The sequence below is a fragment of the Labrus mixtus genome, chromosome 7, assembly GCF_963584025.1.
Source record: "Labrus mixtus chromosome 7, fLabMix1.1, whole genome shotgun sequence".
NCBI classification, from domain to species: domain Eukaryota; kingdom Metazoa; phylum Chordata; class Actinopteri; order Labriformes; family Labridae; genus Labrus; species Labrus mixtus.
This window is the reverse complement of record NC_083618.1, coordinates 17505267-17577192: the sequence shown is the minus strand read 5'-3', so window position 1 is coordinate 17577192 and position 71926 is coordinate 17505267. Positions and strand designations below refer to the sequence as shown.

Here is a 71926-nt window from a genome sequence, read left to right as displayed (position 1 = left end):
AAAGTAGAAGATGAAAGTTGATTTCTCTGAATACTTATGACTGTGTATAACAGCACATGTACATCATATACTGTATACAATCAGTATGTAGGCCCATGGTAATATAGTGATATGTCCAGGATCAAAGTCTACAGCCATAAAAGCACTGACACCCTGAGTAGCAGCAGTGCTTTGAGCAAAACACTGACACTGCTTATGTGCCTGTGTTAAACAGGTATTATGATTATGATGTACACCTTAAAAGTGGAGTTGGTATATAGTAAAGAGTGGCAGGAAGATCAAAGGGTTTGTAAGGATTTTTGTTGATTCAAAGAGCTAACTAAGAGGACAAATGAAGAGTCAACAGCAATGCAACCAAAAAAACCCTTCTTGAAAATGGCTTGTAATTAATCTATAATGTTAAAGTGAAACTCATTAAAGCCTCTGTGAGGACCTTCCATTTGTGTCTATGTTGGCCACCCCAGTGGACAAAGCCATACATCTTACCTCTTTGTTTATATTCTCCTGTGCATGTGTAAGTAGTCTCATCCTTTTAACATACTGTTAAATGGACTTGAGCTTGTATAGCGCTTTTCTGGTCTCTGACTCAAAGTGCTTTTACACCCCAGGTTCACACCCATTCACTGACTGATAGAAGAGGTTGCTATGTAAAGCAGTCCATCGGTATTAATATCATTCATACACATTCACATGCCGCTGAATCAGCAGGAGCAACCTGGGGTTAACTGTCTTGCCAAAGTACTCATAGGACATGTAGGACATTTTTGGTGCCTCACTGAACAAAAGCCATGTCCTGTAATGGGTGATAAAGGTGCATGGTGCACATACATTCAATTTGCAATATGCATCCAAGTCTACATAAACATCATCTGCACCAGTTCAGCCCTTTTAAGAACAATGAGTTCTGTTTGGAGGTGCAGTTGTCTCATCACGGATGTGGTTTTGTGGCTTTCTCTGGTTTGGCCAGATAGCTTTTGTTTTAATGACTAATATGTACCACTGCTGAAATATATGGTAAGTGGTTGTGGGTCTTGAAAGTAGATATGTATGTGTGGTATTTTCTAAAAAGTGGTTAGGGGCTGAGGACTTCCTCAAAGTTTTCAGAGTCAGGCTCAGACCTACTCACAGACACGCAACACAAGTAACAATAAATAATTTGCTGGATTGGAAGCACAATGGATGTAGCTGTAGTGATCTACACATTAATGGAGGTGCTCATCGCTGTTTGCTGCTGTCTTGGTAATGTGTTGGTGATTTTGGCACTTTGGACCAGTAAGTGCATTAAGCAGCCTACCTTCTGCCTGATTGTGTCTCTGGCTGTGGCTGACTTAATGGTTGGCTGCGTGTCCATTCCGGTGGCGGTTGTGGTGGACGGACGAGTGATGACTTCATTTCACGTTTGCCTCTTCCTCAGCTGTGTGGAGATCCTGTTCACCGTGGTATCTGTTTTGTGTCTTGTCGCTATCACAGTGGATAGATTCCTCCGGGTGTACATCCCTCTTAGGTAAGATTTTTCTGATGTACTGATGCTTCTTGAGTCCAAGTTTTTGTGAAGAGTTAATTATACCGAATCGTTGTGAATTAGTTAATCACACCGGTCATTACTGCTTTTCTTTTTTAGGTACAAAAGCACAGTAACACCGAGACATTCCAGACTTGTGGTAGCAGCATGCTGGCTTGTTGCAATACCACTAAGTTTTGCTCCCATGCTTGGATGGCATAACCATGAAACATTATCTAAGACAGTCAACTCTACTTTGACCTGCCAGTTTACAGCTGTTATCCCCATGTCGTATCTGGTTTACTTCAACTTTTTTCTGTGCACCCTGACACCTCTGTTGGTGATGACTGCACTGTACGGATACGTCTTCTGTACGATCAGAGGAAACCTCAGAGAGAGACCAGGCAACGATACCCAACAACAGTCTCAGAACTACCTGAAGAAAGAGAAAGAGCTGGCACTATCTCTGTCTCTGGTCCTGGCTCTGTTTGCCCTGTCCTGGCTCCCTCTCCACATCATGAACTGCATTGCTCACTTTGATAAGAAGACTCATGTACCAGGCACCACATTCTATGTTGGCATCCTGCTTTCTCAAGCAAACTCAGCTGTAAACCCAGTTGTGTATGCATTCAAGATAGAAAAGATCAAGAAGGTGTACCTGAAGATCTGGAGACGGATTATTTCTCGTGGAGAAGAAAATCAAGAACCACAGACGAACCAGTCGACTGACAACAATTTGAGTATCTTAAACAGTGTGGTGAAAAATGAGTGACATATATACAAAAACTTGTCTTACTGTGTCTGTTTGAATATCTGAGCTCATTGTAAAATACCATGTGAGTGATACATTTTCTTCGACTCATCAGGATGTTTTCATTTTATTGTATTATATGTATATTCTTGAAATTCAGTATAAAATGTTTTTCGGTTATGTTATCATCTATATTTGTACTTTTGTGGTTTACAGAGTTTTACCTAACTAACTACTTTTTCTTCTAAATTGCCTGAGCTTCTGTTTAGTTTTGCATTTAGGTTTGTATTTTGATCAGTAAAAACCTTCAGTTTGTCATCAGCATCTATGTGTACAATTTCCACGGCTGTCAGTCTTTTAGCAAGGCTGGATGAAATACTCTCTGTACAGTATGCTCTACAATGTAATACATGAAAATGACAATTTTATATCTGTCAGTAAAACAGCATCAAAAAAGTGTACTGTCTGAAATGTGTTCTATTTAAAAGTAGTTTCGAGGCGTGGAGGAAGTGTGAATTTCCTTCCACATGCTCTAGAGAAGGCCTGTTTCTGCTTAGTGCAGTTGTTTTTTTGTAGCCATGAATTAAATACGGATTTTTAAAACAGAGAGAACTTATTAGTAAGTAGAAAATGAGAATAGAATACAGTTACATAATTGTGGTAAAGAGCTATTTCCAGAACCCCCCCCCCCCCCCCCCCCCACCCCAAAACTAAATGAAAAAAGCTCAAAGAAATGGTAAAGTGAAATGTTTGATGTCGTAAGTTGGATATTACTTTTGACTGACAACTGACTTGTCTTTTTTTTTTTTAAATGAAATTAGCTATTTAAAGCAGCAGTGTCATTCTTTTCCATCACTGTGACTACAGGGAGACACTGCAGAGGTTTATCCATGGTGCGCCTAAAGGGACAAAATAGCATGTGGTTTTATCACACTTTAAAAATGAATATATTAATTTCAGATTTGTTTAAACGATTAACAAGTTAATGTTGACAGCCCTATTAATTACCAAAAGCAAGTAGCACATACCTCCTTCATGTGCTTCAGCAGCAAAATGAAGAACATAGAATGTGCTTCGGGTAAACATTGTGGCATGCTTTATAGTTAAGTTTATGTGCTTGCTACAGCTAATAAACTAAAATTTAAACTAAAAAGACTACTTAAAATAAATGATGGCTACTACCAACAGAGACAACAAAAAATAAAAATAATTTTGCCGTCAATTGTTCAAAGATTTCCAACAAGATTTCCCTAATTTTTGCAGCCTTGCAATGTCATGCAAAACTCTCAACTCTTACTTGGAAGTAATCGACATTTTTCCAATGGTAGGCTACACGACTGCAGAGGGCGGTTCATGTGCTCATAACCACCTGGCTCATACCTCATAAACAGAGAGTTGTGGGTGGGTAAACACGGTATTTCCGATGAGCACATGAAGGCAGCATTAGGTTACACTCGAGTCAGTCGACTACTTTGTCCCTCTGACCCTCTCTTCATAGCCTAACAAAAACATAGCGTTTGTTCACAGTTCATTCATTTAGTTGTCTGGCTGCATATCCATAAGGACGAGTTAACAAGTTATCCAGATATCTAAAAGGTAAGATACCGAGGATCACTTTCTAAAGGAATGTGGTTATAAAACACACTGAGGTGAGACTCAAGTCATAGTAGAGTCATAGAAGAGTCATAGTCTAACTGGCTCCTATAGATTGTGCTTTTGTTCAAGTGTTTGATGCTACCACTAAAACACTTAGGCTATTTCACTGAACAGCAAGACATATTTTTCTATACATTAGATTGCTAAAAATGGAATAATGCTGTTTTTACGCATTGCATTTTGCAAGTCATCGTCATTATCAAGTAGTTGCCAGCATCATTAGGATTTTTCTCTTTTTTGAGTTGCACATTTTTCATTTAATCCTTTAAACGTAGTAATTATTATTACTGCATTTATTCTAAATGGAATATCAATCTAAGATGTTTACAAAATGCATGTCAGAGTTCTAAAATCTGATGGGGCACTTGAACCTGATATTACAGGGGTGCTGTGAGGAAATTTAAGCATCACTAAAAGGGCCTAAAATCACCTATGGTATGAAAAATACCATCCAGAAGAGGAAAGCCCTCCCATCACAATTACCTTGTATTTACTATACATACAACCACACAATTGGACAAATGTATAGGCCTACTTGATAACACTGTAAATGTATCCGCTGGAGGATAAATAATAGTTGCTTTAATGTACATGTAGAGATATTAGTTAGATTTCTAGAGAATAGTTAGTCACATACAACGTTTTTAAGCAAACCTGCCAAACACTCATGTGTTCTTGCTTTTTAAGTGTCAGGTTTTTTGATCATTTTTTACATTTAACAGGGGAGTAAAGACCCGACCTTGAATGCTGGGAAATTGAGAGGGGCAGCTTTATGACTTTCAAACTTTGTATCATCAAAACAATGAAATAAAAGAGAGCATTTAAACCAATAGTAAGCATTACTGACAGAGTTTAAAACTTCAGGACTTATTAATGCAACATGTGAACCCTTATTTTTGGTCTTCTAGTTCTTTGAGGCCATGCAGGTGGTGATCCGCCCGTTCCGTCCCTTGGATAAGGACGCAGTACGCACTCTGTTCAGCATCGGCATCAAGGAGCACATCAGTCCATGTTTTCACAACGCCATGACCAGCCCTTTTCACCGTGCTGTCACCCTGGCCCTGTTTGCCGTTGGCTATCTCCTTGGCTCTAACATAGGTGTCTTTGTGTTACCTGGAGTTTGGGTGGGCCTTGTCTACTACTGTTGTCATGAGCTGTATGCTAGCTTTGTCAAGGGGAAACTCCGCACAGACATGCAGGACATCCCTGGGAACTATCAGAGCAAACCAGACGACTGTTTCTTGGTGGCTGAGGCTAAGGTTGATGGGAGGCCTCAAATCGTGGGTATGGTGGCTGTACTGGCCAAACAAAGTGGAAATGAGAAACATGGGGAACTGTTCAGGATGATCATCTCACAGTCATGCAGACGGATGGGTCTGGGCGTCAGGATGGCTCAGACTGTGGTTGACTTTTGTAAGGAACGAGGTTTCTCCAAAGTGGAGCTGGAGACCAGTTCAATTCAGACTGCTGCAATTGCTCTGTACAAGAAACTGGGGTTCAATGTTGTCCTTTCACATACTGAAACACACACTTCCAGCTGGATTGTAAAACTGACCAAGGTCACCATTTTAAGAATGGAAAAACAGCTGTAGTCCTGAGCATGCCCAGTGATCCCCGGGTGATGGTTCTCTTCATCAGTGGTCAAGTTTTTTCATCAGTAACGCTTGACTGAAACCAAACTTTGTAAATTGTGTTTCATGAAAACAATTGCCGTTTGAGCAATGAATCAAAACAAACCAAAGTGTCAGGTGAAGGCAAGTATTCAGATTCTTTACAAAAGTATAAGCGCTATCAAAGTTCTCTGGTTAAGTTAAATACATGCAAAAAATATGTTCGGCTATATGCCATGTTAAATATGTTATTTTTGTAAAAATGTACAATAAGAAAAGTCATGCTACCAAATTAAGAAAAATGGGCCCTGTAACTGTTATACATTGATATATTATACAATAAATATTTGAGCAATGGTGAAAAATGCCCTTCAATTTACAAAGAGTCCAATGTTACCAATTCCCTACGTTAACATATAGTCATAATTGAAATGGATAAAATCCAATTAAAATGATGAAAATTTTAGGAAAAGAGGAAAGCCACAATCTTCAAAATGTAAGCAGCTGGACCTCTGAAACAAACAAAAAGTCTTAAACATGGTTGAATAATTTTCCAATTTTTGGCTTTCTAATTCAGCATTACTTTTATACAATAAACTGTTGGGTAGTTTAACTCGATTTAAAACACTTTAGTCTTGTATGTTTTATATGCAAAAAGAAAAAGTTTTTGGTTAACTTTTCTTTTCTGACTACAAGGTCGTTTGACAAGTGGTTACTAATGTTTGATTTGATTGCAGCAGATTCTGCGACCTAGGACAATGTTTCTCCTCTGGGTTTAAACATTAACTTCTCTGAACGAGGCCGATCCTGTTGTATTTTAAGCTGCCTCTTAGGTCCTTTGGTAACTGTGTTTCATTTGAGATTGTTAGCTCTCTTCTACACGTTCTCTCCTGTATGGTGAATTTTAGTTCATAAAATGATGGCAGTTTTATAAACACATTTTATGTTTATATTTATGTATAAGTGTTTGATCAGTTCTTACATGAACTCCGGACATTCAGGTCTATAACTAACACAGGTGTGAATGATGTCATCACATAACCCACTTGCTTGAGGTGGATGTTTCACCTATTAACAGCTACATTCACACATTAGCTCACCCATGGCTTCTGGTGCACTTTTGACTTTTATCTATAGGGGCTGTAAGGGAAAGGAGTTCCTTGAGGTTGGTAAATCATTCAGCCTGTGCGAATCCATTCAAGAACAAACTCCTTCTGAAGGTCAATCCTTCTTCTTGTTCTTTCTTCTGCTTTATGCCTTGAGGAAGATTATTTCATGTTTAGAATTGTTCTTTCACCGCTGACTCTGTTGCCAAATTCAGTGAAAGATTCTTCTCTTGTTTTATCCTACTTAATCTAAAGTCAGTGTGAATGTTTCCGTCACTGAAAGTCTTTTCCCTATATTGTGTGTAAGACCAACCTATGTAAATGTTGTTAAAATGATGCCCTGTTGACAGGTAATTGTTGTAATTTAGATGAGTTTTATGAGAATACAGTGATTTTCTTTAACATATGACTGTTCACTTTAAATTTCACTCAGAAACATACTAATAAATAAATTAAACCTACCTTGAGATTTAAGATCACATGATGTTTCTTTTGCATGCACACACACATCCTCACACAATCTGTGTGAGTAGCACTCCAGCCTTTTATCTTAGTCTTAATCTTATTTTAGTGACTTTCTTGTAAATGACCTTTGACTGAATATTGTACTTACTCTTATTTTTAACTTTTTCCAAGTAAGCTTTTGTTGAACTTTTCTCAAGAATTGTGCATTTTTATCCACCATTTGTGCTGATTCCGACATATGTATGAATGGAAATAAAAGTTTATTTTAGACAGAATATGTTCTTGTAAATTCCTGTTTGTCATTTTTTTCACTATCCATGGTCAAAAACGTGTAATCAGTATCTTACCCTGGACATCACAGTATCATCACTATAAAACTAAATCAACTGGTGGGGCAGTGTTAAGTGTGCATGCCCTATGCACGGAGGCTACAGTCCTCCAAGCGGGTTGCCTGGGTTCAAATCTGACCTGTGGCTCCTTTCCTGCATGTCGTTCCCCACTCTCTTTCTCCCTGATTTCTGATTATCCGCTGTCCTGTCTCTGTTATTAAGGCACAAAAAAGCCGAAAAGAAAAAAAATCCATTTATAACATATGACCTTTTACAAACTTTAACATTTTGTTTACAACTGTTGCAGTGTGGCAGGCATGATATGTTACATTTAAACAATGAACAGTAGAGGGCGCCATCTCCCAAAGAAACTCTAAAGCACTTGTGTGTAAACTACATGGTCATAAGTCATTTAAAAAAGGGTTTCAATAGAGGTAATACTATTGTGAGTATAAAATCACTGAATGATATGAACAGGATGGCTTGGACAAAATGTTCCAACAGAGGCACTCTAAAGTATCAAAAAAAAAAATAGCACTTTCCCATCAGGATTAGGGATCCAGTTTATATTATTTATGTTTTTTGGGGGCTTCTTTACATTATTTAGATAGGACAGTAGATAAAGTAGGAAAGCAGGAAAGACAATAAGAATAATATGGAAAATTCTGACAACTCATATAGATATTTATCTCTATATGTGTATGTGTGCTCTCCGTCAGGAAGCTGGTATTTTTTTTGTTTTTTACTCAGTCAGATCTGTTGTCATGATGATTGGTTGCAGGAATGAAACCACTTCCTTTCTAAGAAGTTCCACCTGCTTGATGTAGGTCTGCTACTGTAACACTGCTAATAAAATCATGTTTACAAGTTAGACAGTGTGCTGGGGTTTGCTTGAAAGTTTTCATTCCAGCATCTTGTAATTTGACGTGGTGGAAAGTAACAAAACTGTTTTTCAGGAAGGTTAACCTCAAGTCTGTTTTTTTTTCTACTTTAAACTTCTACTCCACATCATTTTCAAAATAACTATTCCACTGCATTCAGACATGCCCGGTTCTATGAGGGTGCAAGAGGTTGCAATGCACCCTCATTTGAAATTTCTGCACCCTCAATTGAATAGACAAAACAAAAATAAGAATAGTAAGGCTTTCAAATGATAAGTGACTCAGATTGTGTTTATTAAATCCAGGATCGGATGTTCATGAAACATGACCTGTCTGCTCACAGGAGACCACATAAGGGACCCATAACACCTACGCTATTTTTCATTGCTGTTTCCGGTCACTGTAGCTGCTCCCCCTTTAATCTCAGATGCACCCATAAGTCATTTTGTTCTACAAACCAGGCCTGCATTTAGAGATTGCCAAATTTGGATACCCAAACATATACATTTGTGGCACTTTTAAATACATTTTGACGCTTACACTTTTGAAATGAAATATATGATTTATTTTTGGATTTTTTGGATTTTTGGGGCATTTTGTGCCTTTATTTGAGAGATAGAACAGTGGATAGAGTTGGAAATCAGGGAGAGAGAGTGGGGAATGACATGCGGGAAAGGAGCCACAGGTCGGATTTGAACCTGGGCCGTCTGCTTGGAGGACTACAGCCTCCATACATGGGGAGCGCGCTCTAACTAGCGCCCCATGAAACACCATTTTTAAATGCAGGTCAGTATTTTTGCACTCTGGTAATGCTTCTTTTTCTTAAAAGATCCGATCTCTTCTTCAACACCAGCATTGTGAAACACCCTTTGTTGTCTTGTCATATTGTGCTTTTGATTTTTTGTTTTCATGGCCTGTCTGCCTATTTGCTGGCTGCTGACTGAGTTTTTAAAAAACTCTTCCACTGATTCCTACGGAAGCATACAGGTTTTTTTTAAAGACAAGATGATATCTTAATCGAACCAGGTTATGAGTTTAATATGAATAAATTCTGTGACTCTGATACATTTGTGTTTATTTATTACACCACTAAGGGGTGCCACATGTCCAAACTCCTACATGTCTGTGGCGCTCTCGTTGTTAAACTTTAGTTTTTGGTGGAAGTCCCTCATCAGGTTATTTACATGTTGTTTGGTTTGGACCAGAAATGATGTTATGGGACTCTCCTGTTCTTCTCATGTGTTTTCACTTTGTGGGATTCCTCCAGAAGCTCTGTGTGCTTCATCGTAAAAGAACATACATGTGTGTACACCTGGAGTGAATGGATGAAAAAAATGACACTTTTAATGCGTGTACTTTGTGTTTTTAAATGTATTGTTAATGTAAGTTGAGTTTATTGTTTGAGCCTTGTCGAAGGAGAACTTTGTCACTGTTGGGACGGACCATAAAGTTCATCTAATCTAATCTAAAAAAAACTGCAGCATTCCCAGGATGATGAAAAATATCAGTATTCTTGATAGTATCAGTGTGTTTTATGGGCACTACAGGAAGTAACGTGAGTAAAAAAAAAGATAAGATTGGGGATGTAATAACTCTTAGCTTTGTCAGTTCTATGTGCATCCTACATATAGGCAGAGGTGGAAGGTACTATTTACTCCTGTACTGTACATTATTTTGTTTGTGTGTGTGTGTGTGTGTGTGTGTGTGTGTGTGTGTGTGTGTGTGTGTGTGTGTGTGTGTGTGTGTGTGTGTTCAAATGTTTCCTTTATTGACGTTTGTATTCATTTTGATACAAAACAAAAGAGAGATAATCACAAAATGTAAAAAATTAGAGCTCTGTAATGACCATTAAAAAAGAGAGTGAGAGAACGAGAGCGCGAGAAAAGAAAATGAAAAAAAGAATTAAATAAATTTTAAGAAAATAAACATTTTAGAAATTAGGGTAATTCATATAATTAATGAACCCCCCTCCCAGGCCACTGCCCCAAAAGAGACTCAACTTAGTATGCTTCTAAGATGTACAGAGAAGTTGCAACATTTCCACAGTTGCCTCTTTGGCCCCATGTGTGTACATTGCATTGCGTGTGTTTGATGTAAAAATAAAAAAATGTTTTGTTCACTTCCTCCACTGGGTTGTAGAAATCTTTGCATTCATAAAGAGTTTGTTGATTAAATATGCTTGTTTTTCTTTCAGATAACCTGCCGTTAATACTTCTGATCTTCTAAAGCGCTGTCTCCACATCCCTGTACCCACAAACCCAACACATGACTCTTGTTTTGAGTTCATATCTACACACATTTCAGGTGAATGACACTTGGCAGCTCTCCAAAGCAAAGAGTGCGATTGAGAAACCAGAGGTAAAGTTACTCCTGCTGGTGTTATAACACTTGGCAGTGTTGTTGTGTGCTCTATCCGTCCGTCAGAGGCTTTGAGTTCAACACTCGTGAAAAAAGCCAAACAAGATGGCAATATTGAATGTGTGTCAGTTGTTTGAGGGGACAAACATGTGACGGTTTGACCTGTTAAAGGCCTTGTATGAAAGTCAACACGCAACATGTGAGCGCTGTGTGATATTATCCAAACAGAGAAATCTGTTTTGATGTATTTACATTTACATACAGACCAGAGGTGCATCATTTTAAACGACAGCAGAGGGAAGTAGCTTTAAATTCAAATAACAAAATGAGTACAAGAAAAAAAAGAAAAAACAGTTAAAAAAAACTCACTGAACGTACACCGAAAAAAAAAGCATCATGGGGCGCTGCATGGCCTAGCGGTTATGTTGGATGCCCCATGTATGGAGGCTATCGTCCTTGTCGCAGCGACCGTGGGTTCAAGTCTGACCTCTGCCCTTTGCTGCATGTCACCACACTCTCTCCTCCTAACCTTTCCTGTCTCTCTTCAGCTGTCCTATCCAATAAAAAAGGCAAAAAGGCCCCAAAATAAAAAAAAATAATAAAGTGTTCATTAGAAAACGTGTGCAGTAAGGATGGTCTGACCCTAATGGGCAACAAAAACAAGGGACCAAAAATGCAAGTATCATAATGTTCATAGCGGGTGCTAATTTGCAACACTTGTCCCTAGAAGGGCTTTTGTGTAAATTAAAGATTAAAAGAACTTTTGGATCACTGCTCTGCTAATCAATTTCCTCTCTACCTCTACCTCAACAACCAATCAAAATCAAAAGAGGGGGTGGGACTTCTAAGATCAACAATGGTGAGGGAGTGACTAATCCTGGCATTTTTTGAGGGTACATTTTCCAGGTCTAAATCAGCTGCTTATAACAGGACACAATATCAATGATAGAAACGGTCAACAATCTGTAATTCTTCTTTTTGCTTGATAACATCCAGAAGTTTAATCAGATACTTGAGTGGTTTTTTTTGCAGATTTTTACAGACACCTGGAAAACCTTAACAATATCAAAAAGGGGCTAAAATAAGACTCAACCTGATGAGAAAAACAGCACTGTAAAAAAACAACTTGGTTCTTTGTTGGATGGATTGTGGATCAATAATAATGGACCTTCATGTCCAAACATCTTTGTCGTCTCTGAGCAAAAGGGATATTTGGTCTCGAAGGTATCGGGTATAGGTCATTGCCGTGACATTCCTCTCCCTGTCTTGGAGATATTTGTGAATTGTTATGTAAATGTGAAATCTTTTAAACCCTGTCACAATGGATCTATATGAAGACACTCAGTTATGACTCACTAGATGACCTATAAAGATGCAGCCAGCTAAAGATGATGATGAAAGTACTCAAAGAAAGTGGACATTCATCATTCTATACTGAAGTTGTATAACATACTGATCTTTATTTTGCCCATATATTAATATGAATATAAATAAACTTGTAAAATGAACAACATTTTTAAGACATTTTACTTTTTATCTGGCTATGACAATGCAGTGTATAAGGGATAATGAGAGCCATTGTTATGACAAAGATGTGATTGATCTAAAGATGATTACATAATTCTACGATTAAAAAATACTCTCTCAGACTCACACTGAGAGCTGCGTCAATAACAATGGTTTATTCTGTAGCCTCCTTTTTTGTTTTTTAAAGATATATTCTTGGGACATTTTTCCCTTTATTGGAGGGATGACATGCAGCAAAGGGCCGAGGTCAGGACCCACATCACTGCGACGAGGACTACAGCCTCTGTACATGGGGCAGGCGACATGACCGCTAGGCTATCCTGTATCCCTTTCTGTAGCCTTCTCAAAATGAATTCATAAAATTGTTATTTACTATTAACTGGACCTTTCCACTGTGGTAAAGTGAGACAGGGTGAAAAGGCATAAAAATATGAATAACAGCATGAACAACTTTTTCTGTTTCGACAGTGTCTCAGTTTGTTGATGTTTTCTTTTCTAGTCCCCATCTTTAAACACTGTCCCAAACCATGTTGATTTACATGTTTATTTCATGTGCTATCTTCAGCTTTTTAGATTTCTTTGCCATAGTCTGCAGTTTTTTCACCTCTTTTCTCATCTGTTTTTTTTCCTCTCTTCTCATTTTCCCACACTAAACAGACTGACATCAAATTTAACAAATCTTAAACAGTTAGTCCTCTAGAGTCTGTGAATAGAAGCGTCCCTAACAACAATCTGTTCTTCATAGCATTGGTCTGCTATCGAGGAATAACAGATCTTTGCTATGCTTGATTGGCCAATCAGAATCAAGTATATAACATAGCTGTTTAATAAAATAAGTGAAATACCCTAAAGGCCTGTGTCCACTCATTGCCTTTTTTGGCAGTACCTGTTTCCAGCGCACAGCATCCAAAACGCATAACCATCTTCAGTATAAGCTTTCCTTTGACGCTGCACTCTTGGTTGAAAATAGTTTTGAACCCCACTGTCCTCCCCAATGTCCCCTCTACCTCCCCAACCATTCAAAATCAGAAAGGGGGTATGGCTTCTGATATCAACATTACAAATAACAAAGGTGAGAAACTAATCATGTATAACATAAAATAAAAATAATAATAATAACAATAAAATGTCCTTGAATAAAAGCAAATCTTAAACATACAGAGAAATTGAAAATAAATCTTAACATCACTCCCAATAGAAGTGGAATTCTTGTTAAACAGCTGTCACCTAGCAACAGTAAGTGCAGATGAGAATTGTTCTTAAATTGAAGAATTGGACGCTGCATGCACAAGAACGCCGTCAGTGGACACAGGCCCTACAGGTCTCCAAAATGAAGCAAGTGTGAAGGTGCATTCTTTGTACTGGCCAGCAGGGGGACTCACTTGTTGAAAAAAGAGATCTGATTGCAATAACAAAAAGGATGTTTATGAGAAACAAGCAGCAATGAAGCCAATTTGGAAGAGAAAAAAAAACTGAAGTAAGGTATTTTCCTTTTCTGAGGTAAATGGCAAAAAGGTTTAGGGTAAGATGTATATAACTGTGTGTCATCAGCATGTGAGGGAACTGAAATGTCCAAGTTGGAATAAATGCTTGAACTAAAGTAGCTCAAGAATTAACCCTTGATTGACACATTTTAAGGTTAACAATTTAAGGCTAGAAATATTCCAGTGGTCTTTTATCTAACATTGAGTTACCTCGAGATCATTAAGGTTTTTTCTACTTGCTCAAATATGCCAGGATGAAATAAATGAATCTTCATATGTGACGGTCAAGGATTGAGTTTTGAGGTTGGTATAAGTCAGCTGCTTAATCAATATCAGGCATATTGCATTATGTTGTAACTGTACAGCCATGCACTCGTTCACCAACATGCCTTCACGTGTCAATCAAATGGAACAGCATGTATGGTTTCACAACGAGACTTTTAGTTGCCCCGGCAAAAATCTACCTATTGCATAAGACGAATGGACAAATGCCCATTTAAACACGCACACAAATACACACCAATAAACACACTCTAATACACACACAAGCACACAGCTGCCAAGATGTGTAAGAGTTATTTGATCAGGTCATGTTGACAGATTGACCCTTTAATGATAAACATACGCACATCTATCCTGTGCCCCACAGGAGGCTGCCAGCCGTAGGGCCCTGACTTCCTCTGCAGGCTGTTAAGAGAGAACATGGCTCAGGTCAAACAAATAAACACGCTGCCGGCGACACACAAAGACCTGCCAACGCCAAGTTTACCTTTTGTGTTTTTACCGTAAATGGACGGCAAGAACTAAATGTTTTTCTGACCCTGAGGCCCTCTGAACCAATGTTTGATAACGGATAAGTCAGTTTAAAAAAAGGTTAGTTCAATGAGTTTCAGACAAAGACCTACTGTCAGAAAGATACAACAGATGTATCCAGCAAGGCTATTATTCTATGTAAAGGTATCAGTCATAAATATGACAAAAATATCCCCCAATGTTACCAGAGCAGGAAGGTCATTATCAACTCAGCTTTATTTATATAGCACCTTTCATACGTAAAAACATGCAGCCCAAAGTGCTTCACAAAAGAACAGAATTAAAACACAAAGAAGGTCAAATACAAAGATTTGACATTTTAATGGACTTTAAATAAAAACAAGAGCTACTGTTTGCACACTGTTATGTATTAATGTTTATTGCTGGGAAAAAAACACTAACTACATTTTTTGTAAAGTTCAACACTTCTATATTGCTTTATCAGTTTGTGAAATCATAAATCAAGTTCTTCAGATTTAAAGAAATAATCAAAGTGAGCAGGAGGAACCTGAACTGACTTTAGAAACTGAAAACAATTATTGTACATGCCAGTTCATCATTGACAGCACTTGGAGTTACCATCCTGTTGAAAGGTGATTCACAAATGAACTGTCCTTGTATTAATCTACAGTTGAAGTTTACTAAGTCACCCACTTCAATGTTACCAGACCATTAAATGGCCTGCTATCAGTTGTTATCACTACTATTACAGTGCTTAAGACTACAACTACCAGTAGGCAAGAAGGTGTCCACTGCTTCTCTGAAGCCTCGAGTTCAGCAATTTGCTCGTTGTTTTCTTGCAGAGCGAGGGGTGCTGAGTACTGAGGGTCTATCAAAGCTAAACAGTCTTTGCACACAGCTAATTCATTAGCAATTACATTGCTGACAACACCGTTTGCCCCCCAAAAAACAAGTTTCTATTCGTGATGGAAGTTTTCAGGAGTCATTTAGAGAAGTGATGAGAGCTTGTGGAATATAGATGGGAACTTAGAGGACTCACTTCTTGCTCGCCCTCATCTTCTATTGGGAGCAACGTATGCACCAAACAAATTGATAAATAAAAATACATCCTTGTGGTCCTTGTCTTAGTTAACATCTCAACTACGTAGAATTAACTACTCACATGTTTATTTCAGTTACATAGTTGGATATTTTAAAATGGAGCCTTGTGGGAATTCACTCTCCTCTGGAGACAGCCTCAAGTGGCCACTCCATGAACTGCAGTTTTTGGCATTTCAGAATTGGCTTAATTTCACATCATAATTACTACACCCATTGAGCCTCAATATACATCTGCAATGTGCTCCTCTGCCAGCAGATATTAATGTCTTGCTAAGTTGATTTGGATGTGTAGTAGGGCCCTACTACATCGTATGTATGCTCCTATTATAGACAACTGAGAGCATTAAAATAAGCTGGTAGCATCAGAATCAGCTAAGTTGCATTTGATGGTAAAATTTGTAAACGTTATGTTTCTCTAAGCACAAGTGTATCCGTCTTTCACTATATGCGGACGGATTAATCCATCTACTGATGAAGACCATGTCATACTGTGAAAAGACGTTTTTAGGTTCTTTTTTTAAAACCTCCTTTATCCCTGAATTTCTTTGTTCACTTCTTCTAACCCCAAACATATTATAAAAAAATGACCCTTTACACTCGAACACACTCAGTTTCCTACTCCCGGCTACATATGGTAACTGGACAAGAATGACAGCAGTTCGAGCGGGCCCTCACAGAGGCTTAACTTAATGCTGAACAGAGACAAATAAAGTTTTACAGCCCTCGCTCTCTTTTGGAGGAAATGACTTCCGCTACGGTGAAATGATATTTACCACCCAATAAACTGTCACTGAGTCATTATTAAGAGAAACTATACCTAACATGTTTTACAAGAAAGCATTACCAGCAGTTTAACCACTTGAAATATTCTTCTTATTGCAGAAATCTAGGCCACAGAGACGTGGAATGCCTCCCTCCTGCTAACAGCTCGTTCTGTACACAGGCCGAAACAGAACACAACAAGTTTACAGCCACCGAGGGAAGATCAGAGTCCTCCAGAGAGACCCTGAGGAGGTGGTTCATGGAGAAATCGATGCGGTTAAATGAAATACAGTAGCAAATAACAGCAGTAGGAGGGGTGGGGGTGGGGGGGGGGGGCATGGAAAGAGACAGAAAAGGGGGCGTTCAAACACACACACACACACACACACACACACACATACAAATGTTGCCGTGATTACGCACTGAGGGGTTAATGAACAGATGGACGGCCTCATCGATGTGTAATAACATCTGTTTAGAGGTCAGTCACTCTTCGGCCCTGCTGGCCCCCATAAATCATCTGACATGTACACATGCAACCACCACACACACTGCCACATGTCGTTTGTGTTATCATTTTGTTTATAGTTTCTTTTTAAAGTTCATTTGTCTTTTTAAACTACAACAGCCTGTAATAACGGGCTGTAAATGTACCTAGAATTTAGTAGAATCAGATTGAATTGTGGAAGTTTAAGGATTTATCCTTCTTAAAAGTGTGAGATGACGATGAGTGTCCAAACCAAACCTTTATTCTATGTGATTTACAAACAGCTACAGCACTTAAGCTAATCCCTCTTTAGAGACCAGATTTAACGACGGAATAAAGAACCCTTTTATATCACAGTCCAGGATCCTTAATCCACCAAAGAAATAGGGGCCCTTGTGAACTTCCACAGACACAGGAGGATGACTTTCTGAACTTTGATCCCTCTTCACAGGTTAGCCTGAGTTATAAGCAATAAAGGAAGAATCCTTCTTTCGAGGATTTTCAATTTGTGAGGAGTTTAAATTTAAAGAAGAAATTAGAATTAACCTTACCATAGTTTTGTGCTACGTCATTTAAAAATGAAATTAAATTTTGGTAAAAGCCTCCCAAGATATTTCAAATCATAATGACTCAACATTATGATTTCAAATATCTTGGAGATGTTTGGGGACTCATAATCATGATTCGTGTATGAAATGTTAATGAGCGTGAAGGAGATAAATTGTGGAGATCTACTGTTAGAGTGAATTAGTGAATACATTTCAGCATATGATCTTTCGTTCTCTTTTTGCCTCTCACTCACTCCGTCTTTATTTCAGTGTTTCATCTTGTTCCCTAATTGATGTGAAAGAAGCAGTGTGTAGTATTCAGTGGCATCTAGTGGTCAACTTGAAGATTACAGGGGGTTGATACCTGGTCCTCTCTCTCCCCTTTCAAGTGATCACAAAAAAAAAAAAAAAAAAAAAAAATTACAAAAGATGCAAGATCCAATGTTTGGTGTGTCCTCCCTGGGCTTTTGTAAGAACATGGCGGTATAACATCCTTAAAAGAAGATCCAAAACATCACTCAGCAGCATCAACTGAAAATGTATTAAAAATAAAGATGGCTGGCAAACTCAAGCTAAGGCCACAAGAGACACAGAAAAACACATTTTAGCACCTTGACAATGTTCTATGCCAGATGAGCCCCCATATTATTATACGTCACACCCACCCTAAGGTGGCCCTATGAGGAGAACAACTACCAGCAAACTGGCCCTAATCAAATACAGAAATCGCCTTAAAACTGTCCAAACGTATAGGTGCTCCAAATAAGTTGGATGTCTATGAGGGAATATGGAAACCATTAAAAGACTTAATGACATGTTGGAGTGCTTCTACAGGAGGACGACTCAGATTAAGACATCTACATAATGACATTCAACAACAGTCGATGAAGGCAGGAATTGGTTTATGCATATACACGAGTGAATGTTTATGCATAAAATATGTATGAATTTGGGGGGTTTTCATTGCATTGAACTATATCTTGGATATAGTCTTATGGCTTTATACAGACTTTGGTTAAAAGTGCAAGAGAGGTTTTAAAGAGAGAGAGGGAATGTCTGATTATACATTTGTAGGGGTGGGTGAGGGGTTGAATATGTTTGATTGTTATTTCTGTAAAACAATCTGTACTTTATTGTGTTAAATTACTTTGCTGACTATGTTTAATTTTAGGAAGGACATTGTGGGAAAGAACCAGAGGATTTATTCAAAAACACACAAAGACACTTAGGACTAAATTAACAGAACACAACAACAAACACAGAATAGATATAAAAGGGCTTATTCTAAGGTCACAAAAGTTCTGTATTTTAAGGTTACGTTCACACTGCAGCTAAAAGTGACCCAAATAGGATTTATTTGCATTCAACAGCACAAGTCACATTGAATCTGATCTTTTCAAATCAAGACTTCACCACCTTCATATTTGGTCCTTAATCAGATAATGTTTGGATTTTTCTTTTTGCAATGCGACCTCGCTCAGTCTGAACAGCCAGGTCAGAATGCATGTGACTTTTGAGCGACACTCATCACACTTTGGTGCTGGTGGGACGGGTGAAGGGAGAGTCGCTCACACTCTCCCTGCGTGACATCTTTGTTGGTGTTCTTTTTGCTCATGGGGGTCAGTTAAGGACCACAACCAGTTCACATGGGAATCTGATATAAGCCACGTTTAAAGAGTAAAGTAAAAAGCCAAAATAAAAGATTGGTAGCAATAAATCTGAATTGAGTAGTAAGGCTTGTAGTGTGATTGTGATGATACACTGAAAAAAAAAACGTATTTAGGAATATTTTATATTCCACCTCTGCTAATGATGTCCCCTAAATCTTACACACTGGTACGTTATACTGTATATTCCTTTTGTGTGCATAATGTGAGAGTCTTCTGATATTTTGTCTATTGGTGGACATGGCCAGGGTTTGGGGAGGGTACACCTTTTTCAAGCCTGTAATATAAGCAATATTGAAATTAAATACAATCTCTTAAATGTATTAAACTTTTTTATGCTGTAACAACCAGATGAGTTGTTGCCTCTCTCATGTCTTCATGAACTTCTACAGGAAACATGATAACACCCATATACAGTATGTGCTCTCTGCTGCTGGGTTGACTGAGGGTAAGAGGTATTTCAAAGCCAGAGGTACTGCATGTTATCACTGTCACATCCATGTAAATACGTGTTGAGGCCTGACCATGGGCAAAATGTGTGTGTGTGTGTGTGTGTGTGTGTGTGTGTGTGTGTGTGTGAGTGTGTGTGTGAGTGTGTGTGTGTGTGGGGGGGGGATCACTTTCCACCCTGTTGGCACAGGCGAGGTCGACCGGTGCATGTTTTTTAGCTCATTCACTCATTTACTTACCACCACCACCCCTTTCACCCCTTACACACTCACACGCGCACACACACACACACACTCACACACACAGAGGTTGTAAGAGTTCAGCGCAGGCTACACAAGGACCCCTCTGAACTCAACAAGTCGACTCCTTTCCAACGAATATCTCACCTCAGTTGCACAGCTCATAACACAGAAGAGTCTCCGTGCTCTCCTTATCCTGTACACACACAGTCACTCTCTCACTCACACACACACACATAAAAACACGTTAATATACTGCCCTGCTTTCCAAAACAACTGGGTAAGCCCTGCCCAGGCGTACTTAAGCACATTTTATCACCTTCTTTTGATCACGCTGGATGACCTCGGGGCTTCTTTTCAGCACACAGCAACATGCGCACTGGCACCAAAACCAGACAGATGTTGTAAGAACCAGGGTGAGTGATGAGCCGGTCAAAACCACAACAGACTTTGTAAACACTTATGAAGATGATTGAAAAATGGGGACATGGAAAAAACAAGAGGTGGAAGCCTGGGAATGGTGCACAATCACGTAATCCGTCCCACACGGATCATCTGCTCACATGTTAACATGTGCATGTGTGGGAAAAGTTTCCATATACACCTTCAGCTGGCCGTGGAAATAAATATATATCATTTTCATTTTATAGCACAAGATGTACAGTCTTTTAGCTGTGGAAAAGAGGTACATTATGGAGATACTGTACAGGGCGGTGTTTGACCAAGATTAAGTTCATATACAAAAACTATTTTAAAAAATCCTATCAAGCTAATGCAAAAAAGACATTAAAGAATTAATTCACTTAAATAAATGGTTAAATATGTATACATTTTCTCTTATGTATTAGGTTAGAAGGTTCATCATTTGGCAGATACAGTCATTTGCATTATGGCTGAGGTTTGATTCAACAGAGCCAACTTCCACACATGCTTATTCCCCATGTTCAGTTGTTATACACAAACATGCTGTTTGCTAAAGCTTCATAATGACTGTACTCACATTAAAGTGACATCAACCCTCTCTTCTTACTGAAGAATGAGCATATTTCCTAAAATGTCGAGCTATTAATCTGAGGAAGAATCATTTTAAAGTTTAAATTATAGGGTCCCTATTCATACAATTTCTTTTTGGTCTACAGTGCATGACACTGATACTTCCAGGGCTTACCTTCACTAATTTTAAATGAATCTAAACAACATAAACATGGCTTCAATTTGTATGAATGGTATACAATGATATATTATAGCCATATGATTCCACATCATAAATGTCTGGTACAGAAGCCCTGAGCTGACATCCATACATTTTATTTACCCAGTTTTCTTATTAGAACGAATCATTTCTGAGGGGTTTTCTCAAGATATTTATCAAGTATCTCAAAAGCCCTGAAAAAAAACAACATAAAAATATGCTCGACTCACTTCATTAGTGTGGGCGATGGCAGCGTGTTGTCATGCACTGGTCTATAGCAGCGGCCAGCTGGTTGTTGGCCAGAAAATGGCCCGAAACTAAGAAGCTTTGTTATCTCAAGACAATGAGCTACAACCCCGATTCTAAAAAGCTGTGTCAAATGTAAATAACAGAATGCGATGATTTGGAAAACATTGAAACGCCATTGTTGATTTCAAATAGCACAATGACATTATGTCGAATGTTGAAACTGATCATCGTCATTGTTTTTGGAAAACGATAGGTCCACTTTGAGTTTGATGCCGCCAACAAAAACACCTGATGGAACATCTCATGGTTAATAATGTTAACTGTAAACCTGTAAATTACATGATAGTAAGTAAAAAATAGCATCTCTGAAGAAATCTCTGTATGCAAGGGTGACCATGAGACATCACTGCATGGGCTCAGGAAGACTTCTAAAAGTCACTGTCTGTGAACACAGTTCCTCGCTCCAACCACAAACCCTAGCTGAAACTCAACCGTGTAAAGAGGATACTGTATATAAACTAGATCCAGAATTGCTGCCTCCTTCTTTAGGTCCGAGCTCATTTAACATGGGCCGAGGAGAATTGGAAAATTGTCCTGTGGTCTGCCAAGTCAAAATGTGACTTTCTGTTTGGAAATCCTGGACGCTCTGTTCTCTAGGCTAAAGAGAATAGGGACCTTTTGGCTTGTTATCAGTACATAGTTAAAAAACCAGCATAGGTGATGCTTTGGAGTTACATTAGTGCACATGGCATGGGTAACCTGCACATTTGTGAAGGCACCATCTTTTTTTAGTTTAAGTTGCAAAAGAACAAAGGCAGATAGACTTTCCTAGTGTATCTGATCTGCAAATGTTAAGATTACAATGTCTGAAGTCTAAAAACAAGTTGGAGAGTGTAGGAAGAACAACACTAGTTATTGCAGGTTGGCGATTTCTACGTATTGACTCAGGGAAACATACATTTTACATTTGACCTGTAGAAAAACATTGAGGAGAACCAGGGCCGGCCCTGGACATCTGGGGGCCCTATGCAGGATCATTTTGTGGCCCTGCCTTGCGGTGGTTAGTGGAGTGTTGCCATCGCGAACCAGCAACTGTATGCAATCACAAACCTTACAAATTTTATGTGTACATCTTAGAACATGATGGGACACAATTATTTTACTGCTTATTAAGTACACTCACTGAAACAGTTGTAAGTAAAGCTTACAGACTTGCCAAATTTCTACTTCTACTTTGTTACTGTTTGAATGCTTCATAAACGGAGAAAAAGGGAATGAGAAAACATTAGTCTAAAGCCCTAAAAAGCAAACTTAGATTTTCACCTCATCCATTTTTTATTACCCTGTTCCTGTTAATGACCATGTCAGAATGTTTGTCTTCTTGCTTTTTTGGCCGCCCCCCTAATATAATGGTAGGGGAAACACTGAAGACTATATCAAGGACAACATTTCCAAAAAAACAAGGCCAACGTCCATAGTATTCAAACAATTACGTTTCTAAAAATTACCTTGCGCTTCTCTCTTTTGTCTGACATCCTTCTTCTTTTTCCCTTTCTCTGCCACCGATGGATAGACTCATTTCATCTTTTCTTTTTCTCTTCATGACATCCTCCTCCTTGTTGCCAGTTTTTAATCAACCAAATATTATGATCCTTTCTTGCCGCCCTATCAGCAACACTGAGCATTACATTACCAACATTTGAAAGGTTGCCAGGTTAGTCAGAAGTAAGTAATGTTTGTCAGGTCATGGATGGTCAGTCGTTTAATTTGCGTATAGGGAGGGCCGGCTCTGAGGAGAACATAAAACTGTTTTGGAAGGTTTCTCTAATGTGTTGTATTAAGAGGATGTAAAGGAACATTGGACCCTGGGTAGTAATGCATCCATTATGGCCAACATAACGAAGGTGCTTTCCAACATCTGGAAATGCAGATCACACGCACACGCACACACACACACAAATTCCTGCTGCTAAGGGAGGTTGAGGCACTTATATAATCTGTTGTGAGTGAAATCATTGTATTGAATCTGTCATAGGCCTTTCAAAGTTGAAAACCTAACCGGAATTATTGTTTTTCTTCTGTGATTCTAATTGGCCTCAGAGTGTGCCTCAGTACTAAAGTTGCTTATTAGGTGTTCTGAGCAACGGAAACACATAATCTATTGACAACCCTGAGGGCAGGTATCCCTGCGCAATGAACAAGTTTGGCTGCGTTTATTTATTTTATATTCCCTTCATCTCTGTTCCTCACCATTTGCACTGATAAGCCCAATAAATCTCCATGAGCAGCGATCAAAACATGCTTTGCGCTTCTCATTCTTCCAAAGTAAAAGTACTTGTAATAACATGCTCTTGCCTTTTATTGTTGTCCACAAGTGAACTCCGACATCGACAAAAAAACCACACAAAAACACTTTTTGAGGTTAGTTTGAGCTGCTGCAGTGTCTCAACACGCTTGTTTTGATGGTTTTTATCCTCATTTCCGAGTTCCTCTTCTTGTGTTTACTACGTCATTGAGCAATGTGGTTCTTTTCCCAGTGAAACCTAATACTGTTACTGTACACTCAGGAATGTTTTTCACCCAGTGAGTGGCAGGGTGTGTTCACCATCTCCTTTGCTTTGCTCTTTGCATGTTCCTGAAAAGCCTCCTTTTTTGAGGCCCCTCTGTTTTTACTCACTCTCTCTTTATGAATGAGATGTAACACCCGGCCATAAGTCATGCACGAGTGAGCGCACAACTTTTCCTGGAAGTGTGCATTAGGGCCGTTTCTCTACAACCTAGTTCTCTGGTTGTTATTGAAGCAGATGTTAAAAGAGTTCAGAAGTTTCCATCAATCTGTAGTAAACAACACTCTCTTCAAACAACGAGGTGTTATGCTCTTCCCCTTGACACAATTTTATCCCCCTAACACACACACACACACACACACACACACACACACACACACACACACACACACACACACACGGTATCTAGGGGTGTTATTTGGAGGTGAATCTGAAGTGTTCCCGTCAGTCCAGCCAGCTCATGTGTGTACAGTCTTATATTTATGTACATTTTGTACAGACAAGATGTTTGGCAGCTACGGATGCCATCACTACCAGTTAATGTTCACTGATTACATTTCTGTAAACCAAACCCACATTCGTTGCAGAGCTGGTTGTGTTGAACTCAGTTTCTACTTGTGTTTTCCCAAACCTTAACCCCATCTGTGCAAAAAAAAAACTAAAATAAAACATAGAGAGAAGGGGAAAGGTGACATCGAAAATATAAGAAAAGAAAATCACTTTCAGTTTCTTGACAAATTTCTGGAGCCACATTATAAAGTCCCTCATAAAAAGTAGTTTGTCCAATAGTTGCATAGATGCTTCAGCTGACTTGGTGGTTGGGGCAAACACCCCATGAACAGAGGCTATAGTTCTTCAATCAGGCAGCCTGGGTTTGAATCTGACCGGTTGGCTCCTTAAGTTTCACGAGCAGTGAACAGTGGGTGCAGTGGTATGTTCGGGCCCAACCACTGGATTAGACATTGAAACAAGGCTTGAGCACTTTTAATACACACTTGAAGACGGGGCCCTCTGGTCAAGCTGCCTCAAGTAAGCTTAATTGTTTGCTAGCAAGGCAACATTAAAATCTAAATCAACCTGGAAAGAGAACTGGTTATGAAAACTCAAATGACGAACTGCAATAAAATGCAACCTGTAATTTCAAATTCCAGCTATATGCAGTGTAGATGGCCTGACATGCTGAGGCTGTTTATCCTAGATCGAGTCACGTTAGTAGCTGACTTAGAGGGGGAGAAAGAGAGCACTCTGAACCGTCAGCTAGCGGCTCCAATTGGTAGGATCAGCAGTTGGGAGACCCTAACCCAAATGATTAGTGGGTGCATGTTTTAAATAAGCTTGACCTGATAATTACTGGACATACTTTCACTTAAAAACCTATTATTATATGAAGTTTGAGAATTAAGACTCTGTGATGGCTTGGAGTATTATCATTGTAGTCCGACAGAATTCTGAGACTCAGACTCAGATACAGAACAAATAGCTTGTTGAGCTCTTTAAGCTTCATTGCTTTGCTCAGTTGCAATGAAGGTTAGCTGAAAGATGTTTTCTTTGAAGCTAAAACTTGATGTGAATTTTGTTTTGCAAACCTGTCTGTGTACTGCCCTGTTCTGCCTCTTTTGAATGCCCATCAGCAGGCAGGCTGACAGGACACTGGTGCATGATGACATCCACCCCGAGCTTATGTTTATAATGATAAGATAACAGAGGCAGGGCGATGAGTTTGTGGAGCCGTGGGGGTATACTGTATCTGGGGGTCAAAACTTTGACAAATTTACCTTTGAGGCTCAGGTCAGTGGAGAGGTCAAAGTGTACCCGAGTGGGCCAATGCTGTAATCAACGAGTTGATTTGGGGCCATTGCAACCATGGTGACATAACTTTTGTAGTGTAATCTTATATTGTAATCTAATGGTGTAATATTTATTTTTAATCACTAGTTGCTTGTTTTAAAACTTTTGAATAACCATAAATGAACTTAGATTAGGATGACATTACAACATTCTCATAGCCTCAGTGTGGGACTTGGCTTAAATTGTTTACAGAACAAACAAACAAATAAACATCACACTAAAGAGCTTCATTGCACCCATTGACCTAATCAAATACAACTGCACTTCACGCACTCTTTCACTAGCTGTTCTTGAAATTCTACAGAATTCTACAGACTAACATACCTGTTAACTTATTGGCTTCATCTAAGTAAGAAGCAGGGCAACACCATACAGTAAGTCGGTATCTTCAGGTAAGATTACTCGCTATCTTTGATCACATATTCTTTCTTCTTATACGGTGCTTCTGCAATCCAACTAGCAGAGTAAATACATGACAACAATCAGCCGATAATGGTTACAGCGCCTTACAGAGTGTGCATGACCTAATCAGGACCTGAGCACCGACCTCGGAGCGAGGACCCTCCTTATTATTTTAATTATTAAATTATTATTCTTTTCTTTCTTTTCGCCTAAATGATCGCATTTTTGGGGGCCTGAACAAGCTTGAAAACCCACCTCATTTGGTATGCCCATCAGGTCTGGCGTAAAAATTTTATATTTTGGTGGTTTCGCAGATTCGGCAGATTATTTTTAAGAAAGGCTCAATAGCTCCCCCTTGAAATCTTCAAAAAGACCTCCCCATAGAGGTTACTTTAAAGGGGTCATATTATGCTTTTTCTGGTTTTATATGCTCTTTAGTGTGTTTTCCAAGTGTCCTGTGCATGTTTAGGCACATCTATGTGCAAAAATTCAATGTCCGCGGAAACACGGCTTCTCCTACGTCCTCCTGTTAGCTGTAGCATTAGCTGCATGTAACACTCGGTTCTAGCCCCCCTCGAAAAAAAATTGCTGGTGTGATGTCTTGTCAGTGTGAGATTACTGATCTAAGCCCATTGGCTCGTTTTGGCAAGCCCAGCAGCTCATGTTGCACGCCCGTTAACTTCTGTAGCACGCCCACGATATGACGTAGCCTGCGGTAGCACAGTAGTGCTAAGGTGCTAATGTTTTTGCTCCCCTCTGAGCCAAAGTGGCTGCATTCCCAATATGGTAAAAGGGGCGTGACATTTCCGAGAACCGTGCTGAGCGACTGACCAATTACGGCAGAGCCGACAGACCGACCAATCAGATCAGACTTGGCACGCGTGGGGACTCTGAACATGGGCACTTCAGAGCCTTAAAGATTAGATTAAATATGTGAACCCCAAAAAGGGCATATTATGACCTCTTTAAGTACATGTATGAAATCTAATAAGCATATCAACCATGTCAAGACCTAAAAAAATCCTTTTGTACCCATAGCCAAAACCAAACAGGACGTCCGCCATTTTGATTTTAATTTCAAAATATATAAATATATAAAAACTACTTTTTTTTTCATTTGATTCTATTTTATAATACATTCCATTTCATTCTTAATACATTGTGGTAGGAGGATTCTTTCACAAATGGCCAAATTCTTTATACTGAAGCTAAAGAGAAGAGTGACATATACAACATGTTTCAGCTATCTTCAAAAAACACAAAATGACTGATCATACCACATATATATATATATATATATATATGAATATTCTATTAATAGACAACAGTAGTTGAACCAAGTGATCGGATTGGACAAAAATGAATTCAGTGTGTGCTGGTATACAGTAAAACAGAACCTCGACTTTTTTGGTAGTTTGCAACAGTTCACCTCCTTCAAGTTATGGAACTACGTATTTTTTTTAGTAGAACAGAGATCATATTTAACTAACAAAATTACAATTCTGTTGTAGCGTTTTACTCTTTACTACTTCTACTTCATGTAGATATTGAATAATAGCAATATCACACTAAAAGGACTATCTTTGGTACCCAGCCTATGACCTTGTGACTATGAACAAATCATAGCTACTCATATTTAGTACAACAGCCCTTCCTGTGGTCTGATATTGGTTTAATATCCATCAACACAACTGTAATGACAAAACCACTAATATTGGGATTTCTTTTTAAAGAGCTGATGAATGACTGTCGGTGCTGTGGTCGTCATCAACTTGGAAAAAATACAAAGTTAAGTGAAAGCTATACACTTTGGTTGGACAGGCAGTTTTCACTCTTTAAGGGCCTTTTGTTAACTCTGGTGTGCAACTATGAGTTTACCAGGACAAGAAGTTCACTTAGTTCACAGAGCTTTGTTAACTGTACACTCTCATTGAACTCTGCATCAGGATCTGTGCTCAACTTACAACACTTCACCTCAGTCACCCTGCCTCTTTTCACTAATCCCATTCAAATATAAATCACTGATTCTTAACTTTAGGGGGGATCCGTCTGCAAATGCTGCAGTTACTGTGATGAAACATTTTATCATGATGCATTTTTGACTCTAAATACAATTATGATTTGCTGGCTTACTTCTTTCCAAGTAACAATCATATGGCCCCCCTTTGATCATAAGCTTTCCATTTATTCAGCCTGTTGCTGTCAAAGAGGAGGGAGGTGGGCCCTTTACCATCCAGGGAATCCTGACCCAGATACTGAGCCACGGCCAGGAGGCAACAGCAGCCTCAGTGTGTGTGAGGAGGTCAGCAAGTTCACGGAGATCTCCTTCCTTACGCGCTGCAGCTCCAGCCCTTCCCCATCATATCTATCACTAGGAGTGACCTACTTTCTGGCCTCAGTCAATAATGTATAGACTATTGTGAGAGCCATTCAAAAAATAAAACCCTTGTGTTTGTTTGGCGTCACATATCTTCATGTTTCATGATATCAACATTGGCCCTGTGTCAAGAATTTTAATCAAGGCCACAAAGAAACATGTGCAACGAATCGGGAAGGACCATGAATGACAAAAAAAAAGTTGTTAAATGGCGAGACCTTATTTCTTTTGCTTTCACTGTCAAGACTGTTTAGGAACGTCTCCGTCAACTCAGTGAGAGCCTCGCTCCTTCACAGAGAGATGCTGTGGTGTAGGGCCAAAAACACACTGCCAGAAGGTGGTGGAAGTGGGGGTGCTCCCTTTATTACCTCACCCCTTTCTGTTGTAAATATTTTCATTCTTAGTGTAAGGGTGGGCTTTGAGGATGGGGGCACCTCACATTCTAGGTCAGAGATGTTACATGAGTGCTCTGGCTGCTGTGACTGTACGAAGCATTTCCATCTCTTCTATGTATGGACCCAGACTAATCTCCTCCTACGTGGCCTCTGCATTATTTTTCCAGGGTAAGCACGGTGGTCTCACTCAGTGCTCGCTTTCATGTATGAATGTGCATCTTTGTGCCTGCAGCCCCGCTCACAGAAAAGAATAACCCCGGCTCCAAACCCAATCACCGAACTCACTGACCTGTCAGTCAATTTGGACAGGAGTTTGAGTCATCGGGTTTGCCTGCCCTGTTTGCTGATGACTCCACTACCCCCCCCCCCCCCCCCCCCCACTATCTCTGTTCATCACTTATCAATCTGCCTGCTGCTGTCCCAAATACAGAGCCCCCACTGACTTAAGTGTAAGACACAAGAAATGAGTAGCATGTGTGATCAAAGAGATATCTTAAAGAGGAGGTGAGGAGACAAGAGCTGAGGGTGCAGTGGTTAAAAAATGAAGTTCAGACAATTCAGGATGCTTTGATTAAATCTCTTCATATATTAGTTTTAGCACTCAATATCTACATTTAAATGTTTTTTATTGTGCTTTCTGTCTTTTAATGTTTGAATAGCACAATAAAAACCTGATAATCTCACTTATTTTGTAAACTAAGTTATTATTTATTTACTACAGTTTTTTTGGAGTTATGGTGACACATCATGTCTGCAGTGTAGATGAGACTATTCATGTATTTTATGAGGGTGACTATGTTCTGTTGTTCCCTTAATGACTTCATTTGTTGTTGAAATTTTTTAATAAACTCCCCAAATGAAAAAAAGAAAGAAAAAAAACACTGTTATAAAAGTTCTGGTATGATAAATGTAAGTCTCTTCAAATTTCCAAAATGTTTTTTTTATGAGCTGCCTTTAACACTTAATTTAAATGTATTAGTCATACATTACACATACATACATACAACAGTCAGTATTAATTTGAATCTCTTTTATGTGTCATTTCATATCAAACTGCAGCAATAGTGAGTGAAGCACAATCATACTCCGTAACACAGTTATTACGGTACACAACTCTGCAGTCACATATTCGACACGAGGTCAGGAGAAGAGGTTGCGTGGCACTATTTGCCCACAGAGAACATCACAAGAAAACATGTTTTCTCTATGACTTGCACTGTGCGTAGTGCCAGCTGTCAGTGACACTGCCAGTGTTAACTCGTGTTCAATATGGCAGCACGCAGCAGGACACCAAGGGGTTGAAGTCCTCAGGTAAAGACTTGCTCAACAACCTGAACCTCTAACCTTTAGCTGTTTACACTGAATCAAGCTTCTCTCTCTACATCATAACCTTCCTTGATTATCAATAAAGTACTTTTAAAGAGGTATTACACTGTGATCGGCTCCTTATAAATGCCTAAGTAATACTTTTAATTTCAGTAAATTAATAGACAAAAACAAGAATATTATTTTTTGTCAGACCTCCGTGTATTTACGCTGTCTTACATGCACGGCTCAAATACAAAAGTCAATAACGCTCTCAGACACGCTGAAACACTCTGCATCACCAACAAACACATGCTAGCTATCAAGCTCAATCAATCTTTCTTTGTATAGCAGCAATTCAAAACAAATGTTATCTCGAGACACTTCACAAAAAGGAAGCAAAAGATCTTACTCAGTATTATACAACATTTCTCTGTTCATATCTTTTGTGATAGGAGGGGGAATACACATCAAACAGACCCTCCTGCTGTTGCCTTGGTGCTATTAAATGCTGTCAGTTATTTGCAATCCAGAAAAAAAAAGCCCTGAAGTCGGGGAAACAGCATGTGGCTCTGCTCTCACTGTGCGAGTGTATGCAGCGGTACGGCCAAAATATCATCCAACCTGTCAGGAGCAGCAGATCAGGTCAGATTGGTCATCCCTGTACACGAAGAAAATAAATAGATACTTTAAATCTTGTTTGTTTAATCTGTACAAAAACTGATGGAGGAAGTCACGGTGCCTGGACCAGAAATCGACAGCTTCAAACTGCAACTTTCTTTTTTTGCTTCTGTAAAATTTAGCATATATAAAAGAGATGTTTACTAATTATTTGGATATTGACAGGTTTAGACTTAGCCAGAGATTTTGCTTGCACCTGTATCAGACTTTACGAGAGAGGTGTTCATTTCCACAAATCCTAAAAAGTGAGATATGCAAGATGGTTTATAAAATAAAGAATAAATAGACAAAATGTACAAATTGCCAAAGTTGTCTGATACATTGTGATGCCAAATGTCAAGCAGCAGGTTTTGAATGTGAGATAGAGAGAGAGCAAATGAATCCATATATGATGAAGCATGGTGGGTTTTTTTTCACATTCTTTCTTTTGAGTGTGTGTGTGTGTGTGTGTGTGTGTGTGTTGGGGGGGGGGGGGGCTTTTGCTCAGTCTTCAATATGCAGAAAGCATCATAAATTGTCTGTGAATTAAAATATTTTTAGAATGTAACAACAAGGGGACCAATCTGATGGCAAATGTATTTAAATCATGACAGCTGGGGGGGGGGGGGGGGGGGGTATGTCTGTATGTGTATGTGTGTGTGAGTGTATATATGTGCAAACGTGCAGGGAGAGAGCTAAATCACAGGTAAACCCACCAACCCATTTAAAGACAATATCCGATTATTAAATTGTCGGATAGTCATTACCTGTCAGCTTTTGTTTCATGCAAATAATAAAAACTGGTAAAAACCGAAGTAGATTTGGACATTAGGGTCATTAGAGACCACATGGAAAGATCTGGAATTGAATTTCATTATTCCGAGGATAACCATGTTTAGGTGGACATTTCATACTTCCTAAAAGCAATCTGCCAAACTCATTTTTAAGTTTTTTCTTGGACTGAAATTGTGCTCAATTGTAACAAATATCGACAGAAGAGAGAATTGCACTGATTACCCCCCTTCACCCCTCTACAAAGAACACACACTCCAAAACACAATCAAAGCAAACACACAACCTGCAATCGGTCAAATATTTGCCCACGGTGCAGAAGTGTGGCAGTAGTATTTGCTCTGCCAAAGTTTCGGTTCTTCCCTTCGCGGGTCGTTCTGAAACACAGTTCAAGCGAACCGCGTCACCTCCAATGTGGCCTGCGTGTTTATTTATAAAGCGGAGGGGGGGCGAGGGCACTTCCTCGGTCTTTCTGGGGTCATACGATCCTCCCAACGTGGATCCATAAATGAATAGTAGGCTCGACGGCCACACCATGCAGGCCCAGCCCCTGATTGGTTCGGTGAAGGCAGGAATAAACACTCGCGGGGTATATATATTGGCGTGAAGGTGTGACACTTCTAAGAAACGAGAAACTCCCAAGATAATAAGAAAGAGCTGCCGTGAAACACTAGATTACTCCGCATTATTTTCAAAACAGCTCTACATATTTGAGGATGAGGGCGCAGATCCAAAAGGTTCCTCAGATCGTTGAGCTGCTGAAAAAGAAGTCCGTGGGGCTGCAGCACTTCAAACCCACATCCTCAGTGTGCGTCCTGGAGGAGAAGGATGCTGTGGAAGCTGCGCGCTGCCCGCACGCTGCCTCCAGAGCGCACAGCCTGGACGCGATCCCAGGACCCACTAACTGGCCCCTGGTGGGCAGTCTGGTTGAACTTCTGAGGAAAGGAGGTCTGACGAGACAACACGAGGCTCTGGTACAGTAACATAACCAACATTTTCTTTAGTTGCCTGTTTTTTTCCCCCCTGCATACAGACAGATTTTTTTTATCAATCAATTTAGCAGCCAAACTTACAAAATGGTTTAAATGTGTTTCATCTTAGATTTCTTATCGATATTAATTCGTATTTTATTTATTGTTCTAGGTTGATTATCATAAGAAATTCGGTAAGATTTTCCGTTTGAAGCTGGGCTCCTTTGAGTCGGTGCACATTGGCGCACCTTGCTTGCTGGAGGCGCTCTACAGGAAGGAGGGGAACTACCCTCAGAGGCTGGAGATCAAACCCTGGACAGCATACAGAGACATGAGAGACGAGGCGTACGGACTCCTCATTCTGTAAGCGCACTTTTCACGTTTTCCTTCATCCTTATGGCAAATGTCCATAGCTCAGCTGGACGCAGCTAAAAGAGAGGCACAATGGTTTTCTGTGAACGCGCTCTGAATCCACACTGTTGCTTTGCAGGGAGGGGGAAGACTGGCAGAGAGTGAGGAGCGCTTTTCAGCAGAAGCTCATGAAGCCCACAGAGGTCGTGAAGCTCGATCGCAAGATAAATCAGGTATGGTAGAGATTCTTGAGATTTCAGACCTTTTATTTTGGGTTATTGGTGACTGATGGCGTTTGTCTGTAAATGCAGGTGTTGCTAGACTTCGTTGGCAGAATTGGACAAACGAACGTGGATGGAAAGATTGACGACCTGTACTTCGAACTGAATAAATGGTCGTTTGAGAGTAAGTTCAGACGTTTTGTGCTTTTAATCCTTTAAAAACTGCGAGTTAAGATTGCTCTCATGATTATCTTACTGCCGAGTAATGTCTCAATCTGAAGGTTGTTTTACAAATGTACAGTTTCGAAATAAATGGTAATGTTTGGCATCTTTGTTTAAACATGTGGGGAAAATTGTAAAATAATTTCATGCTGATTAAATCATTAATAGAGGACCAATCATTTCAGCTCTATTTTTGTGTTTTTGTCAAAATCAATAAAGTGTATCTTAAACATACAAATATCACAGTTTTTATGCAAATGCCATGTTTTCAAGTGACATCCAATTTTAAAAATGTGCCAGTTTTATGATATGGCTTAACAGATAAAAAAAATACGTCAGTCTTTCTGAACCTGTAAGTATCAAACTCAGAATCTAATTTCTTTGCCTTTCTTTGTCGTCCAGCTATTTGCCTTGTCCTCTACGACAAAAGATTCGGTCTGCTGCAGGAGAAAGTCAACGAGGAAGCCATGAACTTCATCACAGCCGTGAAAACAGTGAGTACCCGCTGTTGTTCTGCTCATATCAGCCTCGTCTGTGTGTTAACTGTTGGAGAGGACATTCTTTAAGACTGACTGAAACTGCAGAAAGTGGACGTAGTTCATCAGGTTCATCAGTGTCACACTGACGCTCTCATTGTATTTACTGGGATTTACTGGGCCAAACCAGTATCACACACACACACACACACACACACACACACACACACTCAGGACAAGATAAGTGAGCGATCTCAAAGGTCTCACAGGGCAGAGGGTGCAAGAACAAAAACCTTGAGAAGGCTTGCATCAAAGATTTTAAAAGAGAGATGCTGACGATAAGATTTTTTTGTCTCTTTGTTGTCTTCTGCAGATGATGAGCACCTTCGGCATGATGATGGTCACACCGGTAGAGCTACACAAGAGCCTCAAAACCAAAACGTGGCAGGACCACACCGAAGCCTGGGACCGCATTTTCAGCACAGGTACAAACACACACACACATTATTCTCCTCTTCACCTCATGATTACACCAAAAATCACTCCCAGTTCCCAAAGTTCTGGTTCAGTGTGTCTCCACCGCTACATGATGTACAAAACGGTTCCCGTCAGAAGGTAGAAAGAGATGATAAGAGAGAGGGTGGGTTTGAACCGGGTGCCTCACTGGGGTTTTGTGTGTGTGTGTGTGTGTGTGTGTGTGTGTGTGTGTGTGTGTGTGTGTGTGTGTGTGTACTTGGCACTCGGGGTAAACAGCGAGAAGAGTCATAGTAAACCGCATGACCTAAGAGGGAGAACTCTGCCAAATATTTGAAGTGGGTTGGAGGTTGGAGGGAGGGAGAAGATGATCTGGTTGAACTGTTTATTTGAAAGTTACGACTTCTTAGTCAAAAACACTCTCAGACACGCATTGTCACAAGATTTTGGAGCTAACTGCAAGAGAAATAAATAAGTACTTGTAGGCGATGTGAGATAGCTTTAAGACATATTTAGTGCTTTTGCCAGTTTGATAAAGTTTGTGTAGTTTGTTTTGGTGTCTTGTGATTGACACGATGCTCAGCCCTTGGAGATCAAACGAGTGTATCTGGAGCAGCCGTACAGAAATAGTCTCACACCATCTATATCATATGGATGTCATGTAAGGACATAAGACATCAGACCTACAGATTTATAAATAGACACTTACTTTAACATATTATGTAACTAGTACGCAATACGATCAAATGCATAAATCCTACAGGGCATGGACCAAAGAATTAACCCCAGAAGGTGGAAAACTCTGAATACATCATATAGAGAGTTAAATGACACTTTTAAGTGACATAGATCTTATTCTGTTTGCATGTTTACATATCTTCTGCTTCTTGTTTACTCAGCCAAAGTCTACATTGACAAGAAGATGAAGAGAAATGCCATCAGAGCTCCTGATGACTTAATCGGTGACATCTTACACAACAGCTGCCTCTCGAAGAAGGAGCTGTATGCAGCCATCACAGAGCTACAGATCGGAGGAGTTGAGACGGTATGTTGCACTACAAACCTACATTTTGTCCTCGCATTACAAGTTTGACGTTTTAAGAAACCTGCTGAATAGCTTTCTTGCCAAGAGCCAAAAGATCAATACAGGCCTGATGGAAGTCCATTCAAAAAGGTTGCTTGGGTCAGCAGTCGGTTAGCATAGATTAGCAATGAAACCTGGAATTGGGGATTAAGCTAGCCTGGCTTTGTAGCACAACCTACCAGTTCCTCTTTAGCTCACACTTTAATTATATTATAACCATTTTAATCAGCAAAAATAACAAACAGGTAAAGACTTCAGGTTGAAGGGTTTATGGTTGTGTTGGGACTATTTCTTGACCGGAAGCAGCTGTTTTCATCTGTTTCAGCTACTTGTTAAGAAATCTCTCAGTGAAGACACAACATCATTCTTTTCAATGAAATACATAATTTTAATAAACTAGGATCACGCTCTGAAGGAACCAGGCTAATTGTTACCTCCAGAGTTTATGCTGAGCTAGGCTAACTGGCTGCTAGTTGTAGCCTAAAATTTGACAGACTGATACTGTGTAAGAGTAGCATCAATATTGTTATCTAAGTGTTTCTAAGAAAGCTCTTAGTAGAACCGATATGTCAAGCTATTACTGATGAATCACGCTTTATAATTTTGTTCTATTATCACATAGCTGCAGAGCGCCAACACGTGGCCATAAACAGTAAATGTTTTTAATGTTTAAGCTTTCACCTATTTTCCTCGAAGAAGGGAAAGAAAGAAAAAACAGTTTGGCCTCCTGTACAAACAGGTGCTGCAGTTACAGTGCTTCAAAGCAGAAAAATGAATGTGGTGTGGATGTAACTGAGGAGCCTTTGAGGAACCCCAAACATTCCTCAGCTCCTTTCAGGACCCCAATGAGGAATGCACTTAGAGTAGCTGCCTCACTAAGTGACATCCCCTCTCTGACTCCTTTCCTCTTTTCTCTCCCTTTCTCTCTCCCTCTCCCTGGCTGTGTTTATGTTTCTCAGACTGCCAACAGTATGCTGTGGGCTATTTTCAACCTGTCACGTAACCCCGGCGCCCAGAGGAAGTTGCTGGAGGAGATTAGAGAGGTGGTCCCTCAAGACCAGGACCCATGTGGGGAGCACATCAAGAGCATGCCCTACCTCAAAGCCTGCCTCAAGGAGTCTATGAGGTAAAGTACAACAAGGTCATGGAATATAAAACAGCTACAGAGAGGCTGCTACTACTCTTACATCATATGATATAATAAGTGGGAAATACCAAGACTGCAGAATAGACTGAAGCCTTAACGCCTTAAGTTCCACATTACAGAGAACCTGAAAGAGCTAAGGAGCCAGATACAGTGAGCAGCAACCTGCGAGTCACATATTAATACTAGAATTTATTCACTGAACAAAAAACTTGCACAACGTTTTCAACAGTCTGTTGTCACAATTAACCATACAATGCAAAAATATTTACATTTTTAAAAAATCTAGAAAAGAGACTTACACCTCGGTGAACGTAGCTGAAAGATGAATGATAGCAGACAGCTAGCAGCACAACACGGCTGTGCTACATGGCTAATTGTGCTAAAGCCTTGATAAAGGCGGGTCGTTAACATTTTCAACCTGGCACAGTTGCAGTAATTGAGAAATGAGCGTTACAGACGAAAACTGCTTTGGTACCAGACACCAAACATGTTCATTTTTTAACTGTAAAGTAAGGCATTTTGACAATAGTGTCACTTCTGGAGCAAGCCTCAAGTGGTTATTTAAGGAACTTCAGTTTTGTAGTGGCTTATTTTTTTTGAGCCATGAAGGTTTCAACCTGGACTGCAGTGACTTTATGCATCTTAGTAAAAAAAAGTGTTTGCAGCTTTAAATGAATTAATACATCAAACATTTACCCACAAAGAAGATTTTTCTAATCCATCCATAGTTTCAACTGCATGATGATTTCACCCAGCCGCACACATGACTTGATTTAAAACAAGCTTCATGAGATAAAGGGGAATAACCAATAACAACCAGTGGTCCCAGCTTAAAATGTGACGTCTGGTCACGTTCGGCTCACTTCCTTAACCTTATATGGTCCACTTTCCCACATCCACTCATGCAGTCACAAGTTGTCATGTTATTTAAGGCATGTGCAATAACCACATCACGCAGGGAATGTAAATGGCCTCTGATGGGAGATTATATCTGCCTCATCTTAGACTGGGAAAAACAGTTAAAGAGCTTAAACATGTGTGTCATGCTACACTATAGCTTCACTGAGAGCATATTCCCATACTTTGCTCTTTTCAATCTCTTACAGGTTATCACCATCAGTCCCATTCACCAGCAGGACCCTGGACAAAGACACTGTGTTGGGAGATTATGCCATTCCCAAAGGAGTAAGTGGCTTATTTCTAGTTGCCATACACCTGACATGAGCCGATTGCATTCCTGTATTAATTTACATTTGACTTATGTCTGAAATAAGTGTGTTACAAAAACCAGCTCACATACTGTACAAAGTCTAAATGGAGCAACTGTTAATAGCATGTGCAATTCTGCCAACAACACAGAGTCCTAACTGGACTCTCAAGAAATCGAACATATTATTGAATTAATTTCTGTGAATTCAGATATTTTTGACTTTTTTGTTCATGTACTAAGCGTATTAGTATCAGTTTGCTTATATGGATGCATCTGAACCTATGCTAGGAATAATTTGATGTATAATTTACTTGTATTTATTTGAAGCTTAGTGCATCCTATGGGAACCAATACCTTTTGAAAAGGACAGTAAAGACTTATATTTATATAAAACTGAAAGCCTGTTATTTAAACTATTTGTTCTCCTTTTACAGACAGTTCTGATGATAAACAGCCATGCACTGGGCTCTAACGAGGAGTACTTTGATGAAGGAAAGCAGTTCAAACCTGAGCGTTGGCTGCGGGAGAACTTCACCATCAACCCCTTTGCCCACGTTCCCTTCGGCATCGGAAAGAGGATGTGCATCGGCCGGCGGCTGGCGGAGCTGCAGCTGCAGTTGGCCATGTGCTGGGTAAGATCAGACACAGAACAGTTCAGTTTATAGTTGAATTCTGTAGGATGATCGGTCAATTTAAAGCTGTATATGTGAGAGTAGGTAAACCATGGATTTTGTTATCACTGCCATCACTCATTTTCGTTGTCTTAAAGTCTTAAGTGAATGATAATCCTGCTCTGCTCTCCTACAGTTGGTCAGAGACTATGAGATTGTGGCGACAGATAATGAGCCCCTCGACGTGATCCATTCAGGACTTTTGGTTCCCAACAGAGAGCTGCCTGTTGCCTTCATCAAGAGATGAGGTGAGAAGAGATCTGGCATTTCCATTTTCACTTTTTTAAAACAAAAGCTTGAAATCTATGGAAATATTCGATGTCTTGCTAAGAGTACGATTAAAATACTATTTCACTTCTCATGTGTTAGTTACGGATGAAGCTACGGCTAGCAGGTTAGCCTAGCTTAAATATAGAAATGTCTTGTTTGTTAATTGTTTCTGTAGTAACCAACAAAAGAGAAATTCAGCTGCATCAGCGTCCCATTTAAACCCATATTGTTATTTTTACACTGAAAACATTTCTAAATTAAAAACCTATTTTTAACATATCAATTAGAAGGCCATCCTCAGAACCATTGAAGATTTTTAATGGTGGTTTACCATTAGACACAGCTCCCATGATCCTTTGCTACATCAAATCATCATAGTTGTGTGTTAATTTCGATATCGCTAGTAAAAAAAAAAGGTTAATAATGCATTTAAGTATCTTTTTTTCTTGGAAAATGTAGTTAAATTAGACATTACATGTTCAATACAATGCATTCACACTAATGAACTATTTCTTCTTTCCCTCCTCTCTCAGGATCCATATTCACTTCTTCTTCTAGTGACAGAAAGATGATACTTCTGTTGCCATGGCGCTGACGATCCAGTGACTCCTAGTATTGCTGCTCTGTAAATAGAAAAAAAAACAAACACAGAAATTATTATACATGTAATCATGCCATGAATACCTCAAACTTATTTAAAAAACTATTACTTATGACTGTTAATGAATGACCATAATACCAGTTGTTATGTATAAATTTGAATGGTGGACCAAGGCAGCTGTCCTCAAACCTTAATGCAATTTCTTTACCTCAGATGTGTTTGTAAAGTCAAACTGATTATTGTCTTGTAATAACTTATATATATATATATTAAAATATTAAGGTCACATATATGTTTATTTTTCATTATGTATATACTATGTGATTATATTATTGTTATATTGTACATTGTTTTGTGTAGAGAAATATTTTATTCACTGAAATAAAGACATACGTAAATGTATTGACTGCATGGTGGGGTTGTTTTCTTTTCTTCCAAACTGATTCAATGCCGAGATTTGGGCTTAAAGTCTTAGGGAGATTTGGAGTTCATACAGCTTGAGTTTTTACTAAGTATTAAAACAGTCTTACTTTTCTGAGCTTTATGTGTTCGCATGTGTCTGTTTCCATTTTTAAGACAAGCTGGGTTTTCTGTAGGATTCGGCCCGATACAGGATTGCGATCATTAAAGGCTAATTCTTGATAATCCACGCATTTTTACAACAAGTAAATCCAAATCCTCTCCAGATGATTTAATTTTGATTGAATGCTTTCAAACAAAGCTGAGCGCTTACATACTTGAGTGTAGCATAATGTATTTCTGTGCAGGCTCCCTCAACCATGTAAGCTTGTGACTACTTAGAAATGAAGAGACATCCACTTGTGACTCGTCACAGGATCTGGACTTACTGTGGAAATGAAAAAGGAGTTTTTCCTTCTCAGAACGATTGGCAATATGGATAATAGCAGTACACATTCAATTTTACATCAAAAGCAAATACTTTTTTCATAAGAAATGTCTTTAATCCCTTTAAATCAAAACGGTTTCCCCTTGAACTACATTTCTAAAACCGACTTCACTTAAAAAATGAAAAACCCTGCAGGTACTGAGAGTTATATATCATCTTCTATTGAAGAATAAAACTGTCCTCGTCTTGGAACAAAAAATAAGAATTAAAATTTTTTTTTTTAAAAGCCATTAAGCTGCAATTAATGAAGACAAAAAAAAAAAGATTTTAAACAGGTTTCCAGGGAAACGGTTGATTGGAGGGCAGATTGTAAATCTGTGTGGCTTGAATACTTTAAAACAAGCCACTTTACTTTATTATCACTTAATTTAGCGGCAAGTATCAATGCTTTTCTAAGACTACTAATTGTTTTTTCTATTAAGTAATTCAAGGGAGCAGCTTTTGGACCCCCTCTCTGTTACTAATGGTATTCAGTCGCTAAATATCCCATTTGCTTTTGGAAAGGTAAGCTACCCCCCAACCCACCTCTCTATTCCAACAGTAACAGAGAGCTGAGAAGTTAAATGTGTTATTCCAGTGATGCTTCATCTGACATCTATTGTATTCAAAGTAATGGCTACAGATACAGTTTTTACTAGATGTTGGGGTAAAAGGTTAAAGTTAGGTGTGTCGGCTGCCGCCCCTGATAGAAAATGAACAAAAACCCACTGATTGTTGCTGTATCAAACGGCCCTATCTCATCTTTGAACCTTGGATCATAATCAGTGTTGGTCACTGTTAGTATATCTTTCACTATACTGCCTACAATTTGTCATGTTACAAAACACCATTGTCCACTGCAGCTGTATACTGGCGTTAACAGGCGGGTGTAATAATTCAGAATTATTGGTTTTGCAGCAAAACATTAAAAGGACAGACATATACCTAGATGTATGCGACCTTTAGGTTAGGAACCACTTGACTAAAATCACCTAACTGTGTTAAAAATAGTCTTCAGTAAGTACCTTAGTGTAGAGTGATGTAATATAAGAATATTTCAATCACTGACATATTTTGTTTCTGCAGAAAAGCAGAGTGCACTTTGAAGGCCATTTTGCTGAAAACACTAAAAATAAAAATAAATTGCCAGACTTTTAACTTGTAATGGATAAACATTAGAAGACAGGTTGTAGGGGCATCCCAAAATATGATTTTTAAGTATTTCTGCTTACTTGGAGAGTGTCATAATCCAGCCAGAGTGTACAGTGGTTGATTACAATTCTTGCTGGAGTAATCCTTTCTTGTCCTATGGTGGTCAAAAGGAAGTTGTTTTTTTTCTTCCAGTAATATTCAACCTTTGATGTAATGAAGAAAATGTATCGATAGCAGAATTGTCAAGAGAAGAAAAAGCAGCTTTCTTGGTCAGGAAAGCCCATTGAGCAGTTTATTACTTTGTATTACCTCGATTAAATACATTAACCATGAACCCTAACTGCATTTACACATAAGAGGCTATTCTTTTTCTTTAAGGATAAATGATCCCCCTGCAGTGTGCACATATAATAATAATGATATATAATAATAAAGTTTATTTATAAAGCACTTATCAAAACCAACGTCACAAAGTGCTTTACAGAAAAAAATCCCAACAAATACACAACAATAAAATCCTATTAAAAGCATGAAAAATAAAACAACAGTGCAGCAATCATTCAATTAACAGAGAAAAGAGAAACAACCGAGACAAAGATTGGCTAAAGTTAACAGTAAAACAAATAAAACATCCTGGATGAAACAAGTATTATAAGGCCTTACGATAAAAATGTGTTTTTAAAAGTGATTTAAAAGAATATACTGATGTAGCTAGTCTGAGATCCTCAGGCAGGTCGTTGTGTAACAGATATGTGACAGATGTGATGGCTAATTGGTTATCAGCTTATCACACTTCCTTTCCTGACAGCGACTCTGTGACAGTTTCACACCTTGATTCATGCGACTCCAATGACTCTCACATGACTGCTGTGTGGCCTCGCATGTGACCTCAGGTGATATCAACACGTGAAGCAGTCAGAAGAGGTTAAAATGCCTCCAGTCCCACCGGCTTCAGCAGTCATGAGGAACGATGCAGCCTTTAGGATGAAGAGCTAATCATCTTTGAGATGGAGAAATATGGTTACTCCTTGTAGACACTGGGAAAAAAAAGGAATAATGATCTTTATTTTAATCAATAATTTCTTTAAGTCACTTATAAAACAAATTGTCATAATAAAATAAAAATGTATGCCGATTTATATAGCCTTATTATATGTTTAAAGGGGTCGTTTGACCAAATTAATAAAAATCCCATAGCAACAGAACAGTTTGTGTGGATGGAATAATACAATGCTGCCACCTAGTGGCAAATGAGTTACTGCAGGGACTTTTCTTGAGCAATTTTATCTTTTTATTGAAGTATACCGGTATGTGTAAACCGGATTCTTGAGTTACATCTTTAAGGGTTATGTTAATTTGTTTGAAACCTGAATAGAATTAAAACAAGAGAATTAAAGTTCATCATCATTCATTGTTGAGTATTACTCCTATATTCAGCACTATATGAGGAAACAGAAGATGATGTGTTCAGAGTATACTAAATATTCATATACTGCATACAATCATCCATTCTTATAATCAATACATTCACAATCATTGTTTTTTCCTTTGAATTCTTGATGTGAGCAAATAAGACAATAGCACTGACTGAGAAAAGACAAATACAAATGTTTGGCTGCCAGACCAGATTGCAGTTAAAGCCCAGGTCAGTCTAGCTGCAGATCTCCACTGTCAGCCCCCACCTCCTTAAAACACTTTTTTATTAATCCAAATGCCCAACAAAGTTAATAAAACTCGAAACAAACTAAATTCTACCTTACAGTGAGGGAAAACCTTACACTTAAGCAGTCAAAAACCTTTTGTCCTTCTGGAATGACACACCTGACCTAGACAGTGACCTCCTAAAATCTATACCTGAGCTGTAATCTTACAGTGACACCCACAGTCAATACAAAACACTACAATAACATGGCATCATCATAAGAAACCTCTAGTCTGGCTCTACCAGCCATTCAATCATTGAGCCAACCTTCACAACAGTCTCTAACTAGACTCTTCTCCTCTGTCGCCCCCCGGTGGTGGAACAAACTACCAAACTCCATTCGATCTGCAGAGTCCCTCTGCACCTTTAACAAAAAGCTAAAGACCCAGCTCTTTCATGAATACCTACGACCTTAATGATGATGGTCTCCATATTATTGATGATGATGATGGTTGTGACGATGGTTTTTGTTTGATAACGATGACTTATAAGATGGTTTCTATACTGATTAGAGCTCTCAAGAACTGCCGTCAATGTTGTGCTTTGCCTCTGTGCAATGCCTGTCAGCACCTGTGTGTCCAATCAGACTCAAAGCTGGTCGTTTGCACTTACTGACATTGTTTCCTTTTTTCTAGATCCTTGCTTGTCTTGTCCTAACTCTCTGATGTACATCGCTTTGGATAAAAGCGTCTGCTAATTGAATTGTAGAATGAGCCAAATGTTGCAATAGACCAAATGAACAAAAATCTAAAATATTTTTACGGCCATAAGATCTTTGGTTCAAATGCTTGTTTTTGAGAAACATGAAACATTGCATCCTTCCTTTAAGCTTGTGGATATCCCGATCTTCCTGCTTCATGCAGAGGGAAGCTCTGCATCCAGTAATCTGATCCATTAACGGCCCAACCCAGAACTGAAAGGGTCTGACAGAATTTTGACATGGCGCTCAATGAATGTGACAAAATCGACAAAGCTCTGTAGCTGGTGTGCTCCGTGATGTTATAAGCCGTGGTTCTTCATTGCTCCTGCAATTTATATGGCAACTTTGAGACAATGGTTCTCATGTGTGTTGCCATATCCAGTTCATGTATGTACTGCAGCTCCTCCATTGCATTGTAGCAGCCACGCACAGACCACAAGTAGGCTTTGAGTGCTGTAACATCCTCTGACGTTATTGTTTGCAATGTCAAAACACTTTCCATGTAAGCATAGCTATTTAGTAAAGGTTTCCAAAGTGTTCCTTTAGGAGTCCCTTAGCCACTGCTATATGCTGAATCCATATGCTGGCAGCAGGCACCAATTCACAAGGCTGTCCCTTTGTGAACTGTCGCTTTTTCTAGCTAAGAAAAGCACCGACAAAACCCTCCATGTAACTTCCCAGACCGCTCCGGATCCTCTCTCACAGGATATCGTACCAAAGGGAGTATAACATTATAACATAATGAAATTAAAAATGACTGCATACAAAACAAAGCATACCTGACAAAGACAAGCACAGGAAAAAAAAAACTTCATTTAACTTCTCAGCAAGCTCCAGATATAGGCTACACAGATTGTCTAGATTGCATGTAAACTAACTTAAATTGCTGTGCAGAGCTAGCTTATGTGTTTGAAAAAAGATATAGTCACCAAGATATTTAAGTAAAATCAATATGCCAACAGCTAGCAAAAAACACCAAAAAACAAAAATATATATAATATATACAAATTAATAAAATAAGTAAATAGATGGCTATAGATAAACACCTAGGCAAATCAATAGAAACCCACCTCTTCCACAGGGAATCATACAAAAGGGGAGAAGGAAGGGGGCAAAACCATTACAAAGAGATAGCAATGGAAGAAGAAAAAAAAGGGAAGGAGGGGCTGCAAACACAAGTACATCATGGAGTCCCATGGTCATGCAATATTAACTATAAAACTGACATACAGTATGCCTGGTGATTTTGTGTAATTATAACAAAATACAATGAGATACAGATCGTAAAGAGAACCCTATTACATATGTTTAGATTTAATATGTAATCGAAATCTTCATGCCTACCTATAAAGTTTTAATTTAATCAACATTTCAATCAAAAAGTTAATTAAGGGAGGGGTAATAGGGTTAGGGGGACTTTGACTATGCCAGCGTTTTTTTTTTTTACAGGAGGAAATGAGGCGCGTGTGTTTGGAGTGGAGATGAGCTGTACTGTCATCATCACGTAAACACTCACACGTAAACACTCACACGTAAACACACACACACACACACCCACACACCCGCACGCACGCACGCACGCACGCACACACACACACACACACACACACACACACACACACACACACACACACACACACACACACACACACACACACACACACAAGCTGGGCCGCACCTCCTGTCTGCTCGTCATCGTCAGCGGTGACAGGAAACGTTTGTCGCCGCTCGTTTTTCTTCATTTCGTGGTGTTGGCTGTTTTATTTAAGCAGCTGTCGATGTATGAAACGAATCTAAGAAAAAAAAAAAAGACATTTGAATCGTCCGTTTCTCCCTTTTTTCCCCACACAGCCTAATTAAGTTACCAAGCTTGAAAATTAGCCTGTTTTAAAAGAGAACATTTTTTAAAGTGTAAAGCTCGAGATGGCCTCTGAAGGTTTGGGGCTCACCGAAGCTCTGGATCAAGACATCAGTCAAGAGGAGCTGGACTTTTCAGACCTGTTTCTCTATAATGCACCTGGAGAGGATTTTCCTGTCGGATGTCAGAAAGGTGTGTATGCAGAAACTACATTAGTATACTGTATATAAATAACAAAAAATGATGTTTTCTTCTTAGTATTTTATAATGAGTGAATTGAGATGGTGACCTTGTGTTGAGTTTGTCTCAGCATGCAGTGGCTTTGGGATTTCCATCAGGAAGCACTTAGCTGTCAGATACTGCTGTTTCTCTGTAATAAACCTCTTCAAGAGTCATTAAGTTTCAGAGAGAGCAACCACGACCTTGTTTCTGACTCAGGAATTAAACATAAAAAAAAGAATGTAACCGATTTAAAAAGTAGCTGCCCTTTCCCTAAAAACGTGTGTTTGTTTTCCACTTTAATGTTTCAGCTTTACTGAATGATGAGCACTACTAAGTCATCTGTATTTTGTTGCACAGTACAAGAAAAGATCAAGATACAAAAAATAGAAAAAGCGAAACTGAAAAACGTACAATGAATACTAATATACTGTATATATATATATGAATGCATTGAAGTTAATGTTTGTTTGTAATTTAAAAGAGCTTGCTACAGTTTTTCCACAAGAGTAAACGAAACCGTTGAATCTTGAATCTGACATTCAAGTTACATGTGCAGACTGTATGTTAATACATTGGTTTTTGAATACGGCAGCTATGCAAATAAATAGAAAGGTGTTATGTGACTATTCCCACAAGGACCGCTCTGTGTCACAGGGCTGTAAAACAAATAGTTACAAATCAGGTGTACTCAGAAATTATACTCGTACAGCTACAAGAATTGTTCATTAACTGGTCGATTAGGGGAAAAAAGATCATGCTTTTATAAGCTTGTCTAAAGTTTTGTTACAAGAAATTGGTAGTAGCCATGTGGATTTTTGAAGCCAGTGCTAACGCACATTGATGCATCCCTATTCTTGTTGTGTGGATGTTGCTCAACAACTTAGGAAGTGGGCTATTTCCTTTCTGAATTCTTACAATTAGACTTTTTTTTTCCGCTTTCTGCTACCTGCTGGCCATTAGTAAGAATGCCGTTTACAATGATTATTTTTGGGAGTTTTTTCAGCTAATATTAGATAAGACCACTTTAGAGAGACAGGAAATATGGGGAGAGAGAGTGGGTGATAACATGCTCCAAATGGAGGCCGGATCAGGAGTCAAACCTGCAACTGGTGCAACTGAACTGTAGCCTCTGTTCTTGGGATGCCTTCTTTACCAACTCAGGTCGAAAACCAGCGCCCCAGTACAACGCAGGTTTAACGCCTATCTGCATTCGCTTCATTTTAAATCAAAGAGGGTTCGCCCACTCCTTCAATTCAGACAATGGCAAAGCCATACATGCTTTATTAAACTTAATTTTTCATTGAAACAAAATAATTTTACATATTTGTGTAAAAACAAAAGATCAGACAAAAACTGTGTACATAGAGATTGTTATTACATGTTTAAAAACGTTTTAAAATGTTTTTTGAGGGTGTTGGATCCATGGATTCTTTTGGAAAGCGCGTCAGACAAGGTATTAGGCCCAACCTCAGACTCTCAGCGGCTTCATTGTTCAGGGAAAGTCGCTACAGAGGGGATATAGAGGGTCATAGTTTACTCTGTGTATTTTTTAAAGAAGTAAAGTCATCAGGTGCTCTGGACTGTGTGCAAAGATTAACCCTTACTTTAATTGTCAGATGACTCAGGTGCTCTCCTTCGCAACGACCAGCACCCTCCTCTGCTGGTGGTCGACACTCACCCAGGTTACATCTCCACCTCCAACCAGCCAGCCTCCAGTCAGGACCCCTCCTCTCACAGCTCCACCACAGAACACCTGTCAGGGGCATTGCTGGACTCTCTGGGGCTGACGTCAAGACTGGGGATCATTCCTGCTCCCAGCCCCAGGATTGAGATCACTCCATCGGGAGACTCCTTCAGCTCTCAAACCTTGGAGCCGAGCCCCGGCACCATCGCCACGGGGCTGTACAGGGATTGTGTGAGCCCTGCCAGCAGCAACTCCTCCACAGGTTGGCCGGCAGAGGCGTACTCTCCTTTGGTTTCACCCAGCGTCTCTCCTTCAATTGGAGGCAACTGTAGCATGACATTATCCGCCTTAGACCTCTGCCCCGGCCTCCAAGGCATCAACACGTCCTCTGCCCATTCCTCTCCAGGCGCTTCGCCTCATAACAGCATCACTGACGAGACCTATCTTCTACCTCAGCACCAACGCACCGCCTCACCGCTCCCCCACCAGCGCTCCCGCTCTGTGTCCCCACATGGTAAACGCTCCTATGACCCAGCCAGGCCCTGTCATGGGGGCACTCCTGTTAAGCAGCGCTCTCGGAGCCCCAGCCCCATCCCGTCGCCCCACGATCAACAGGGGTCCTACTACCTCCCCCAATACCAGGCCCAGGCCGAGTTCCAGCCCCAAGCTCAGACCCTTACCCCAGGCCTGGAGGAGATGCTGAGCAGCCTCAGCTCCAGTCTACCCAGAGTGATGACCTCTGGGGAGGTGCGAGATGCACACAGACAAGTCCAGAGAAAGGACTGTGTGTATGGAGAGGAGTTTGACTGGGCCTTGAGGCAGGAGAGGATGAGCAGGGCAGGAGCTCCAGAAGTCAAGTCTGAACCCTTCTTTGTGATCCCGTCTGTGTGGCCCACTCCCCATCAAGTGCACCACGGAGCATTCAGGTGTGTTTATGTTTTCTTACTACTTATAGAAAATATTTTGGAATTACTTTGGAACCATTTTTTCCCTTTCAGGTACTGCTTAAATTATGGGACATTGCGTATTGTAGGACACTAAAACCAACCATGAGATACTGGATAGATATAGATGTGTTCTTGGTTGTGATATGATTGCTTGTTTGTTGTTGTAGTGCCCTTGAGGTTATAAAGCACATTAATGTGTTATAGTGATGCACCAATTGTCAAAATCAAATACCAAAGTTTAAGATAACAATTTAGCTGATTCCAATACTAATGTTTATTCATTATATATTTGCATTTCTTGTGTCTGTTTTTCAAATGAGCTATGTAATTGGATGCGTTTTAAGTTTGGCTTGTAGTGCCTCGTCTTGGTGGAACATGTCTTACAAACTGCATATCACTGATCTTTGTCAGATGTGCTTTTATACTTCCATGCTGCCAACTTTTGACCATGAAAACAAATTAGAGGTGTCAAAAAAATCCTCTTCTCTGAATAAGCAGTTAGGTATACCAGCTTTTCAGCATTAAATTGATGTGACACAACAGATACACATCGACTACTGACATCAGTGAATGAATTATGAGTCGATGGGAAGATGTCTGTCAACTGGGCTAGTTACTGATGTTCAACCGATTCATTGGTGCATGCCTATTTTATTACGTAGTTTGACGCACAGCTTTATCTGAAAAAGAGCATAAATCAATGTAGGGAAATTTTGGTTATTTTGGAGCGGCAAAGAAGAAGTTGATTTGCATGCGGCTGATAATATGTCATGTTTGACTGATGTATTGACTGGTGATTCCTTCAATTGATGTAGGATCAGATGGATATTTCATGTCTTTCTAGTAATGTAAGCATGAATTATTCTCAATGAAGCACATCATTTATTTCAGAAACTGTGAATTTAACTACAATACCCAGTGAAAGTTTTTGGACATTTTGGAATGTAATGACTTGTGTTGTCTTTCCTTTCTGTCTTTTCCCCAGTGGTCTCTCCATGACTCCACTTCCATCTTTAGAGTGGCCATTGGTCAGTCAGTCAGCTCAGTATGAGCTTCTCATCCGGCAACATCCCAAGTCTTACCACAGAGCTCACTATGAGACCGAAGGCAGCCGTGGAGCTGTGAAGACACCCAACGGAGGACATCCAGAAATACAGGTGCTTGTATATGGGAGTTTTAGGTGTTCAAGGAAGAACGGGTTACCTTAATTTCACATTCATGTCACTGCCACTTTTGTAGAGAAATTAAGTAGCAGGAGAGTAAATGTATATGGTGGTGTTTCCTGGATTATTTTGTATTTATGTAAAAGGTGACAGACATGCAAATGAAGACAGAGCCTCAATACTTCTACAACACACTGACATTTTTTTTTTACAACATGCACTGCTCTATAGCTAAAAAAGTACAACCTGTAGTTCTAAACCTGTCATAAAGATATCTCCTTTGAGTATTGGTAAATTGGTTTGCTTTATAAGCTGATCAAGTAGTTCTTAATAAGCCATAACTGTGGGTTTTCCTGACACTGCTGCACAAATGAATTATGCAAAGCAGTGTTCTTGCTATGCCAGTTAGATAGAAACTAGTGAAATCACCCCCACAGGGAAAATGGATTTAACTCGCTGTTGTAAATATGTTCTCTGCAGCCATGGGTATATATGATATTAGAGCCAATTTCATTAAGTGTGAAGCATGGGTTTAATCGCCTTTGTTGCCCTTACCAGCTCCGTGGATACCAAGGCACAGCTCCACTGGGGCTGCAGGTCTTCATAGGGACAGCCGATGAGAGGCTCCTTAAACCGCATGCCTTCTACCAGGTCCACCGCATCACAGGGAAGACAGTCACCACACCCAGCAGGGAGAGGATGGACAACGGCATCAAAGTGTTGGAGATCCCCCTAGAGCCAAAGAACCACATGAGAGTGACGTGAGTGGCAAAAAAAGAGAGAATGAGAGTGCAATATTCTGCACTTTTTGTACCTGTTGTTTATGTTTTATATGTGTATTTCTTCATGCTATATTCTGTTTAAGAGGCACTGTACTCCCCCGATAAAAAAAATATTCATTATGTGTGAGTATCTTCACACATAAAGTAGAGAAATATTGCGACAACCTCACTTTTTGCCCAAATTCAGACCAATATTCTTCTTATGCTTTCCCTTTTTTCATTTCTCAGGATTGACTGTGTAGGAATCCTGAAGTTGAGAAATGCCGACATTGAACTGAGAAACGGTGAAACAGACATTGGGCGCAAAAACACACGTGTGCGTTTGGTGTTCCGTGTCCACATTCCCGAACCTGGAGGCCAGCTCGTCTCCCTTCAAGTCTCTTCTGATCCCATTGAATGCTGTAAGGAGGTTTTAGTTCCTGACAATGTGCATCTTGTTGTTTTTTTTCCCTGGAACTTTAATTTATTTTAAAGTACTAATGTATCTGCATTTGTCTATGTTTCTGGTTAAAGTTGCATGACTGGACCAGGTGCATTTTCAAACTACTTAAAAGCATGCATCTTCCTTCTAGCAATGAAAACTTTGATTTTAAAGCAATCAAAGGCTAATTTTCTGACATCAATTAGGAAGCCCTATAGATTATGAACACTCATTTTAACAACCACCAAGGTTTTTGACTTGATGATACATCCACTGACTATCTATATGTGAGTGCTTGACATGAAATCAATATAGTCTAATTTTTGAGTTACCAACTACAACTCCATTTTGCCCATGATTGGTCCTTACCTCTTGTCTTTAATGCAGCGGTGTCCCTCTGTTTCCTCAGCCCAGCGCTCAGCTCAGGAGTGGCCTGCGGTGGAGAGGCAGGACCTGGATCGATGCTCTGTACTTGGTGGTCAACAAATGGTCCTTACTGGACAGAATTTTACATCAGACTCCAGAGTGATATTCTCAGAGAAGACACAACGTGAGGACTTGAATTTTAAATTACAAGCTGTATTTAATTTGTAACTTTGGGCATTTGCTTTTTTAATTTAACTCTCTTGGTGAGCGTTTCATAAAAAGCCTCTCCTTAGCTTTCCTATTTAAAGGTAAAAAGTCTAATAAATTATCTTTTAAAAAAGGCAACAAGAACAAAAAAATCCTGTTTGCTAATCGTCTTGTTGCTTTAGTAGGTCATACAGAACCATCAGAATTAATTCCGTCTGATTCATAACCATTAAAAAAAGTCCTAATAGAAACATTTGCTGATGATTACAGAACGGTATGTTTATCTGTGGCTTTCATGTTTGTATATTTAGCTGCTGTTTTAAATAGACTCATATTTTTAACATTACCAGTTTCTCTGTGGCCTACATACATCCTGCTCGAGTTATCTTCCTACTACAATTGCGTTTGTATTTTTGATTATTTGCATAAAGCCCGGGCAACATCAATTTCAGTGACGCACCTTTTCCATCAGCCTCCACTTTTTGCTTTGATTAAATAAGACATTAGTTTAAACCTTTACTGTTAAACAGGAGGTGACAACTTTTTGTTGATGGAAATTTCTCACCTCGTTGCAACTCCTTCGGCCCACACAAAGTTGTTGGGTTAAATGATATGAGAGCAGGATTGGTACAGTCGAATGCATGTAAAGCCTCTCTGTTGCTTGCCGTGGGGTTTTATGAAACAGGATGTGGTTAGACAGACTGATAAAGATTTAGACCCAGAGCAGAGGCTTTGTTTTTTGTTCTTGTTTCAAAGTGTGGGTAGCAAACAGAAACAGCAGGTAAAAACTGAGGTGGGACTGACACACTAAAACTATAAAAGAGAACCTGAGAAATATAAAGATAAGGTGGCATGTTAGCTTAGCTTAGCTCTAAGATAACTTGCTGCTGTCTTAGGCTTCATATTTTTGTCAATGCCTATTGCTTTAAACTCTCATTGCTTTAATGCCTTTACCCTGTAATTCTTCTCCTTTCAGATGGAAAGCAAATCTGGGAGGTAGAAGCCAATGTAGACAGAGAAAAAACACAAGCTGTGAGTTTACTTTGACATTTCTGTGCTGATACGTGCATTAAGGTGAATCATATTAGCAATTACATACTATTTGTACATTTTATGGCACTGATACAAATTCCCACATTCTTAAATTGGAGGCAAAACACAATTCAGGACGACGTTTCAAGTCAACGAACCTGCTATGACTTTTCATTTTTGACACTTATTTTAATCTGAAACACACTAGTTGAGATTTTGGCAATATTCTCTATTTCAACATTAAAGCTTATCAAAAATGTGTTTTTATTTTCACTTGTTTGAATCCCTGTCCAGAACATGCTATTTGTTGAGGTCCCCCCGTATCGAGAGCGGACCATTTCCCATCCAGCTAAAGTCAACTTCTACGTCGTCAACGGGAAGAAGAAATGCAGTCAGCCTCAGCACTTCATCTACACTCCTTTAATAGGTAAACTGTTTATCTATTAGTAATCTTTTATTACAGGAATAGGAAGGGTACCCTCTACGTTTGAATAATGAGAAGGTGACTGCAAGGTCAACAGTACCCACCCATGGGCTAAAATACTTGCATTTGCAATACACTTCTATGCATTCACACCTTTGAATTTAAATTGATGCCAAATAATCAAGACAAAAAATAACATTGGCAGAACATTAAACAGTTTGCGATGCATTCCCAAGTGAAATGAAGAGAATTAAGGAAATATTTAAATAGATAAGGTCTCACTACCTTACAATATCAACCTGAAAGCATCTACAACCTACAAAGGTTTCTTATGTGATTATCATTCACAGTAATGTTTCGCAGTTTTACAAGAAGTGAGTCACTCAGAAGCTGTTGGCATTCAAGTGTAGCCAGAACAGTTTTTTTTAGTAGGGGAACTACTTTCACTTGCTCCAAAAGGCGGAAATCTTTTATGTTTTAACTTATTGTCTCGCCGCCTAAATGTAATTTCCAAAACTGAAATGAAAACTCACCACTTTATATTTGTGCTGAAAAGCATTTCAGGAAACAACTGAAGTTGACTTCTCAGGTAAAATAGGTTGGGACAACATTGGAGCATGAAAAATAAAATGCTTTGGTGGCAATGTTGGTCTGCTACTTGATTGCGTCCACCACCGTACAGACTGAGAAAATTCAACATCTATGTTGGCCCAACATTTTGTACAGATATTTTTGCTCAGCAGAGAAAAAATCCTAACCTTGGTAATCCCCTGATGTTTCCTTTAGTGTCCCAATCAGGTCAAAATTGGATTAGCCAGCCGAGGACATTGGTTACTTGCTTTGAAATAAAGGCAATCCAAGAACTCTATATGTTAAAATGTTACAAGAAAAAATGATTTAATAAGAGTTTTTGCTATAGTGGCTAAACCTAATTTTTTTAAGCCACATTTTTTAACTGCTTTAGGTCTTCTTCAGGGCTTTTACCCAGTTACTTAAAAAACAAGTAGCATGCCCATCAGCCTAAACTAAAGCTTGACTTAAGTGGTCAAAAGAAAACTGTAGTAAGTTAAGACGCTAGCATAAGATGGTGAAACTGATAAAAAAGAATTGCCAGTGAATAATGCTCACGTTAGCATCATAATTGGGAACATGTAAGCAAGCTTATGTAACACTGTATCTACAGTGTTTGTTCTGAGTATTGTTGCTGCACTGGTACTCTTGTGTCTTTTATCTTCCATCACAAAGTTATGTTTTTGTTTTCCAGCAATTAAAGCAGAGCCACTCGACGACTTACATTCATACATCTACTCAGACAATCAGTCTCTCTCTGGCCTGTCAATGAAGTCCCATTATCATCCCCTGGAGCAGGAAAGAAACCTTCAAGCCTTGAATGTTTCGCCAACCCTGTATCATCTAACCACTGTAGACCCCAGGGCCCATGTACTAATCCCTGACCCACTAGACAACCAACCGGTCTACTACCAGTCAAGAGCCAGCACTCTCCTCAACATCCCAATGGTGTACCAAACTGCAAACCAGCAGCACATCAACTGTGGTTTCCAGATGGATTCCCACTCTGCCCCTGAGGAAAAACTGGAAGAAAATCCTCTGGTTGTCGAGTCATTAGAGGCCTGTTTGGTGTCAAGACATGAAAGTACGGTGCAGAAAGTGTTATCACTTGGGAAGTCACCACCTTCTAGATTTGTCCAAGGTCAAAGTCAAGTGAGGGCTGGAATCCAAGTGGAGCCTGATGGCCAGACTTTGACCCAGATCAGCTCCAATAGAGGAAACCATGACGACCAAGCCCCAGAGAGGGTTACCATCAAACAAGAGATCAATCGCTATGCTTACCTGGAGGATGGTGAGTATTTAAAAAAGAAAAAGAAACAGCTCTATCAACACATAGTGGCGCATAAATGATACTTGCACGAAACATGTTTGCCACTGGCATGTTCAGGTTTGTATACTAAGAGTTTGACAAGATATGCTAAGCTTTCTGTAAGCCACAAATACTTCTCTCTCCAAATCTGACTGGTATTTCCACCATTGTCTTGATTTTAAAAAATGTCATCCCTTGCAATATTTAAATGCAAAGCTTTTGTTAACTCCTGAAAAACTGTATATTCATTGGAGAATTCATGGTAGAACATTAACAAAAAACCCACACACAAACTTTAACCTAGGAGTGACGTATGGGGGATAGGTATTTGTGGTCCAGTCTGCAAATGCATAAAAGCATGCAGCAATTGTATGTTTGCAAATCCTGCCTTGTGGTTTTCTGTCGGGCTTCTCTATCCACCTTCCTATCTCTTTCATTCTCACTCTCTCTTAAACACAAACTCAAGAAAGCACAAACTCTTAACAGCTTTTTGAGCATGCCCCTTATTTCTTTTAAAATGAAAATGCTGAAGAATCATGTATTTTAGGAAGATTTAGTAGAAAACAGGCAACATCACCTTGAAGTGAAGAACTAGTCATGTACCCTAACCCTGCATGCATGGGACAGAGTTTCTGTTTACACCGCTGAGATCAAAGACAGAAGCAGGAAATGTACTGTATCAGCCATGTCGTTGGTTCTACTGCAGACTAGAGTAAAAATTAAACAGGTAACTATAAATCAATTTAGCTAAGCATCAAAATTAAACTTATAAACTTAATTATTGCCACTTTCACGCAAAGCTGCTGCCAAAAGTGCTTGACAAACCAAGATAAGATTAAAACACACAATAACTAGTGTCAACAAAAAGCAGCAATTAGTTAAAACGAAATGTGATATCTTTATGTTTTTATTTGTCTTTCCTCGTTGGTATTTTTTCATCAGGAAAAGGGGTTCCAGATCTCTCCAGAACATGCACATAAACTGATAAAATTGTGCCATCTAGAGGATCTTAGTGTAATTGTAAAACGTAACATAAACACTGTAGAGATTTCATGTCTACCATGAACAGGTCAATGCATGATAAGAACATTAGGCACACCCTGTTGACCTTTTGTGGCATAAAGAATCTCTCTGCTAGAAAATACTTGGTCTACTTTTGCATGCAACGGCAGAAATACCACTGGTAGTTGTCTCCCGACCCTCCAACTATCAAGTTATTTGAGAATGAATGAGATTAAATCAATAAAATGTTTGACTAAGTATTCACAAAGGGGCTTTAGGTATAAAAATGACAAATATGAAACCTTGAGAAAACAACATGAGTAGTTTTGAACATTACATAAAATAAAAATAGCCAGCTGTTGTAGTTGTTCAAATTAAAACTCACTCAAACCTGTTCTTCCTTATTTTTCTTTTTTAGTGAATGACATCATAAGAAGAGATCTGAAGGGTCACAATGGAGATTGATCCTGGAGATCAAATTCTGCACTGATGTCCTCCAAATATACATTCTTTAATGAAAAAAAAAAGTTACGTAAGACTGTCCAGGTAATCCATGAAGTCAATTTAGAGTTATATAGACTTTTTATTTTCATGATGACAATGTGCTTCTGTGCAAATTCTGAGTATGTTAGAAGATGGGGCAATATCCACCTTCCAAACTCGCTCAAAAATGTTACATTTAAACCAAGTCAGCACTGTAAGCCTGTAATATTCCCATACACTGTAGCCTAAGCAAACACCTTGTATCTTTGTTTGACCATTGCTCCTTGAGAACATGTATTTTATATTTTACATTAAAGACAAACTGTTTATATTAATCATTGTTTCACCTGACTGTCCTTAAAATGTCTTTCCTGTCATAAAGATCATTTATTTTATGTTCTTAACTGAAAAAGTTCACCGTCTGCAAGTAACATGTGTTTTTTTTATGGTGAATACCAACTGGCCACAAGGCAGTGTAGGTAACATGAATGAATAAAAAAGTAAAAACACACTTACTTTAAACATGTTTCATATTACAGTTAGAAGTACTCACTCAGAAGACTCACCTCCAAGGTTTTGATAGTTCAAAACATTGTTTGAACATAATTCTGGTACTTTAAACATCTGTTTTAGTTCAATTCACCAGCTGAGAGCTTTAGCAAACAACAAACGCTAGAGAGCGCCACATTCAAATCAATCTCGGATGCCGGAAGTGTGGCGAATGTTTGTGATGTCATTTCCGTTCCACTGATATGTGTGTTTTTCTGTGCTATCTCAGCTTATAAGCTTTTTCCTTTACAAAGCTTAGTGGATATTTGTGCTTTGTATTTGATGTTAACCTGTTACGATACAGACTAGTGAATTACACCTGCAGCTGGTAAGCTTTCTGTCACACAGTTTTGTTATATTCCGTATCTGATATCTCTGCATTGAAGTAACTAGCCACAATGATTTACTAGAATACGTCGCATGATGCTGCGTTGTAACCATATACTGTAAATATAAACATGAGGTACCTAAAACTAGAATGTTAAAATATAAATCTCTATATTGTCACTTTCATACGCAAGGTAAGAAACGGCATTTTATCCACGTCTACGAGGCTGTTTGTTGTTTGGATGAATCCATAGAGGAACTTGTCTCACAGTCTAGATAAAATACCCACTGCAACTTTCTAGGACAAAAGACATGCTGTTTCTCTACATGCTTACCTTGATCCTGATGTTTGCACAGACAGAATAGACTTTCAGCAGCATCATGACTGCAGAGCTGGATCTGTCCCCTCCAGAGGTCCCTGAGCCCACCTTTTTAGAGAGCTTGCTGCGCTATGGTCTCTTTCTGGGTGCCATCTTTCAGCTGATCTGCATCCTGGCTGTCATCTTACCCATATCCAAGGGACATGAACACGTAGGTACCCACCAAGAAAAGGATTGAACTGGGTTGAAAGCCCACACAAAAATCGAACTAACAGGAGGGTTGTGTGCTTTACTTTTCTTATCCAGAAATAGAGGTCAGTGCACACAGCCTACCATTAATGTATGCAGCTAGATATTATTTAAATGAAATTATTAAGGATGCCAATTATGTATGATGCAATACATACATTTTCCTGATATCTCAAGGTTGAAGGTTCAAGGTTTCTTTATTCGTCTCCCTAGGGAGAAATTTGTCTATGATGCTGGGAAATCGCTGCATGGACAATACATCAAAAACAACATAAAAACAGTAATTACTAATGTGCAAAAAGAAAAACATTTAACTTCTCTGTGCTACAGTACACACACACTCACTCCTACAGTCACAGGCGCATTCACACTGTGCACATGTACACATGCCACTCCAGACAGTTTCAACATGTCTACAGTTATCGGTACAATGGGGGCCTCCTGGTTTTCCGTTCCTCCTCTATTTTTTGCTCATTAATGAGCTTAACTGAAAAAGGGACTAATCAAGTGAAGTAGACTTGTTTGATGTAGTTTCACATATAACCACCAAAGTCTACTCTCACAATCTCCATTCTAGCTATTGTCTAATTATTTAAATTCACTGGCACTGCTTAGTTATTACATTTTCAGACACTGTCATCAGATGCAATCTCAACGGGAGACACCATTTCATTCTTTACAGAAGTCTGTTATTATTCTGCCTTGCTGTTAAAACAATGCTGGCAGAGGAGAAGTGTCCGAACTTGTTTTGTTTAGTGTGTATATTTGAGTTTGAATGAGATCTGTTAACAGAGTGCAAGCAATTTTGAGAGATGAAAGTATATACATCACATATTATTTTGTTATGCCATAGTGTAGAACAAAACAGAAATGGTATTAGGACATAACAAAAATTATATGTATGAGAGCGCAACTGACAGAAAAGCAGACTCCAAAGAAATCTCCCAAACACACTTGTCTAATTATGCTTGCCTGTCATATAATTAAAATGACTCAGAGGATTAGTTTTGAAATTACAGGGTGTTTAATATTTCCTGTTTGTGCTCTACAGGAAGAGACTGAGTCCACTGATGGCAAAGTCACTGAACAGATGAAGAAACCTAAAGGACCAGCACCACAGATTCGACAGAAACCAAAGAAGGAGAGCAAAAAGAAGCGATAAACTATGCTGAGTGTGTGTGTGTGTGTGTGTGTGTGTGTGTGTGTGTGTGTGTGTGTGTGTGTGTGTGTGATTGCTACCTGCTTGTGTGAATGTGTGTTTAGTCATCTTTGAGTCAACATTGCCATTTTCCAAAACTATTTTCACTACATGCCACATTAATGAATAATTCTGTGCAATTAATTTGACATACTTCAGAAAAACAACAAGGCTACACAATCAACACAGTTTCACAAAAAGCTTATTGACAACTGTTTATTCAGTTAAATGTGTTTTTATTCTTTTTTTTTTTTATACATTTTAAGTAATTGAATTGCTTTTGGATTACAACAATTAAATAAATACCTTATGTAGTCATTCATATGGCCTGTTCTTATTTATGGCTGAATTGAATTGAATTTCGGATTAGTTTAAATTATGTGGAATTAGCTCAAGTCCTATCCTTTCATTTACTCACTTTGAAGGGCAGACTAGATCACGGTGTCCTACTTATGCTACAGTTTTGTGTGTCAAGAATAAACTTTTCCTTGCAGTTTAGGTATATTCAAGAATTGATTTTGGTTTGTAGACATTTAGATGATATTCAGCAAATAGTGTTGCATACATGCTGGTTATACAATCCATAAAAAGGTAAGTAATAATAATATAAAACCATACAAGTCATTTTTTTTCTCTCATTTTAAAATGTTTTCTATTTAGATTATTGCATATTGACTTTTATCTTTTTTTTTATGAAGGTGTTATCAAACCCTTAAATAAGAAACGAAGGCTACCCATAAAGCCAGAATAACTCAAAATCAGAATTCAATTAAGAAAGCACTAGCAGTCATTTAGGGAAGTGTGGCAGCTTAGATGATGGAATTACTTTCTAGCTAAAGACTTAGTATAAACTAATTAAATAATGTGCATATCAGTATTTTTAGCAATAAAAATCTAAATTATAAAACTAGGACAGTGTTAGCAGGTTAAAACGTCAACAAATATTAAACAACTACTTCCGATCCTTAGTTGTCTTAGTCACGTTTTAGGAGTAGGCCAACATATCTTGACTTTAATTAAGTAAGAGGGGAGGGGGGGGGGGGGGGGGCCTGTGAAGCCGCATTAAAGGTTGAATTTCAATATTAATGCGCCAACGCGAAGATACCGTTTATAACAAGGTAGTTGTGTCGCATAGCAACGGATTCTGCAAGCGTACGATGAGGCTCGTTCAGGGATGGGCAACTTCGTTCACAGCAAGGGCCACATTCATTTAATTCTCACTGCCAGAGGGCCAAATTGTAGCATACAAAAAACGATTACAGTCAATTATGTCTCAAATTGAACTCAACATATACCAGTGATCAAATATTATTATGGACATATTTCTGGTTTTCATGAATTCATGGCAGATTTTGACATACCAATTAATTGATGTGTAAAAATTGACCTGAGGGCCAAGTTGAGGGTTGATGGGGGCCGCATGTGGCCCCCGGGCCGCCAGTTGCCCACCCCTGGTCTAGTTAGATGACAAGATCGTTTTTCCTGCTGTAGCCAATAATTACAGTCTATCTGCTGTAGCCTACATTTGGGTCGTGTCGCTTCACCTACTCCCACAACACAAATGGCTTCTGTACCTTTGTCAACAAATTAGGAAGAGATGATAACCGAGTGTATAATACGCCTGCTGCCAACGCCTCGGTGAAGTCTACTGTTACGGCGTCGAGTTACGCAACACGACGTGAATCTTCTTGACTCTACCGTTGCTGCGTAATAGACGTAGCCTACAGTCCGCGCTCATCATATCTGCGCTCTCGTGTTTCGTCAGTGATGCACTATTCCGTGCCTTCCCCCCCTACGAGGCATGTCTTCTCCACACCACACCACTCCTTGCTTCCTCGCGTGAATGTGCCGCGCCGTCCTCTCTGCCCAGCTGAACAGGCTCCTCCGCCGCACGTCTGGTGTTTGTCCGGCCCACCGCAGCCGCTCGGCAGCTGTGCCCTCTGCTCCTAAAGGCAGTCCTCGCCATGACCTCCCCTTCCTGCGATACTGCCGAAATTCGCTAATAAATGGGATTCGTGGCTGGCCCGAGGTTTCCACAGCAACTGGCCATCCGCTTCCATTATTTCTCTAATGAGGACAGCCATACGGATTTAACACGGTTCCGCGCTGCGCGTCTCTGATTTTAGGGCTGAATCTCAAGACGCGTCAAAGGTGAGTTAATTACGGCTTGTAACGTTTTAATACGAGAAAATTGGGTTTATCTCGATAGTACGCACAGGACGTCTTGTTTGTTTATGCGTAATTTCCTCTACTCGTGTTTTGCACACAACGTAAAATACCCCCCTTTGAATATGACTTGTATTTCATTGTTGCACAGGCCATTCAGTCAGCGTAGCTCCCACATTTCATTCGGCCAGTGCCACTCAGTGTGTGCCAGGGCTACGTTTGTTGACGATCTACTACAACCCGCACAAAATAAGGCACCGTGTGTGCACATTTGCCTCATTGCTGACTTTCCCATGACTAATAATCCTCCGGGAAGACGGAGTTAATTGACTGCGCACAGAAATTAGAGCCAACAATCCATCGAAATTCAAAATGGAGCTGTAACAGCACCTGTTTTGATTCATCAGGCCGCATATGCGCTGTATGTGAGCCGAAGCCCACCACAGCCACAGCAGCATTGTCGCCTTTTATCCCTGTTCCCATTCATAAATCCCTGTTTACGAGCCTAATGTGGATGAGTTTGGCTGACACGGACTGTTTATGTTTTTTGGATGGGTGTTTCTTTTTTTTTTTTTCCATTTCCTCCCTTAGCAGAGAGACGTTATCATCTTGACAGCTGCTACTCCTGTAAGCAGCTACTACCCCACCCCTTGTTTCTTTGAAAGCAGCTTTGCTGACAACTGGTGTTTAATCCCGTGGAAATAGAATTTTAATTATGTGGTTAATCTATTTACGGTTGGTTTTCGGATTTGGACAAGTCCCAGCTGATTTCCATAAGGAAGTGGATTCAGGTTAGTTTAAACTGAGGCAGGAGAATTGTGGGGAAGCTGAACATTGGATTTGAAACACTGGACAAGCAAAGATGTAATGTGCTAGCCTCATATAATATACATGCAGCTTGCACAGCACCAGTAGGAAACTAAATTGGCCTGACTCCTTGATGATGTATTAAATAAACTTAGATAACATTTGATAGTATAGTGTGTTAGAGTTCATACTGTTCCTAACAAAAGACTTATTTATGTTTAGGGGTACACCCAATGAAACCAAAATTCCACAAAAGTCCACTATCACATCTGCATGTCTTGTTTTGTCTGGCCAACTCTTCCAAATGGAAATATATTCAAGTTACTGTCGAAGACAAAGAAACCCAGAAATATGTTTTTCCTAATTGTTCTTGAAAATCACTTCAGCTGTTCATTATTATTTGGGTCTTTTTTTGTCTTATCAATGAATCAATCAATTTTTTATAATGACACTGAGCTAGTTGACTTCAAGTTAGGCGTGTTGTAAATCTGTTTTTGTCTGAAAGCATGAAAAAAAATCCACATGTTTGAAGAGAGTCAAAGTTATTTTAAAACAAAGAGAAGCGTTCTGTACATTAACCAGAGATCCCAGGCCAAGTCCTTTGATTTTCGCAGAGCAGTTAATGATTTGCTAAGACTGCCGCACTTCTGGAATAAAAGAGCCTTCATGTCCTCCTTCCCCACCCCTTTGCCCTCCTTCTTTAAGTCTTCCATTCTGTGGCAGCGTTTCCTCAAAGCCTGATCACTCGCTGCAGCCCCGATCCACCCGTTACAGATGGACAGAAAACGGAAGTGGACATTATCAGCCAAGTGACACAAGCCCCTTCTTGTCCTCTTGTTTTCCCTATCCGCGTCTCGCCTATTCTCTGTGTTGTTTTTTCTTTAGGAAAAAGGAGAAAACTAGACACTCAGACAGACTCAGACTCAGACTTTTGCAAAGTGAGCAGAGCGAGGTCATCAAAAGATTTGGGGAAAAGATTACTCAGAATATGTGATTGAGGAAGCCACAGCACTAAAACGGGACAAGACTTTAGTTATGCGACTGTATTGTCTCTTCTTTGTCCCTCTTTAAATCCACTGCCTCTCTATGTATATAAACACGTCTATATATCGATGATCTGCCTTTTATACATGTGGACTGCACTCTTTCATGTTATCGTCCAGCATATTATAGCAGGAGAGGACAGTCATGCTAATGTGCACATTTCCTCTTGTTTTGATCTTGTGGAGCCATCATTGCTGCTTCTTTGTCCCTCTTTAAAGCCTCCCCCCCCCCCCCCCCCCCCTCGCCTCTCCTCTCCTCCCCAGGGCAAACAATAATTTTCCCATACGGCCGAAACATTGGCCCGAGCTCGTTTCTTTCTCTGCAGCACAGTGGCAACTGTTACCGTCTGTTGTGACTCAGTGAGGTTTGTCATGGCCAAATGTGCTTATGTGCCTGACCAGAAATGTACAGTGTGTGTGCTGAGCTTCAGATGGAGGATTACAAACGCTGATTAGACAAGAAACATGAGGGAGTTTAATTCTTTGTGCAGAATCGTAGCTACTTTTTTTGGCACTGAAAGCGATTTGAAACATGTGTAACTTTATTATCCAGGTTGATTGTTGATTCAGTTTGTATTAAACAATGAAACAATGAAATTAGATACTTGTAGCAATTACATTTTCTCAAACCAGACTGCTGCCCACAGATTATTCACGAGATAATTGGCCTGTAAATTAACCAGGCCCTGCAGGAGATGAATGTAAATCTTTATGGTTTTAAAGGATGTCCTCCTATTATTTAAAACAACAACGTTACCATGACCAATTTCAAATAGCAATTGTATAGGTTACATATAACATGGTTTTGGGCAGTGTTTTGGCATTTTAAATGAACTGTGCTAAATTTGAGTGTTTTCTTACTTTGTCGAGTAGTCTAAATTTTGAATGTTTGTGTAATCGACAGGGAAATAAGTTGCTATAACATCCTTACTCATGTCAACACAACAATTCATGCCAGTGTTGAGATGTTCTAGTTTTATTTATTTAACCAGGTCCCATTGAGATTAAGAACCTCTTTTCCAAGGGAGACCTGGTCGAGACAGTCAGCAGCAAAAAACACAAAGTTACAGACAGAGACACAAAGTTCAATTTACAAAACACTACATTTTGCAAAAGAAGAGAACCATCTATGAGTCAAATCTGGGAGTCAGTAGTTCAAGCAGTCAAGCGAAAAGCATCAACATCATAGAATCTGCTTCCAGGTCTTTCATTTTAGATTTAAAAACATTTAAGGACACCAGATCCTTGAGTTTTAAGTCCCTCTGCCACAGATTCCAGGCTGAGGGTGCAGAATACCCAAAAGCCCTTTTCCCAATTTCTGTCCAAGCGTTTGGGAAAGAGGTACCGTTGGTGAATAGAAGGAACAATTACACCAACAAAAACTGTTTTGGTTGACATGTGATTGTTGCATTGAGTCTAACAAATGTTAACCTTCTCTTTAATAATGAGACAGATGTAATATGACTGTGTGGGTTTCTGCACATGCACATATGACACATTTTACAAATACTCACTCTTTTAACTCTAATTTGATAGTTTCAATACCTGGCAGGTGGTCAGACATTCCTTTCAGCCTCATAAACTCTTTTCAGTAACTTTATCACTCTTTTAGTGCTCCCTCTAACACCCAGTATTCAGTCCATGTACACAGACAGTTTTATAGACGTTGTGAGACTTGTCGAGCTCTGACACTGGAATAAAGAAACAGTTTGGTGATAAATGTGCTGCGGAAATTGAAGTGCTCTTGAACTCTACTGTGTTTCTGAGGTAAACACCACTCAGAGAGCGGCCATCGAACAAAGCTTCTATTTGCTATGATTCACATACAATCCTAAGAATCACCTTTCCCACTAAACAACCTGGTAAAACCTTTCTTTTTTTTGCCTTTTTTGTGCATTTTTTTCCCCTTTTCCTGAAATGTGTTGAGCCTTGTTATACTTTTACTGCAACCATCCAATAAGTACAGCATACTCCTCTGGATAGGAGAGGAATTTAATTGTGATTCATTGATTGAGTCATCGCATAAATACAGTCCAAGAAATCTAGTCCGTAAGAATATGTGAAGAAAAACGATCAATAATACCGACATTGATCCTCTAAAAGTATGTCCACGGCAACCAGTTTTCTTTTTGAATTCAATTTTGATTTGGGTCCAAGGAAACCAGGAAAACAAGGCTTCTTTTGTTACCTTCCCTCCCTCATCCAACCACGTCGCCCTCTTCACTTCCTTCCTCCCATCCCTCCCATCCCGCCCTCCCACTGCTCAGGTGCCTGCTCTTCTTGCATGCTCTGGCAATCGTAGAAGTGGGTTGCAATCTGGTTCTTGCACATTCCTTCAGGCTCCAGTTGAAAGAAAAAACTCACTTGGGATCTTAACATCCCTCCTCGTCTCCACTTACTCATTATTTTTTTCATGCCCCCTCCTTCATTTATTTATATGGCTTTACAATTATCTTATTTTCTTACCTGTGAGCCTTTACTCATCCAGATTACCTCAAGTCTGACTCCCTTGCTCCTACATTTTCCACCATTTAATGTTATTATTTTGAGTCACAATGTTACTTTCTTGCACTCTGTCACCATGTGATGAAAAGGTGTTAGGTTCAATGTTTACCTACACAGACTGTGAGGCTTTCAAGCGTAGTCCAGTGTTTGCAGCGTCCTGCAGAGGACCAGGAGAAAGTGACTCTCAAAGGACGTGTCTCTGTAATCAGTGTATCGGGATATCATTGCAGTGCCGGTCGAGGATCATTACCCCCTATTATCAGTGTGTGCTTAAACCTGATGATTAGTCACTTTTCAGGATCGACTTCACTTTCCTTCAGGCAGAGGATCAGGGTTAGAATATCCTTTTTTTGCTCTGCTGATTTGTCCATGAGGAAGAATTCCCTGTGCTGTAGTAATTAGATGGAGGTTTTAAGATATGCGCCTGTATTTTTAGTTCACATTACAATGTGGACTCAATGAACCCTGCACAATGAAAACAGCGCCTTTTATACTGAGTACCCTTTTCTGCAGTATCAATCAAGGAAGGGTACATTTTCTAGACATATGACTGACAGCAGGCGATGAGCCCCCCTTGGGTGCATCTGTACAGTCTAAAGTAAATACAGCTGTTCCTCTATAAAAGCTAGTTGGGACAAACGGCTTTTAACAAGTTTTGTTATGTCTGCAGCACACAAAGCCTGCCAGTTTATGCCAATCTTACCTGATAAAGCAAAGACGCTTTTCCAGCTTTCTGTGTTTGTATGTAAAGTGAAGTGTCTTAAAATACAAACGACAATAGTGATTAACTTGCTAAAGTTACATTCTTGGTACTTAATAAAGCTGCAAAAAAAAAGATAAGGGCCCCCGCTGAGAAAACACCAACTATTGCTTTTCACAGGAGGAGAGGTAGATCATAACGCAGGATATCTTGACAGCTAATAGAAATCGAAAAACACACACTATAAAACATTATTCGTTTAGATATGTCCAATGACACAAGGGCTGGACAAATACTCGGCTTACTTAACTATTTTACATGCAAAACAAGAGGAAAACCCCAAAATTCATCTAAGTGACAGTGTCTTTCTTGTTTTGCCAACTGTTTGCAAGTTCATGATTCTTATTTTCTTTTCCTGAATTTAACAGCGCACTTTGTCACTATCTCTGACTGTTTTAGACTTTAGAGTTTATTGTCTGCATGGAGAAATTCATTTACAAATGACTATATCAACATTAGCAGTCATCTTAACAACAAACCACAGTATGTTGACACTTCTATTTAACTTCCCATCAACACACAAACCAAGAGGAAATAGTTACTTCACTGAAAAAAACTGTACGGTTAGTCCCAACTGATCTCGTGGGTTTTTGCTGATGTTCTGCTTTCACTATGAAATATGAGGACCACATATGACAATAGTCTCAATAAATAAGATCTCTTTTGTGGTTTATGAAAGTCAAGCTGACGCAACATGATATTCAGTGACATATTAGCTTTTTTATTTTTTTTTTATTTAATTTTTTGGCACAGTACAGAATAAAGAAATAGCATTAAATAATGATAGAGAAAAAATAATGAAAGAAAGAAAGAAAGATAAAGTACTCAGTTTCTTTGTCTCATTCCAGTCTTTCGTGAAGATACTCATTACAGTCCTTATTATCACAGTAGTCAATTCATACCACATTGTCCATGTAGTCTACCTCTTACGACCATATTATTCGAGAGTTCATTACCGAACATAATATCAATGTCAATGTACTCATCACATACAATAATATCAGTATACTCATCACATACTACTATATTAGCTTCTTTTTGTAAGCTTTTTGTTTGACAATAGCCTGAGAATTTGTTCCTAAATTAAACACCACTGTTTTTGGGTCTTTCAAGGCAGACATTTCTTAGTAGTTTTTGCAGTGGATCAACACCAAAGGAATTGTTTTCTTCATTGTTTGACTATGAGGAATGTTAATTGTACCTTTTTTCTTAAGTGCTCCGGTTATTGTCTAAATACTTTAAGATGGCTCAATGACACTCCTTTTTGCTCACACTTATCCTTGAAACATCTGGGTGTTTCTGAAAGGTGGTACATGGGTGGGACAGTATCAATGGGCAACAAATGGTTAATGGACTTGGACTTGTATAGCACTTTTCTAGTCTTCTAGACTACTCAACGCTGCTTTTACACTACAGGTCACATTCACACCCATTCCCACACTGATGGCAGAGGCTGCTATGTAAAGTGCCCAACTAGAGCAATTCAGGGTTCAGTGTCTTGACCAGGGACACTCTGACATGTGACTGCAGGAGCTGGGGATCAAACCCCCTAGCCTTCTGGTGAGAGATGACAAACTCTACCATTGAGTCACAGCAGCCCCAACAAGGTCCTTTACTGATACTGTGGTTTGTCAAAATTCAGATGCTGCTATACTCTTTTTTTTCATACCACGTGTCTTAAAACAATAAATCTCAATTTGTATTCATGTTCAATAGTATCAAACAGTATGGCGGCTTTAAGAAAACTACAGACTAAAACTTCAGTCATCTAAACAAAACCAAAAGTCATGTTTATGTCTCTTACAAACAGAGAGCAGTGGAGTGGAAGTGAAAATGTCGGAATTGCGCAGATACATTGGTAACGTTTCGGTATTGAAAAGCAAATTTGCAGGAGCTTGTTGGTCATTTCTGGTAATTATAAAGAAGAAGTAACCCATATGGAAATATGGAATGTACGTCATATGGAAACAGGTATCAATAGATTTTTTACTAGTATCATATCAAATAAAAGAAATTCTGGTATCCTGACAACCCTGCTGATATCCAAACTTGGCGGATGCATCGAGCGGTTTACTCTTCATGCAATTCACACAGTGCTGTCCACCTCTCCTATGGGTCGATCTCCATGTGACTCAGTGTTGCACCATGGGATACATTAACCCCCCAGTACGCCAGATTACATCCTGGCAGGAGTTGAATCAAAGCTTGCCTGACTCTACATGTGGGCTTGAATATGCTCACACTTGTGCACGTTCATGCAGCTTACATGCCCACACGTCTCCACAGTGGGATCCCTCCATATCTTTGAGATTTTCCCATACCTGTGTAATTATATTATGCTCGCACATTACACTTAAAACACCCACTAAGCCGCAGCTGTCCGTACAGTACACAACAACCACCTACGCAATCTTTTTACAGCCACAGCCAGTTCCTTCCTCCTCGTCTGTTAATAACCCACTCCGGCCTGTCTGTCACGCTCACACGGATGCATGCATGTGTTGGAAAAGGGGATGTGAGACGACACTGTGTGCTGGGTGTTGGTGTGCGATAGAGCCTTGTTTCCCAGAGACCCAAGGAACAGCTGCTCACACACACACACACACACACACACACACACACACACACACCAACAACACCTACACACACTGTCTAGAACTGAGAGTGCCTGTATTCACAGAGGAACAAGGCTGTTTCATGCGTGTATGACTGTCTCTGTTTCAGCTGGACTGAAATAGCCGGTCTCACCGTGAGTCACTCGAAAAATGACTCAAGGGATGGTCAGACTCGGTGTATGAACGGCACTCAAACTTTCTATGGGTGCTCCTGGCGGTCTGAACATGTTTGTCTTTGTCTGCACTCATGATGACCGCGTGCTTTTGTCAAGCTCACCTGCAAGTTTCAGGACCAGGATGGAAAGGAGAAGTGTGATTACCTGTCGGAGATCAAACTGTTTCTGTCCCTGTAACCTCCACAGTATAAGCCCTTGGTTTCATTACACCGGTGCTCTGTTTGGAGCGGTGTTTTCCTTGCAGATGTGTATTGATTCAGCACAGATTGAATCAACAGATAGGAATGACCTTGAGTGCGTGTTGACGGTTTCAAGGTGTCCTGTTCGCCGAGTATTTGCATGCTAAACGGCTCTAACTGAACCTGGAACAGCTCCAAGGATGCTCTGTGTTGGATTAGGAGAGGCGAGATGAAAGCTCACAGCACACGCTGCAGAAAAGATTATTTAGTTTGAGAAAGGTGAATGAACAGAAACAGGGTCAGTTCCTGTTCCTGAATGATCAGCTTCCATCTTCTGACAGGATGGATTAAATCATCTGGAGTTAGACAGAATTTGTTTCTCATGACAGTAATTATTACATGTGCTTAGAAATTAACACTATACTGCCTTATAAATTAACTTCCTAATTTCAAACAAAATGTAATCAAAATAATATCTGGGTGGTTTAACATCTATTTTCCTGATGGGTAACAAATTGTCGGGGTCAGAGTTGATCGACAAAATGAATTTGAAGCTTGATCCAAAGGTTAACTAGGTTTGGTTAAAGATTTTGAAGATGTTTCCAACTCTCCCACAAAAGGCTTCTTCAGTTCTAAACTAACTGGTGGGCGGAGCCTCTGTAGATCATTAGCATGCCAATGAACACTTTAGCATGAGGAGAGGTGAAACGTCTTCAAGATCTTCAACCGTGTCCAGTCGCCTTTGGATCAAGCTTTGAATTACTGTGACCTGGACTACTGAGAACCTACACAGACATCGATAAAATGAAGCTTTCCACTGTTTCAGAGATGAGTTGAGTCCTCTCACCACACTTCAAAGTTAAATGAAATGCACCTCTCCATACGATTTGACTCATTTTTAAAAGCATCAAGAGGATAAAGATGTGAACATTACATATTTGGCAGTGAGGCTAGCTAACTTCATTATCGATCAATCTGTGACTTTTCTATGATTGATAGTTTTATTGTTTAGTCTTTAAAATGTAACTAAATGTGTCTTGTAATGCTTTTGGTTGATTAATCAAAGGCAGTTCTGTTGACTGACTGAGTGAAAAATTCTTTCAGCCCTATTTTATTTAAAACAAGAGATGGAGACTACAACCCAGAGATCCCTCTTGGGACAGAAAAGTACTGCACTCTTACTCATCACTGGCTCACTTCCCAGGTCTGCACATGGGGGCGGGCAAGAGCAAGCCCAAGGAGCCGGGCCAGCGTTCCATGAGCCTGGACGGCACCATCGGCACAGGCTCAGACAGCGGGCACTTCCACCACCTGGGCCCCGCCCAGCAGACCCAAACCCCCAACAGGAGCCCTGCAGTAGGGACGGGCAGGCGGGGACATCAAGGGCACCAGCACGCCCCAACAAACACACCTGAGCTGGCTCTGTTTGGAGGGGTGGACCACACAGGCACCATCACCTCACCTCAGAGAGGGCCTCTGTCAGGTAGGTCACAGGAAAGTCCTGAAATATTTCAGATGTAAGTGATCAATGACATCTTTGAATAGCAAAGACAAAATTCTATTGTTGAGATGATGACTCTGACTTATTGTCATTTTGTTCTGAAGTTTTTCTTTAAGCAGATAAGGTGCTCCTATTTTCCATTTAAAGGGACTAAGATGAGAACAATGAAACCACTGTCATGTCTGTATGCCTAATGTAATGTGCATCAGCCAGCAGCTGGTTAGCTTAGCACAAAGAGTGTAAACTCTTCGATTTTCTGTGCAGGGGGAAGAAACTCCACCTAGATTCTTCAAACAAGGAGAAACTTCCACTGTTGAAAAATGAAACCAAAGCAAAAAACTGCAGTTCCCAAATGTTCACATGAGTCTCGCTTTAAAACCAAGGCATCTCCATTAGAGCCTTTATCAAAACACCCATTTTTACAGCAGAAATAAACATGTTTATAGCCTGCTTCAAACTCTGATTTGTTTTCTATAACTCATTCATTTTAATTTCATGTAGAGCTATGCATACATTTGCCTAGATGTACTAGATAAACTGACAGGTGGGCATGTTGTAGCTTCTCACCAGGAGGCTGAAGGAATGTCTCAACTCAACCTCTCTAGATTGATCAAAAGTTGGAGGTGGCATTTCCCAAATGGCCACTTCCATGTTAGTCTTTAAAACGCCTCTTCAGAAAGCAGTTGGTGATTTAACTGAGACTAGGTCTGTGTTTCATAAAGTCTATGTTTAAAACTCGGTAATGAAATCTTATAGTTGAATTCATATAAGATTGAAATGACACGTTTCAGATATTCAGGGAATAAACAGACTATCGATGACTTAAAGCGTCCTCATAGTGACAAAACTACAGAAAATTACTGAGCCTGGAAAAGAAGCAGCCCTGAACACTCGGTATTAATGAGTGCATTTTAAAAGTGTTGGTTGGCAGATTTTTTGGTTAGTTCTATCCAGTCTTTGTCTGAAGTAATGCAAAAGTCTCCAGGCTCCAGTACATTAAAAAGACAATTAAGATGGAAAAAACAGATCAGCAAGAAATCAAAAAGACTGTTTTTAAGAAGAGTTGCAGTTATGTTGCATGCACAACGACCAGACATTGCCCAGAGTAGTCTACAAAAAAGGATTTCTTGTTTGAGTGTAAATAAAGTTATGAAGCTGAGCAGAACTCCCCACAGATAAGATTCAAACTTCAGTCTAAGAGCAAAAAGAAAAAAACTTGTTTAAAAACAGATCCACAGTGAGTGATAGTTTCGGAGACATTTTGTTTACACTGTTTTCTTTTCCCAACATCAGCTTTCAAATATAATTTTTCCTTGATCCCCGTCACAGCCCACTGTCCAGACTTGACTCCACATTAAGCTGTAATGTGTCTAGGCTGGCCAGATGGTTGGGTTAATGTCGCTCCTTCCTTCCAGACAGCAGAGAGCTGCTGGTGTACCC

General features: G+C 39.5%; 5 protein-coding genes and 1 pseudogene across 6 annotated transcripts in view; all 6 read left to right on the top strand.

Annotated features, from left to right (window-relative positions):
• The first annotated feature begins 1116 nt into the window (after window positions 1–1116).
• LOC132978220 (adenosine receptor A1-like) lies at window positions 1117–2945 on the top strand (annotated as a pseudogene).
• Window positions 2946–3684: 739 nt separating this feature from the next.
• On the top strand, window positions 3685–5765 carry nat8l2 (N-acetyltransferase 8-like 2). The gene is made up of 2 exons (XM_061043364.1): window positions 3685–3848; window positions 4817–5765. The coding sequence occupies exon 2, from the start codon at window positions 4829–4831 to the stop codon at window positions 5498–5500; it is 672 nt and encodes a 223-aa protein (XP_060899347.1). The 5' UTR covers window positions 3685–3848; window positions 4817–4828; the 3' UTR covers window positions 5501–5765.
• A 26246-nt stretch (window positions 5766–32011) lies between these two features.
• Window positions 32012–39583, top strand: LOC132978228 (1,25-dihydroxyvitamin D(3) 24-hydroxylase, mitochondrial). Its single transcript, XM_061043360.1, has 12 exons — window positions 32012–32457; window positions 32627–32817; window positions 32945–33038; window positions 33117–33210; window positions 33651–33742; window positions 34098–34209; window positions 35098–35243; window positions 36242–36408; window positions 37536–37614; window positions 38074–38271; window positions 38447–38558; window positions 39114–39583. The coding sequence occupies exons 1-11, from the start codon at window positions 32200–32202 to the stop codon at window positions 38555–38557; spliced, it is 1542 nt and encodes a 513-aa protein (XP_060899343.1). The 5' UTR covers window positions 32012–32199; the 3' UTR covers window position 38558; window positions 39114–39583.
• Window positions 39584–45326: 5743 nt separating this feature from the next.
• On the top strand, window positions 45327–56426 carry LOC132978218 (nuclear factor of activated T-cells, cytoplasmic 2). Its single transcript, XM_061043347.1, has 10 exons — window positions 45327–45671; window positions 47318–48311; window positions 49318–49489; window positions 50054–50256; window positions 50506–50678; window positions 51108–51248; window positions 52248–52303; window positions 52598–52730; window positions 53992–54588; window positions 56027–56426. Exons 1-10 carry the CDS (start codon window positions 45545–45547, stop codon window positions 56071–56073), a joined length of 2643 nt encoding a protein of 880 aa, XP_060899330.1. The 5' UTR covers window positions 45327–45544; the 3' UTR covers window positions 56074–56426.
• Window positions 56427–56659: 233 nt separating this feature from the next.
• On the top strand, window positions 56660–59056 carry manbal (mannosidase beta like). Of its 2 annotated transcripts, XM_061043349.1 has the most exons (4): window positions 56660–56968; window positions 57325–57498; window positions 58588–58735; window positions 58768–59056. In XM_061043349.1, exons 2-3 carry the CDS (start codon window positions 57349–57351, stop codon window positions 58696–58698), a joined length of 261 nt encoding a protein of 86 aa, XP_060899332.1. In that variant the 5' UTR covers window positions 56660–56968; window positions 57325–57348; the 3' UTR covers window positions 58699–58735; window positions 58768–59056. The 2 variants fall into 2 exon arrangements, with proteins under 2 accessions (XP_060899332.1, XP_060899331.1); XM_061043348.1 differs by having other exon boundaries at window positions 58588–59056.
• A 2544-nt stretch (window positions 59057–61600) lies between these two features.
• LOC132978216 (proto-oncogene tyrosine-protein kinase Src-like) overlaps window positions 61601–71926 on the top strand; it is a 21673-nt gene continuing 11347 nt past the window's right edge. Inside the window, 2 exon segments of the mRNA XM_061043346.1 lie at window positions 61601–61691; window positions 70190–70468. Of these exon segments, the coding sequence (XP_060899329.1) occupies window positions 61616–61691; window positions 70190–70468 (355 nt within the window). The 5' untranslated portion in view covers window positions 61601–61615.

Excerpts from the sequence above, each read along its gene's own strand:
- nat8l2 (XM_061043364.1), top strand. The coding sequence starts at position 4,829 with ATGCAGGTGGTGATCCGCCCGTTCCGTCCCTTGGATAAGGACGCAGTA.
- LOC132978228 (XM_061043360.1), top strand. The coding sequence starts at position 32,200 with ATGAGGGCGCAGATCCAAAAGGTTCCTCAGATCGTTGAGCTGCTGAAA. Across the intron at positions 36,409-37,535 it reads TGCCTCAAGGAGTCTATGAG|GTTATCACCATCAGTCCCAT; the intron begins GTAAAGTACAAC and ends AATCTCTTACAG. Across the intron at positions 37,615-38,073 it reads ATTATGCCATTCCCAAAGGA|ACAGTTCTGATGATAAACAG; the intron begins GTAAGTGGCTTA and ends CTCCTTTTACAG.
- LOC132978218 (XM_061043347.1), top strand. The coding sequence starts at position 45,545 with ATGGCCTCTGAAGGTTTGGGGCTCACCGAAGCTCTGGATCAAGACATC. Across the intron at positions 51,249-52,247 it reads ATTCTCAGAGAAGACACAAC|ATGGAAAGCAAATCTGGGAG; the intron begins GTGAGGACTTGA and ends TTCTCCTTTCAG. Across the intron at positions 52,304-52,597 it reads ACAGAGAAAAAACACAAGCT|AACATGCTATTTGTTGAGGT; the intron begins GTGAGTTTACTT and ends ATCCCTGTCCAG.
- manbal (XM_061043349.1), top strand. The coding sequence starts at position 57,349 with ATGACTGCAGAGCTGGATCTGTCCCCTCCAGAGGTCCCTGAGCCCACC. Across the intron at positions 57,499-58,587 it reads TATCCAAGGGACATGAACAC|GAAGAGACTGAGTCCACTGA; the intron begins GTAGGTACCCAC and ends TGTGCTCTACAG.